At 37.4% G+C, this 72,089-nt stretch overlaps 1 protein-coding gene and 1 pseudogene across 2 annotated transcripts; both read left to right on the plus strand.

Annotated features, from left to right (window-relative positions):
* The first annotated feature begins 204 nt into the window (after nt 1–204).
* Nucleotides 205–31,489, plus strand: LOC149821811 (nuclear transcription factor Y subunit C-3 pseudogene; annotated as a pseudogene). Its single transcript, XR_016426152.1, has 2 exons — nt 205–593; nt 29,996–31,489. The product of XR_016426152.1 is annotated as a nuclear transcription factor Y subunit C-3 pseudogene (transcript).
* An 11,078-nt stretch (nt 31,490–42,567) lies between these two features.
* Nucleotides 42,568–51,928, plus strand: LOC149821812 (transcription factor PIF1-like). Its single transcript, XM_089981149.1, has 8 exons — nt 42,568–42,705; nt 42,783–43,554; nt 45,605–45,697; nt 47,360–47,425; nt 48,925–48,990; nt 50,428–50,778; nt 51,500–51,563; nt 51,684–51,928. Exons 1-7 carry the CDS (start codon nt 42,617–42,619, stop codon nt 51,560–51,562), a joined length of 1,500 nt encoding a protein of 499 aa, XP_089837275.1. The 5' UTR covers nt 42,568–42,616; the 3' UTR covers nt 51,563; nt 51,684–51,928.
* The last annotated feature ends 20,161 nt before the right edge of the window (nt 51,929–72,089 follow it).

The raw sequence follows: 72,089 nt of genomic DNA on the forward strand, positions 1-72,089 counted from the left end.
AGGATGGAACTAGGTCTGGTTCATGTAATTCTTATAGAACCGATGTCTGGTCGTTCTTATAGTGGGTCCGGTCGACTCAATTCGAACCTGGTTCCAACACTTCAAAGTCGGATCTGGATCGAATTTCACTGAATCCGACCCGTTGACACCCTGGAGATGCGTACCTACTGTTAGGTCCTCATCCAACCAAAGTCACCGACCCTATTTTTACGCAAACAAGCACGCGTGGCCCATCTACAGCTCTCTCTCTCTCTCTCTCTCTCTCTCTACAACCCTGAATGTTGTATAGAAATTGGTTGCGTTTATTGTCCGTCTCCTCTCCGATTGAAGCGAACGAGCGGTCGGGATGATGTTGAAGTTGAGTGGGGGCTCCTGAGAGACTCATGGAGGTTCCATCTGTTGCCTGATCCTTATCTGCTGTTGGGGGCCATCACCATCCGTCCGTTCTTCCTCTGCAAACATAACAATCAACAACGGCGATCACGGTTTCACGCGTCGAAGCCTCCGCCGCTCCCACCTCAACCTTATCCATCCAATCAGAAAATTCTGCTTTGCCTCTCTACGTATATATCCCCCTCCCTCTTTTTCCCAAGGTGGGCATTTCTCTCTCTCTCTCTTTGACCCACTTGGTAAAATATTAGTTTGGTGTCGTTTATGCTATTTGGGTGTCTTGGATTTCCCTGTTCTATGGTTTCTTGGTTAGATTATTGGTTGTTATACTCTTTGCTATTGTTTCGTTAATGGTGGTGATTCTCACAACGGCATCTGGATTGGGAAAGGGAGGGGATTTCTAGGGTTTCTTCGAATAATTGCATTAGTTTCGATCTTCATGGGTTTGGACATTGTTCTTTTGATTTTTATCCTTCTCTCTTCTTGGATTTGCTTTTGATTCGGGTCATGGTTGTGGGTTTCTGGGGCAGTGCCTCAAATGGTTTTCTCATATGGGGAGTTTCTCTTTGGATTGTTTTTCAACGTTGCTCGTTCATTTGTTTTTAATTCGTGTTTTAGGGGATTTTCCGATGCTCAGTATGTCACAAGCGTGCAATGTGTGTGTGTGTGCGTGCGCGGTGATTGACTCTTGTATAGGGGACATGATGGGTATGTTAAAACTTTTAACAACAGTAGCTTTTGCTGCATATCGTCTGAAGATTGATTTTGAGCTCAGATAGGAGTCTTGGTTGCTTGTTCAACTGCCTATTTAGCTGATTAAATTGAATTTTGGGATGACCCTTTTAAGGGTCTTTTGAGGTGTGGATTTTGGGTTCTTATAAAAAGCCTTGAATTAGATTTGTTGGGTTGTGGGACAAGTAGCTTGTGTGGAAGTTATTTTTTGAGTTTTCACTATCATATTTCAGTTATAGAATGCAAAATACCTTGTGAATGAGGTTGCTTTGTTTGGCTGGGCTTGGTTTAAGCATGCATGCACCTTGAGTGTGATGAGTTTGCTTTTTGAAGTTGTTTATGAAGAATTGTCTTCGCAGAGTTACTGGAAGCTTCTTAGATAGGTGGGAAGCGCCCATCTCTAAAACTTGCTTTGGAAGCACAATCCTCTTTGCTTCTGAAACTTGATGGAAATTTGGATTCTCCCAAGCTTCTTCTATGTTTCCCATCCGTTTTATTCATGTTTCTTACATGCTTTCTATATGTCCTCTCAAGCTTCTTTTCATGTATTCTATGTGCTTCATCTCAGGCTTGCCACTCCCTTCCCATGTGTTTTTTCTAAATAGGTAACCATCATTTTTAAATTTTGACAAAAAAATTAATTCTTACACTAAAAAATTATGAAACTTAAGAATAGTCAATTTTAGTTTTTATTCACTTCCATTTAATTCTCATATGGCTTCATTTTTTATTCTCATTTTGCTTTCAAATCGGTTCCTTGCTTCTCGCTCTTGCTTCCTCGTCCAACAACCTTGGTATGCCCTTGGTGAATCTGAATCTTGTTAATGCTAAAAAAATTCAAGTAGGACTTCAAAAGAAGAAATCAAATGTCAGTTATTAGAGCGTAATATCAATACTTAATTCTGATCTTTAGTCACATTGTGTTTCTGAAATACAACAATTCCCAACTCCTTATTTTTGTGTAATAATTTTTTTTTTGCATTAGAAATACATGTATTTTTTGCACATGTCATAAAAAGACTTAGACGTGTCCTGGATGTGGGTTCCACAAACCTGTTTGCTGGTTTTTGTAGTCATTTACTGTTCCTTCTGCGACTCTTGTTTAAAGTTTGTCTGTCATGACTAGTGGGGCCTGCCCCCCCCCCCCCCCCCCCTGCTGCTCATGGAATGTCTGAGTCCCACACACAAACAAAATTTGGGAGCCCATGGTACTTCTCAGATGGAAAAAGTTGTCTTAAACCAAAAGTTATACATCAATAAACCAAAAACATTAAGAAGATAACATTCATGAACATAGAAAGTAGAACAGAGGAAAATGTGCAATCACATAAAAGATCACTTGGGTCATATGGGACCTAAGGTCATAGGAGACATGAGAGAGAGGACATGGTGGCCTCATCCGAGAGTATCATGAGAAGAGAGTTAAAATGTGTCACAATTCTTAGAAAAAATAATAAAAAAGCAACATGACCAGTCATTTCTTTCTCAAAAATGAAAAGAAGCCTAACTTCAAGAGTGCACATACCAATACAAAACACGGCTATAATACATTACAGAAATGTTTCAACAGCCACTTATTCATCAAATCACACAGACCAGACAATCAAGAAGTCCATGACAGAAAACTGCCCGTTTCATTAATCTCATATACCGTATCCAATATCACAAAGCTGTAATCAAATTCCACAAGGGTGCATTTGATTGCCGAAACAATCGACAGTTCGTAGGGATTTAAAATTTTGGGGTCTCAGATTCCTACATTTGGTCTGATCTCCCACCCATTGAAAGAGAAAACCTTGGTTTTGGGCAGTGCTAAGTGTAGAGAGAGAGAAAGAGAGAGAGAGGTCGATATACTCATTTAGGGCTAATCTCTTGTTTAAATAGAGATTAACCAAAAAGGAATAATTACATTTAGGTCCCTTAATATTACTAAAATATCAGAAGCACCCTTAAGCATGTATAAAACATTAATTAGTCGACTTATCTCAACACTCCCCCTCAAGATGGAGCATGGATATCAATCATGCTCAGCTTGCCACAACATTTTGAAAAACTGGGTCTCGCAAGAGGCTTTGTAAAAATATCTGCAACTTGATCATGAGAGATTACATGCTTAGTATAGATGTGTTCAGCTTGAACCATATCTCGTATGTAGTGACAGTTAACTTCAATATGTTTTGTCCTCTCATGAAATACCGGATTATTAGCTATATATGTAGCTGCCTTGTTATCACACATCATTACCATAGGAGATAAAACCTTCACTTGAAAATCAATCATTATTGTTCGAACCCACATTAATTCAGCTGCGGTTTGGGCCATAGCTCTATATCCTGATTCCACACTTGACCTAGCAACAACAATTTGCTTCTTGCTTCTCCGAGAGATTAAGTTACCTCCCACAAATACACAAAATCCTGAGGTAGATTTTCTATCCTCTACAGCCCAGCATAATCAGCATCAGAATAAGCAACTACCTCCAGAGTGTCTGTTTTCTTGAATAACAACCCCTTTTCAGGAGAGGATTTTAAGTACCTGAGTATCATCATTATAGTGTTCCAGTGTACCTCAGTCGGTTTGTCCATGAATTGGCTAACCTTACTTATAGCCAGAGCAATATCAGGTCTAGTCACTGTCACATATAGTAACTTTCCTACCAATGAGCGGTAGCGTTTGCTATCAACAGGTTTTGACCCCTCATCAAACAAATGAACTTTGTTGTCCATGGGAATATTTGCGGGTTTGGCTCCCAACATTCCTGTCTCTTTTAGTAAATCAATAACATACTTCCATTGTGATAAAACCACACCCTCACTGCCTCTGGCTACTTCTATTCCCAGAAAATATCTGAGGGAACCAAGGTCTTTTGTGACAAAAAGTTTTTGAAGATGAGCCTTTGTAGCTGCAATATCATTCATGTTATCTCCTGTGAGAATGATGTCATTCACATATACCACCATAACAACTATACCTGAGTTGGTTTTCTTAATGAATAATGTGTGATCTGACGCTGATCTATTAAAACCAAACTTTGACATCACCTCAAACAACTTTTGAAACCATGCCCGATGACTCTGCTTTAAACTATATATCGCCTTTCTTAATCTACACACCTTTTGACACTCCCCCTCAACCTCGAACGTAGGAGGTTGCTGCATGTAGACTGTCTCAGACAGATCTCCATATAAAAATGCATTTTTCACATCTAGCTGACACAAACACCATCCACAGTAAACATCTACAGAAAGAACAAGACGAATGGTGCCCATTCGTGCTACAGGAGAAAATGTCTCGAAGAAATCAACACCATATGTTTGAGTATAGCCTTTTGCCACTAACCTGGCCTTATACCTTTCAATTGAGCCATCTGAGTTGTACTTGATGGTATATACCCATTTACATCCAACAATGTCCACATCCTCTGGAGGGTCAACGAGGTCCCATGTCTGTTGAGACAGTAAAGTATCCATTTCCTCTTGCATAGCCTGCTTCCATCGGCTCTCGAGAACTGCCTTTTGATGACTCATAGGAATAGTTTAAGCAGTTAAGGCTGAAATAAAAGCTTTCATCTGATTTCCGCGTCTAGCTTCAGACACAAACTTATATATAGGGTATAATGTACACTGTCGTGTCCCCTTCCGCAGAGCGATTGGCCTGTTATCATCAACATGAATGTCATTGCTCTCAGGAGTACTTACCTCAGGAGAAGAAGTGGATGGAGGCACCAGAGGAGTTGGAGCTCTACGCATATGCACCAATGGAGGATTGTGGAACCGTGAGGTAGGAGGAGTTGGATTCGATACTAAAGGCACCGATTCCAAAGGAAAAGGAGGAATAGGAAGTGGAAAAGAGCCATCTTGATTAGCTTGCAGCCGAGTACCAGTACTAGAATAGTATGGAAGGGACTCCAAAAAAGATACATCCGCATTGACATACTCCTGACGAGAGATTGAATCATAACATCGATACCCCTTTTGGTTTTTTGAATAGCCTATAAATATACACTTGGTGGCTTGAGATTCTAACTTATTACGCTCAGGACCAAGTCTGTGCACAAAGCTACTGCACACAAAGGTTTGTGAGCATCAAGTCTCTCAAAAGCAGCCTTAACAGAAGCATAATACTGGGCCAAGGTCTGATCACCCTGCTGAAGGTTATATATCTCCTGTTCAACTTGGAGAATGCGACTCACATTCGTCTTTTGAGAATATGTATCTCAAAGATTATCCCACATCTGTTTAGCTGTGTTATAATAAATAAGGCCATCTGCAATATGAGGTTCAATGCTATTCATGATCCATGACATAACAATGTCATTATCTTCTTCTCAAGTATTATATTTTCTAGTTTTGTCAGTTGGCTCAGATTCCAGTAGAATATGCTTCCTACGATATCCAGACACCGACATCATAAACATCCTGGACCACCTTGCATAGTTTATTTCATTCAATTCAACGGAAAAACCATACGAGAAAGGATTGGCAAAGGATTTGTATTCTCCAATAGCCTCATTTTTGTAATCATATTTTGAAGCGTCACCCATAGTAAAAAAAAACTTTAACTGTTACCAAACAAAAGAAACTCAATAGCTATTACTGCAGCACAATAAGCAAATTGATGACAGTAATCTGTCTCCACCACGACATCCAGAGAAAAAACTCCACACTATGCAGGACGACATCTACTTCATGCTGCCAATCAACAAAAAAATATGATACTAGTGTACACAGCCGTTCCTGTGTTTTATGGGGCCTGAGGCAGAGGAAAAAAATGGGCCCCCTATTAATAGTAGGAGTTCGGGGGCAGCCCCTCCATTTTTTTTAAAGAATCAAAATAACAATAAAATTTGTATTCACATTAAACAAATATAATATTCCAAATATTTATATTATATTAAATAAAAATAGGGGAGCTCGGACCTTAAATATGGGCCCCTAAAATTTTTTTTGGGCCTAGGGGCCCTGAGGCCCAAGCCTCATTGGCCTCTTTACAGGTCCGGCTCTGCTAGTGTATGCTCCACGCAGTCATTCCATCAAAACATAAACCCAGATAACAACGTCTGTTTCACGCTGCCCACGAAAAACTTACGATCAGTGTGCTCCACGCTGTCAATAAACTTTGAGATCTGTATCAGATCTAACAAAAGAAAATATTTGCTTCACGCTGCCAATGAAACCCTTAAGTTCAACGTATGCTTCACGACATCTGCGCAACATCCATACCACTCACCAGATCGGGAACCCATGGAGTCACCACGACTTGTAGATCTGATTAAAAATCTAAGTCATGACATTTGTCATGCTACAGATCTGTACCAAAAGGAAAAGACTTACCCGATCTGCTACACGCAATCAGCCTTCACGGTTCTGCCTTCACGCAATCACCTTCACGCCCGATCTGCTACACGCGATCAGCCTTCACAGTTCTGCCTTCACGCAATCACCTTCACGCCCAATTTTCTACGCGCGATCTGCCTTCACGCAATCACACGATCCACCTTCACACGTTCCCAAGAATGTACAACTCTAATATAATATATATATATATATATATATATTTTTTTTTTTTTTTTGAGAGAGAGAGAGAGAGAGAGAGAGAGAGAGAGAGAGAGAGAGAAGTCGATATATTCATTTAGGGCTAATCTCTTGTTTAAATAGAGATTAACCAAAAAGGAATAATTACATTTAGGTCCCTTAATATTACTAAAATATCAGAAGCACCCTTAAGCATGGATAAAACATTAATTAGTCAACTTATCTCAACACTAAGGATCTCAGATTCTTAGATATGAGATCCCTCATTTGCGTAGGCGTTGGGTCCGGTGCGGGCCCCAGCCAGATCTGACCTCTAGCTCAAAGATCCGCAACAATCAAATCTGCCCTAAAGGTTTTAAGATTCAACAACAACGACCCAAGAATGGCATAAAAGATGGCGCCCTCATTAACGTTGCAATTCTTATTAAACACTAAATATGTCCACTATCACCCAGAAAACTAATTTCATGACACCATTTGCTAGAAAATCCATACAGTACAAGAGGATGGATTTGGCTAGGGGGGAAGCACACACACATTATATATGTATGTCTTTCAACTTTTTTAAAAGAGATAGTTCTAGTCAGTCAAGGAGTATGGTATGTGGAGCACTTACATATTGGACTATGGTATGTGGAGCACTTACATATTGGACTAGAACGAGAACTGCTGGAACTGTTACCATTCATACTGTGAAAATGTCTTCAAAGAGACAAAGTGCATAAAAAACACTAAATGCTCAACGTGTAATGTGTGCACAAAGGCACAAGAAGAACACTTGAAATAAGTGTGCTCAAAGGCACAACACATACAAGAGATCACAAATGCAGAAGAGAAATAGAATGTTTATTGAATAGAAAAGAGCTTTTGCTCAAAGCTTAAGAAATACAAAGGGGTGGAGCCCCTATTTATAATACAATGAATGGAGATCTTGGAGGGGCTCCATATAGACGTTGGAGCCCCTCCAACGGTCACAATTGTGACTGTTGGAGGGGCCAATGTCTATATTGTGGCCCCCCGAGGCTAAGAAGAAAAAAAATAAAAAGAAAAAGGAGAAAAATAAAAGAAAAAAAAATACAATCATATTCCAAGGAGAATATGCATAAAAGTGAAAATGACAGTTTTACCCTTATAGGGTATTACAAAAATTATATATAATATCTATCTATCTATATATATACATAGGCATATATATAATATATATGCATCTCTCTCTCTCTCTCTCTATATATATATAATACATTTTAGCATCCTCCCTCAAACTTACGGTGTGATGACCAAAAGTTTACCAAGAAGAAAATTAAAACTAGGTGAACAAAGCGCCTTAGTAAAGAAGTCAACCAGTTGATATTCTGATGTCACATAAGGGAGATCAATGACTTTCTTTAGCTATTCTTCTCTAACATAGTGACAGTCCATCTCCATATGCTTCGTGCGCTCATAAAACGTGTGATTCTTAGCAATATATATTGCACTTTTGTTGTCACAACACAACTTTGTAGGTCTTAGAACACGAACCCCTATATCTTCGAACAATCGCCGAATCTACACAATTTCCATGGTTGTAGTTGCTATGGCTCGGTACTCAACCTTGATAGAAGATAGAGACACCTTCTGCTGTTTTTTGTATCTCTAAGCGACTAATGATTCACCTAAAAAAATATAAAAACCAGTGGTGGAGTGACGGTTATTTGGGTCACCTCCCCATTCGAAGTCAGTATAAGCAATTAAATTTAATTCGAAAGATGAAGATAAAAATACTTTTTTATTTATGGTCCCCTTTATATGTCTGATAATTCGAAGAATGACGCTCATATGCACTGATGTAGGGGCATGCTGAAATTTACTAGCAACATGTACCGCATGAGAGATATCTGGTGTGGTAATGCTAAGATACATCAATGATCCAACAAGTTGCCTGTAAGGAGTGGGATCTTCTAGAGGAATCCCATCATCAATCTTCATCTTTGATCCTACTATTTTAGGAGTTTCACAAACTTTGTTATCTGTAATTCTTGATTTGTCAATGACCTCACAAGCAAGTTTAGTTTGAGACAAAAAATAACCCTTGTGATAATAGGCAACTTCAATACCCAAAAAATATATTAGAAAACCTAAGTCCGACATTTCTCTTGATTCCTTTGGCATCATCATCTGTAATCAACATGTCATCAATATATACTAACAAAATTACAATTCCTGCATCATATTTCTCGACAAACAAAGCAGTGCCAGTATAACATGAGATAAATCCATGTGCTATCATTAAATTGTTAAAACGATCATACAAAGCCTTGAGAGCTTGTTTCAGTCCATAAAGGGCTTTTCGTAAGCGAATAACTTTACCTTTAAGAATATCCATTTCTGGAGGAGCATCCATATAAACTTTTTGTTTAGGTCACCATTTAAAAAAGCATTTTTGACATCCATTTGATATATGTTTTATTTTTTAATTGAAGCAATTATAATAAGACACCTAACAATAACCATACGCACAACGGGGGCAAAGGTTTCATCGTAGTCTATTCCATATTCTTGACTATATCTTTTGGCAACTAGACGGGCTTTATACATTTCAAGAGACCCATAACTCTTGGTCTTGACTTTAAAAACCCATCTACATCCTATTGTCTTTTTATCATTGGGAAGGTCTTGAAATTTCCAAGTTTTAGCTTGTCTAAGGGCTCTAAGTTCATTATCCATGGCTTCCCTCCATTCAATAATTTTCTTGGCTTCTTCGAAGTTTTTAGGTTCTACATACGAGTGAATGACACTAAAACATGCTCTATATTTAGGTGAGAATGATTCATAAGATATAAATCTAGAAGAAATTCTTCTAGCTCTTTCGGTTCTTCGAGGACTTAGGTTATTTGTGGAGGAAGGCTCACTAGATTCACTATATTTTTCAATTGCACTTCTAAAATTATTTCTATCTCTATGTGTATAGATGATAGGATCACTAGATGTTCTTTTTTCGATAGGGTGATTAATAGATTGATAAAAAGAGTTGTTATTTTCCTCTAATTTTTTATTATCACTATGATCATGGTATGCTAGATCATCATCACTAGAAATATCATCATTTCTAGATAACAACTCAAACAAAAAAGAATAATCCACGTTCTCTTTATGAGATTCACATTCTTCAAAACCACTCACATTTTCTAAAAAAATTACATTCCTAGAAACATATAACTTATCATTTTTAATATCATAGCATCTAAATCCCTTTTGTGTTTTTGAATATCCAAGAAATGCACAAGGAATGACTTTCGGTGAAAGTTTATCATTTTTGTCGGTAAGAACAAAACATTTACATCAAAAAATTCTTAATCTATTATAATCGGGTTCTTTTTGATACATAATTTCAAAAGGTGATATTTTATTTAAATTCTTTGAAGGAAGGCGATTTATAAGGTAGACTCGGCCCAAACTCTTTTAGGGATTTTTTAAGAAATAAGTAAAGTTCTAGCGGTTTCAACTATATGTCTATGTTTTCTTTCGGCTAAACCATTTTTGTTGGGGTGTTTTGGGACATGATTTTTGATGAATAATTCTATTAGTTTCAGGATAATTTTTAAATCATTTAAGAGATATTCTCCTCCAGAATCGATTTTAAGAATTTTTAACTTACCATTAAATTATTTTTTTATCATCGTGTGATATGTCTTAAAAGTAAAAAATACTTCATGTTTATGCTTGAGAAAGTAAATCTAACAAAATCTAGAATAATCATCAACAAAAATAACATAATAAGAAAATTTTCCTTTAGATACAATGGGTACCGGTCCCCATACATCCGAATACACATTTTTAAAAGGTTTGGTTGTAAATATAGTTTTTTGTCCAAAAGGTAAGCTTCTCATTTTTTTAAGAATGCAATCGTTACAAGTGGAGTCATCTTTACATAGATCTTTAACAAAATATAAATAAGAAAGCTTGATAATATTGGGATGCCCAAGACGCTTATGCCAAACATTTATATCTTTATGTTGGACAATGTTACAAAAAGAGTGTTTTGGAATTTGGAGAAATTTCATGTAGTAAAGATCTCCTTTCCCAGAGCCTTCCCCAATTAACTTCCCGGACCGATGATCCTGTATTCAACATTTATTTGATGAGAATTTGATATCATACCTATGGTCCGATAGTTGAGAGACTAAAAGCAAATTTAAATTTAACTTAGGTATAAATCTAATTTTAAGAATAAAAAAACTGACTTTCAAAATTTTCAAATCTTTTAATTTCAAGAGAAGCACTATCGGCGTTTGAGACAAAAGAAGGAGATGTATTTTTTTGTGTATTCGGAAAGGGCAAAAATATTTAGTCATATGAAAGGAGGCACCCGAATCTAAAAGCCAATAAGTCTTACTGGGAGGAGAGAAGGTTGACATGACGACTTCGAAAATAGATCTCTTGAGAAGAGGTTGGAGAGCCTCCATGATTTGATTTAGTGATAGAGATTCATTGTAGGATGTGGATGATCCCTCTTCTTTATGTGGTTGAAATGTTGTGGACATGGCTACCATTTTTTTCCATTTTGGACAAACCGGTTTAATGTGACCCGATTCTTTGCAAAAATGACAAATAATCTTACTATAATCTCTTCCTTGGTACCTTCTATTTTGGCCAGCATTTTTGCCACCATCTTCTCTTGCTTCTTGATTTCGAAACTTGTTAAAATGTGGGGGTTTATATGTCTTCAAGTTATTCCCCGATCTAGACACGACATAGGCTCCTTCGTTTTCATCTTTGTTTGGAGGCATAACAAGAACACTTGGATTTGTTTTACTCATTCTCAATCCAGTTTCTTCTCCACTTAGTTTAGTGAGAACATCTTCAAGAGGTGGAGAAGTGAAAGAAGACAAGAGGGAAGATCTTATTTGTTCGAATTCGGGTTTAAGCCCATTCAAAAAATTAAAAAACCGATCTTCTTTCAATTGTTTGTGTCAAAGCTCAATGGCTTCCCCACTCCATTTTTGTTCAAGTATAGCAAGCTCATCTCAAATATATGACAATTCGGCGAAATATTCTCTAATGGTCAATTTGCCTTGTTGAAGGGTCAAAGCTCTTTTTTAGAGATAGTACTTGTGGGATAAATTTCTTGAGGTATACATCCTCTCGAGATATTCTAAAACTTGAGACGCCTTTTTGAATTTCAAAATATTTGCATTGATTCTAGTCTCAACCGAACATAAAATCCATGAGAGAATTTTATAATTTTTCATCTCCTATTCTTCATGCTTTTTGCTATATTCTTTAAATGCTTTTGTTTTTCCCTCTCCATCAAGAACTTTTATTTTCCCCTTTTCCACTATAGTGATTTTTGGTTCGGGCTTCGGGATCGTACCTTGGATGTACCCCCAAAGACCCTTACTCTTGATGAGAGCCTCCATATTGCCGGCCCAAACATGATAGTTTGACCTATTGAGTTTAAAACCAAGAAAAAAGTGGGAATCTTTTTCCATCATAGAGAAGTTTATATGAGAGGCAAAGAGACTTCAAGAATAGAAGCACTTACCACAACAAGTCTTATAAGCTTAATTGATGAGGTGAGTTGCACTAGAAGTGGATTGCAAGAACTTTCCACGCCAAAAAGCAAGAAAGAAGTATGAGCACGATTTTCAAGGCAACTGTTAAAATGTAATATAGATATATATAATAATAATATATACAACAACAACAACTACGCCTTCATCCCAAAACAATTGGGGTCGGCGATAATAATATATATATATATATTATTATATATATTTATTATTTATTATTATTTATTTTCTTTTAATTTATTATACAATAAATATTATCTAGTTCGTATCGAACTAGATAATATCTAGTTTGGTTAAGTTCCACTTGGAACTTAACCAAATACTAGCTGTTGGAACCAGTCCAACAGCTAGATTTCTAGCCGTTGGACTAGTCCAATAGCTAGAAGGGAGAGCTCTTTATGAGCTCTCCCATTAGCTCTTGTATAAATAGGGGTGCAACCCCCTTGTAAACTTCACTTCTTGTAATGCTTTTCAAGCCGTTGGACTAGTCCAACAGCTAGAAGGGAGAGCTCTCCCATTAGCTCTTGTATAAATAGGGGTGCAGCCCCCTTGTAAACTTCACTTCTTGTAATGCTTTTCAAGCATCCTTTTTACATAAATAAATAAATAATATGTGTGTTGTTCCTATTTTACCCTTTTTAAGGGCTTTGCTTAAAGTGTCTTTTAGACACTTCGTTCGATCATTCCAAGGGCGTTCATGGAAGACCATCATTTCATTACATGGTATCAGAGCTACGGGAATATTAGATCTTGGAGAAAAGCTGCCTCGGTTTCCGCACCCTTTGCAAAAAGTGTTTCGCCGCTTGAAAGGAAGTGTTTTATCACTTCATTTGAAGAGATCCCACATCTTGTATCCCTTTCCTTTTTCATTCTTTTATTGTTCTTCTCTTCTATCCCTATTCTTTCTCTCCTCTTGTAATCGATGGATGATAATGATAAAGTCACCATCATTCCCATGAAATTAAGTGATACAAATTATGTAACATGGGCTTCTATCATGAAGCACCATATATGGGGAAAAGGTTTATGGGGAATTGTGGATGGTTCCGATTCGGAACCTAAACTATCTCTTACCAAAAAAGAGGGAGATAAAGAGGTTCCTCTATCGGAAGAAGAGAAAATCAAATCCCTAGCCTCTTATGAGAAAAAAATGGAAAGAGTGGAGAATGGCTCATGGAAAAATAATGTCATGGCTTATCAATAGCATTGACATTAAAAAATGTTCAAGCCTTGCCAAATTTGATCATGCCGATAAGGCATGGGAATACCTTAAAAATATGTATTCTCTTAAAGATATTGCACATGTGTGCAACCTCCAAGAAAATGTTCGAATAATGACTCAAGGTGATAAAACGATTCGTGAATATTACAATGGGTTGTCGGAACTTTGGGAGAAACTTTCTCTCTTAAAACCAAAGTGGCATTGTGTCGAAGACATTGAGTTTCGCCAAAAGCAACTTGATGCTGAACACTTTTACCAATTTATAACTGGGTTAAGGCCGGAATTTGAAACCACCAAATCGGCCCTTCTTCACCGGGGAAAGATTCCCTCCATTGTTGAAACTATTGAAGAATTAACAATGGAGGAAAATCGTCTCTGAAAAGGTTCCTCTAAAACTGATGATGATTCCGTTCTAGCTGTATCTAGGCCTGGGAATCACACTCGCACTTACAGGCCACCTCATTTTGGGAGGCAAAATGACGAGTTTGATAAAAGAAAGGTGATTTGTCATCACTGTCATGAACCGGGGCATTATAGGCTTCAATGTCCAAAATTAAAGAAAATAGATGAAAAGAAGGTTGCATCAGTGGAAGAATCAAAAGATCAAGATGCATCTGTTTTTATAGCTCAACTTATGGAGATCCTTCAACCTCTTCTTTAAGGGGTCTCTTCTTCGGCTGAAGCCTCAACTGGAGCGGCAATTACATCTGTTTCCGGTCCATGTAACTTTCCTTGGCTTTTAGATTCTGGTGCCTCATTTCATATGACCCCACATTATAAATGCTTATCCGAATGTCTTAAAAATAACTCAAGTATTTCAAAAGTCTTTACAACAGATGAAACATCTCTTGAAATAAAGGGAATTGGGTGTTTTGAAAAACACAAAACTTTTTGTGTTCTAGAAGTTAGATATATCCCAAAACTTAATTGGAATCTCTTATCTGTTTCTCAAATTTCTGATTATGGATGTAATATATCCTTCTCTTCTGATGGTTGCTGGATACATGATCGCCGGTCAGGGAAGCTGATTGGGGAATGTCATAGAGAAGGAGGACTATATTACATGGATTTTTTGGAGCTACCCAAGAATGTTTTTTGCTTAAATGTTCATAAATTGGAAATAGACTTATGGCACAAAAGACTTAGCCATCCTCGTATGTCTAAAATCTAATATTTTCTAAATTTGGGAAAGTTTTGTAAATCTGAAAATTTTGCTTGTAAAGACTGCATTCTTGGAAAAATGAAAAGATTACCTTTCTCTAGTCGAACTTTTGTCTCTTCAAAACCACTTCAGTTAATACATTTAGATGTTTGGGGACCCGCACCAGTAATTTCTAAAGGTGGTTTTGCATATTATGTCATCTTTATAGATGATTTTACTAGACATACTTGGATTTATTTTCTTAAACATAAATCCTAAGTTTTTACTCACTTTCAAATATTTCATAAAATGGTTACAAACAAATTTCAAAGTAATGTCTCCATTTTTCGCACTGATTCAGGGGGAAAATTTATGTCTAGAGAGTTTAAAAACTATCTTATTTCATATGACATTATTCAGAACGATCTTGCCCAAACACCCCGCAACAGAATGGTCTTGCAGAACGCAAACATTATCACATTATGGAGACCACTCGGACTTTGCTAATAGCAAGCCAAGTGCCAAAAGGGTTTTGGGCAGAAGCTACTTTAACTGCTACTTATCTCATAAACCGAATGCCATCTTCTTCTTTAGAAAACATATCTCCGGTTGAAAAACTTTATACCTTAGCTCCGGACTACTCCAAACTAAGAGTATTTGGTTGCAAATGTTTTGTATTTACAAACAAAAACGATAAATTCTCCCCTCGTGCAATCCCATGTGCCTTTTTAGGATATGCCGAAAACCAAAAATGGTATAGATATTACGATGTTCAAAATAATAAATTATGTGTCAAGGAATGTGACCTTTCTTAAAAAGGAGAATTTTTTTGAAAGTGAAAAACACAAGGATATTACTGAATATTCCTTTTTAATTGACTTAACTTCCAAATCTGATGAAGAGGATTTTAAATATAGTTTTGACAATGACCAAGGCCCTACTAGCTTTGATCTTGATACTGAAGATCAAACTAGTAGGGATGTTAGTCTTCAGTATTCAAGACGAAGAATTGGAGAGCAACGCCCTCCATGCGCGTTATAAAGATTTTCTGAAGTTCCTTCTCGTAGGACTTCTAGAATCTCTAGACCCCCCGGGAAGTTTGTGTTCTATGAATCTTTTTCACCCTCATATAGGGCAATTCTTGCTTTAATTCAATCCTATGTTGAACCTTCCTCATATTTTGAAGCCAAAAATCATGCAGAATGGATTGAAGCTATGAAATTAGAGCTAGATGCTTTAGAAAAATCCAGTACTTGGTCCATCCAAGACCTACTGCTTGGAAAGAAACCTATAGGTTGTCGATGGTCTATAAAGTCAAAAACAAAAGTGATGGGACCCTAGAAAGATACAAGGCACGTCTTGTAGCCAAAGGCTACGCTCAAGAGTATGACATTGATTACGAGGAAACCTTTGCTCTTGTGGCTCGAATGACCACAGTTCGAACTTTAATTGCCTTAGCCTCTATTAAGAAATAGCCTATATTTCAAATGGACGTTAAAAATGCATTCGTAAATGGGAGCCTTGTTGAAGAAGTATATATGGAAGCTTCTCTCGGTATTAGTCTTCCTAAGGGTAAAATTTTTCGTCTTGAGAAAGCGCTTTATGGTCTTAAACAGGCACCAAAAGCCTGGTATGACAGGTTTAGTCATGTTATGACTAATATTGGTTTTCATTCTTGTTTGACTGACACTGTCTTGTTTATTAAGCAATCTGATGCATGTATCATTATCCTTCTTCTTTATGTGGATGATATGATCATCACTGGAGGTGACAAACAGGGAGTTGCTAATATCAAAACTCTTCTTAAAACTCATTTTGATATGTCTGACATAGTACTATTACGATATTTCCTTGGCATAGAAGTTGCTTATTCCCCTAGAGGGTATTTGATTTCTCAAACTAAATTTGCTTTTGACATTGTTTGCAGGTCTGACATCTCAGATGAAAAGAAAGTAGATACTCTAGAAGTAATTAATGTTAAGATGAAAATTGATGATGGAGAATGACTTGAAGATCCTACTCCATTTAGACAACTTGTTGGAGCTTTTTCCTACCTTTCTATCACTCAGCCCGACATTGCACATGCTGTCCACACAACTAGTCAATTTCAACATGCTCCCATCTCTGTTCACATGGGAGCAGTCTTGCACATTATTAGATATTTAAAGAGTTTTCTTTCACGAGAACTTTTCTTGTCTGCATCATCTTATTTAGATTTAACTGCTTATACTGATGCTGACTGGGGAGGTGATCCTAATGATGAACACTCAACCACTGGTTTTTGTGTGTTCTTAGGTGAATCTCTTATATCGTGGAGGTGCAAGAAGCAGCAGAAGGTCTCTCTTTCCTCCACTGAAGCCGAATATAGAGCCATGACAACCATCACAATGGAAGTTGTTTGGCTCCGAAGACTGTTAGCTGACATGGGAGCTGAAGCAACACAGGACTCGCGTATGTACTGTGACAATAAGAGTGCAATCTACATCGCAAGCTACCAGACCTTTCATGAACGTACCAAATACATAGAGATGAATTGTCACTATGTTCAAGAAGAATACCTACATGGCACCATTGATCTGCCATATGTTACATTTGAGCACCAACTAGCAGATTTCTTTACCAAACCTCTTGCGGCTCCCAGATTTCACTTCCTCTTAGACAAACTTTCGCTCATTGTACCGTAAGTTTGAGGAGGGAGTGTTAAAATGTAATATAGATATATATAATAATAATATATTATTATTATATATATTTATTATTTCTATTTATTATTTATTATTTTCTTTTAATTTATTGTACAATAAATATTATCTAGTTCGTATCGAACTAGATAATATCTAGTTTGGTTAAGTTCTACTTGGAACTTAACCAAATACTAGCTGTTGGAACTAGTCCAACAACTAGATTTCTAGCCGTTAGACTAGTCCACAGCTAGAAGGGAAAGCTCTTTATGAGCTCTCCCATTAGCTCTTGTATAAATAGGGGTGCAGCCCCCTTGTAAACTTCACTTCTTGTAATGCTTTTCAAGCATCCTTTTTACATAAATAAAATTATTTATTTATGTGTGTGTTGTTCCTATTTTACCCTTTTTAAGGGCTTTGCTTAAAGTGTCTTTTAGACACTTCGTTCGATCATTCCAAGGGCGTTCATGGAAGACCACCATTTCATTACAGCAACCACCGGGATGAGAGAATACATGAGCCTATCATTTTAGAAACCTTGCTCTGATACCATGTGAAAATGTCTTCAAAGAGACAGTGCATAAACGTGTAATGTGTGCACAAAGGCACAAGAAGAACACTTGAAATAAGTGTGCTCAAAGACACAACACATACAAGAGATCACAAATGCACAAGGGCATAAGAGAAATAAAATGTTTATTGAATAAAAAATAACTTTTACTCAAAGCTTAAGAAATACAAAGGGGTTGAACCCCTATTTATAATACAATGAATGGAGACCTTGGAGGGGCTCCATATACATGTTGGAGCCTTGTGACCGTTGGAGGGGCCCAACGTCTATATTGTGGCCCCCCAAGGCTAAAAAGAAAATAAACAACAACAACAACTACGCCTTCATCCCAAAACAATTGGGGTCAGCGATATGAACCAAAAAAGAAAATAAAATAAAAGGAAAATAAAAAGAAAAAAGAGAATAATAACAGAAGAAAAAAAATACAATCATATTCCAAGGACAATATGCATAAAAGTGAAAATGACAGTTTTATCCTTATAGGGTATTACAAAAATTACAATATATATATATATAATACATTTTAACACATACCTCTTTAGGATTTCATTTATTTTTTTCTTTTGAATTTTCAATGGGAAATTTTGTTTTGGAAATCATACCTATATTTAGCAGAACAAGATTGGATAGATTCTTCAGTATTCGCTGAGTATTGTGACGATCAAATCATAGAATTTCTACTCAAAACTTTTTGGTTTTTGAGGCTTTGTCATATCGTTATGGTCCTATTAGAAAGTATGAGCTTTCAATTGATTCATAGGGTCTCTACAAGGTCTTCATCAATGGAAAAATTGTATGTTTCATGCATGATAGAGTGAAAGTCTTGTAACAATCAACAATTGTATTGGACAAGTCGATACTTAGCTGTATGATCAGAGGATATCTAGGGTTATATTTTTTTTCATTTTACTGGCAAAGAATTGAATCAAGTGTAAGCATCTAAAACGTTTCAAAGTTTTCATTCTTACTATACATTGCAACAAGAACTAGGTTGCATGTTTCAATTTTTTGGAAATATAATACAATTGTGTGGTAACCTATGTTACAAAGAGTATTGTGTCTAAAATGTAAAAGCTAGGATATGTAATGAGTTATAGCCTGTCACAAAAATTATGAGATGTTAGTTTGCAATTAAAATGATTTCTCATTTGGATAATAAACTTGGTTGTTGATATTATTATAGTATTGCAATTGCTTGTTTAATTGTATATCAGTCATTATTGTACTGGAAAGGGAAGATCATTTCCCCCACCCCCCTCTTTAATTCAAGGGCACTGACTGGTGGAATGATTCAGACATCATTTTGGCATTAGCAAGGCCAGAAATGTGTGTGTGTGTGTGTGTGTGTAATGTAGTTGGTTTTGGTCTTTGTGCTTCAAATGCATTGCCTGTCCATGTTGATGCTGTTACATTTAGGTGGTGGTATGGGTGATTCTAGGTGCTGCCTTCCATGTACATTGCAGTACATGGGGTTACATAGTCTTATGCATGTTTTATATTTTCTAAATTCTTTTATTCATATTTTATGAATCTCTCTCTCTATATATATATAGATAGATAGATAGATATAACTTATAAGAGTAATGTGTATCTTCCAGACCATTTATCTCTCAGACCATCCTAGTGGAACTAGTTTATCTAATTTCCCAATAAGCGGAACAATTTGTTATCCCAGACACCACACTCTGCCTTGTTTTGTCAATCTCAGCCCGAGCTGTCTCCTAGAACCCAAAAGACGGAACAAAGAGTTCCCTCTGCGGTGTTGGGATCTATCTTCTGTTCATAAGTTCCTGCGCCTTTTGTACAAGAAAGAGGAAATTTCTCAAAGCATGCCCCAGGGTACCGACCCTGCGATACCCAACTCCTTTAAAAAACATACTTGCATGTGTTTTTTGCTTAATGTAAACCCATAGATGTGATCTCTATGTTTTATTTAGTAGAAAATATGTATTGGTTTAAATATTTTTTATGTTTAGATATGTTTTTAACTTAACAAGAAAAACTGTTCATATTGCAAAAAAAACTTGATTAACTAAAATTCAGGAATTCTTCATAAATTGATTCAATCCTAAGCATATTTTTTAGTAAACAAACAATGATAAACACATCTACAGGTGTGGATTGAGCAAAAACACATGCAAGTATGTTTTTTAAAGGGGTCGGAGAGATAAATGGACTGGAAGATATACATTACTCACACACACACACACAACACACACAAAGACATGCATGTGCAGAGCTTGGGATCTTTTTAAAGCCAATAGCTGATGCCTTTAAAAATAGGCACGATAATTGTGAACAATGAAAATTAAAGCTTTTTGTTGAAACAGTACATTGCATGTGCCTTAAAGTATGGGTAGAACCAATCACTTAAAGCCAGAGCTGACCATTAGGATATATCCTACAGGGCCTACTTACATTTGGGTGTTTTCAGGTTGAATGTAACAGAGAGCTAAGGGCTATTTTTGTGCAATTGGAACCATTAACATTTGAATATTTTTAGAAGACAAACCTATGGGTTTACTTGACCTTATGGAAGTAGTAAATATATCATGCTAATCTTTGACATCTTGGATCTCATGTCTTATCCCTGTGGCTATATTTGTGAAATTGGGACTACTAATTTTTGCATCTTCCAGGACTTGTATCTTGTGACCTTTTTGCTTGATTTAACCAGCCAAACTGGTAAGCTTACTATGTTGACAAATCCCAAAGAACATACCAAGCTTTTGATCCTTTAATCTTGCTAATCCCAATGAATGTTCATGTTACATATCATGCTTAATGTACTTGATACATATATATATATATATATATATATAGGGAAAATATAAGGTAGTTCTGTACCATGATATCATATGGTGGTACAAACTGTTGTTTATATAGATCTAACCACCAAATGGTAGATCTAACTTTACATATGTCTACCATGGTTTATTTGCTATGTTGGAACATAGTTAACCATGCTTTTTTGCTTAATCCTAACCTATAGATGCACTCATCAGTGCTTATTCACCAAAAACTGTGCTTTGGATCGGATCCATTCAATGAAAAACCTTAATTTCTATTTCTGCAAGTTTTGGTGCAATATGAGTTGTTGATTTTTAATCGCTCTAAATACACTCTAAACACAAAAAATGCCTAATTTAATTTATGTTTTCTTTTAAGTAGGCTGTAGAGAACACATTTATGAGTTCAAATTAAGCAAACACCCAAAACTTTGTCCTTTGAAGCTGATTAAGACGGTCTAGAAGAAAAGATTGTTATATATGGTTAATATTTGGTGCCTTTGAAGGCACCAAATTATATGTAACTATTGAGCTGAAAATCATACTTTTTTTTTTTTTGTAAATTAAATCTTATATTCTTATGGATGTGTTCTACAATGTTTGTTTAGTGGGAAATGAGTTTTCAATCATATGATTGTGACACATAAGCAAGTTTTTTAAGGCCTTAAAAATGATCGGTCTATAATGCACTAAAATTTCATGACTAAAAAAATCATATTTTTAAATCGAAATAACACGATCCAAGGTTTGATCCTTATCAATAAACCTTTCTCAACAAATCTATGTGGTCAAATTGAGTGATAAAGCTTGAACCTATGATTTTTAGCTCAATAGTTCCATATAATTTGGTGCCTTCAAGACACCAAATATTAAACCATATATATATATATATATATATATATATATATATATATATATATATATATATATATATATATATATATATATATAGAGAGAGAGAGAGAGAGAGAGAGAGAGAGAGAGAGAGAGAGAGAGATGTAACGTTGAACTCACAAGTCGACATTGCATTGAACGTGTCCGCGATCAGTGGCGCATGCACAATTGTAAAAGAAAAAGACTTTTAGCAGTGGCCGCGACTGCCGGTAAAGGTCCTAAGATCTTTTGTGGCGGTCACAGACTGCCACTAAAGGGTCTTTTTGGGTGCAATTGTGTGTGATCCAACACGCGTGGTTTATGCGACAAAGTTCAACCCAAGGGTCGTTAGATGATACACCCTTTACACACACATATATAGCTGCTCACTCGTTAGGTGCTCAAACGAAGGTCAGTCACACTTAGCATCCTTCGGGTGGCGTGATGGATGCTCAACATCTCTTTTGCGCAAAAAGACATTTACTGGCACTAAAATAGCACCAGTAAAAGTCTAAAAGTGTCCACTTAGACTTTTACTGGTGTTATTTTAGCGCCAGTGAAAGTCTTTTTAAGCAAAAAGCTGTTGAGCGTCCATCATGCTGCACGATGAACACTCAGTGTGAGTGACCTTCGTTTGCGCACCTAACAATTTTCGTATATATATATTCCCATGTTGGGAATGAACCAAAATCACTCTTTTAATGTTTTATCACATGTTTTAAATTAGACTCTAGATTAGAAGCTAAGTCACATAGACTCGGCTAAAAGGTCGACGCACCCGCATCGACACGCCCCGACAAGGGTGCGGCTTCGGACACGGGTCAGACACGGTCAACTTAGTGTCAGGCTTGGTCAACACACCGGGGTCGAGTCTGTCCACATTTTGGACTCGGTCAACTTTGATCGAGTCTATTTTTGTCCAAACAACAACAACAAAACAACAACAACTACGCCTTCATCCCAAAACAATTGGGGTCAGCGATATGAACCAAAAAAGAAATTCATTTTGGGTCTTCCACATGAATCCTTTTCCTCCAATCATTTCTATCCAACGCCATGTCCTCGGTGAGGTTCAAAGCATTCATATCCTTTCCTATCATCTCCATCCAAGTCTTCCTAGGCCTACCCCGACCTCTTTTAACTAATATATTTTCCCATTTCTCCAACCTTCTAACTGGAGCATCATTAGGCCTTCGCCGAATATGTCCAAACCACCGTAAACGATTCTCTCGCATCTTATTTTCAATGGGTGCAACACCTACCTTCTTACGTATCTCTTCGTTCCGAATCTTATCTTTTATTGTATTTCCACACATCCATCTAAGCATCCACATCACAGCTACACTCATTTTTTGAATATGATGTCTCTTGGCAGCCCAACATTCCGTACCATATAGTAAAGCGGGTCTAATAGTCGTCCTATAAAACTTTCCCTTCAACCGCAATGGCATTCTACGATCGCACAGCACTCCAGTAGCACTTTTCCATTTCATCCACCCAACCTTTATCCTATGATTTACATCTCCATCAATTTCTCCATACTTTTGAATGATGGATCCCAAATATTTGAAATAATCATTCACCGGTATATCTTGCTCACCAAGCTTCACTACACTCCCATCACTACTTCGTTGCTTACTAAACCGACATTCCATATATTCAGTCTTACTCTTACTCAACTTAAAACCTCTACCTTCCAATGTCTGTCTCCATAATTCTAACTTAGCATTAACCCCAGCTCTAGACTCATCAATCAAAACAATATCATCAGCAAACAACATACACCACGGTACATTTTCTTGAATTGATCTCGTAAGCTCATCCATCACTATTGCAAATAGGAAAGGGCTTAAAGCAGATCCTTGATGTAACCCAACCGTTATCGGGAAATTGGTTGTCACCCCTCCACAAGTGCGGACATTGGTTACTACTCCTTCATACATATCTTTAATTATACTAATGTACTTGAGAGAAACACCTTTCTTCATCATTGTCCACCAGAGAACGTCCCTAGGTACTCTATCGTATGCCTTCTCTAAATCAATAAAAACCATATGCAAATCTTTGTTCCTCTCTCTATATCTTTCAATAAGTTGTCTAAGAAGATGTATAGCTTCCATAGTTGATCTTCCAGGCATAAAACCAAATTGATTCTCCGATATCATGACAACCTTCCTCAACCTAGACTCAATCACCCTCTCCCAAAGTTTCATAGTATGACTCATGAGTTTTATACCACGATAGTTTGTGCAATCTTGTATATCACCCTTATTCTTATATAAAGGCACCAAAGTACTCTTCCTCCACTCATTAGGCATCTTATTTGTTCGCCAAATCAAGTTAAAAAGATTTGTCAACCATTCTAAACCTTTCTCTCCCAAGCATTTCCAAGCCTCGATAGGTATACCATCTGGGCCAACTGCCCTTCTTGATTTCATTTTCTTCAAAGCCTCTGCAATTTCTTTCTTTTGAATCTTGCGCATGAAGTCACGATTTATCTCATGAAAAGGAATGGAGAAGTCTCCAAGATCTTGAGCATGACTATCATTAAATAGCTTATCAAAATAATCTTTCCATCTCTCCTTAATCTCCTCATCTTTGACTAAAACCCTTTGTGTTTCATCTTTGATACATCTAACCATACCCAAATCCTTCGATTTCCTATCTCTCATCTTTGCAAGCCTATAAATATCCTTCTCGCCTTCTTTGGTATCCAACTTGTCATAAACCTCCTTATATACCTTAGCCCTCGCGTTTCGAACAACTTTTTTAGCTTCCTTCTTTGCTATCATATACTTCTCCAAATTCTCATTATCACGACTCTTACTTAGATTTCTATAACACTCTCTTTTAACCTTAATAGCTAATTTGACATCCTCGTTCCACCATGATGTATCCTTACCTAGTGGTGCACCGCCTTTAGACTCACCCAATACCTCCTTAGCTACTTTTCTCGTACCACCCGCTATCTTATTCCACATTGATTCTGAATCCTCCTCGAGACACCAATCAACTTCCTTAACTACCTGCTCTACAAACATTCCTTGTTTAGCTCCTTTCAGTGCCCACCACTTAATTCTAGGATCTATCCTATGTCTATCCCTTTTGCGGCATTGTCTAATTCTAAGATCTAAAATTAAGACTCTATGTTGTGTAGCTACACTTTCTCCTGGTATAACCTTACAATCGATGCAACAACCCCTATCTCTCTTTCTAAGTAGGAAAAAATCTATCTGACTCGTATTAACCCCACTTTTAAATGTTACTAGGTGAGACTCCCTCTTCCTAAACCAAGTGTTTGCTAAGATCATATCATAGGACAAACAAAAATCTAAAATCCTTTCTCCACTTTCATTTCTTTCTCCTATACCATAGCCTCCATGGATATTCTCAAATCCATCCCTACTAATGCCTACATGTCCATTAAGGTCACCGCCGATGAAAAGCTTTTCTCCATAAGATGTCTCTTGTACTACTCCATCTAAATCTTCCCAAAATTGATGCTTAATGGAATCATCTAAACCTACTTGAGGTGCATAAACACTAATAATATTAATAATATCCGTACCTAATACTAATTTAATAAGTAAAATTCTATCACCCTTCCTACGGACCTCAACTACATTATCTATAAACTAACGACTCATAACAATCCCTACTCCATTCCTATTCCTATTTATTCCTGTATACCAAATCTTATATCCCCAAGGTTCTATCACTTTAGCTTTCTCACCTACCCATTTGGTCTCTTGAAGACATAAAATATCAATCTTTCTCCTACACATAACATCTACTAACTCTACCAACTTACCAGTTAAAGACCCGAGTCTATTTTTGTCCATTTATTAAAATTAATTTGGACTTAGGTCGGGTCTGGATCCAGACCCGACCCAGATCCAAGACGGTATCAGGGTCGGGGCCCGACCCTTAAGAGGCTACGCAGGGGGAGGGGCAGACGGCAGACCCCTCGTCGTCGATCGCTACCTCTCCCCCACCCGTCCCTTGCTCTTCGTCCCCTTCAGGCTCGTCGGCATTTTGGTGCGTACTGCATACGATTTTGTGTTCAGTTTTACTTTTCTTTTCAGTTTTCAGATATAATGGCGAGTTCTAGTGGCATTGTCAATACAGTTGGTTCAAGTTCTAACTCTGAATTAGAAGTTTCTTAACCACTTTGGAGGCTTGTGACAAAAGGAATAAAAGCTAGTGGTGGTGGTGGGAATGTGCAATTTCTTTGTAATCTATATAAGACTGCTTTCACGGGTCTTATACGCGTGTGAAAACACATCTTTTGCATATTCGTGGTCAAGGAATTAGGCAATGTTCTAGGGTTGACAAAGACTTGTTAAAGCAATTAAAAAAAGAACAAGAGGAAGCTGAAAAGAAGAAAATTGCAGAGATAAGAAGCGATTCGATTAATCTGCCTTTTGCTATTGCTAGCCGTTTGCTATTGCTAGTGATGGACAAGAAGAGATTTTGAAAAAAAGAAAGATGGAAGGCAATAAAATAATACAAGGGTCATTCAAAAACATGGCAAGAGTAGAAATTGATAAAAAGATTGGTCGATTTTTTTACTCAAGCTCAATTCTTTTTAATGTAGCTAGAAGTCCATAATGGAAAGATATGATTACATCTTTGGCTAATTGTAATTTGAGTGGTTATGTGCCTCCTAGTTTAGAAAAACTAAGAACAATCATTCTTGTAGAGAAAAAAAATAGAATTGAAGACTTGTTAGAGACCCAAAAATTTGCATGGAAACAACATGGAGTGTCTATTGTTTCTGATTGGTGGACTAATATACAAAGGCGACCACTGATAAACTTCATTACTTGCTCACTTAATGGGCCAATCTTTTTGAAGACTGTTGGTGCATCTGGGGAGTATAAAGATGCTGAATATTTAAAGAAATTATTTGTCGAAGTGATAAAAGAAGTGGGTGAAGAAAGTGTGGTGCAAATCATTACTTACAACGCTCCAGTTTGCAGTCGTGCAAGAATGAATTTGGCAAGTGAAAATACGTATTCACATATTTTTTGGACTCCTTGTGCAACACAGTTTAAATTTGACACTTAAGAGTATATGCAATTCATCAAAAGATGATGCACATGTATGTGAAATGTATTTATGGATTGAGAAAATAGCACATGATGTTCGAAATATTAGAAATTTTGCTCTAAACCATCATCATGCACTTTCTATATTTAATAGGCATTCTGATCTCAAGTTACTGAAAGTTGTTGAAACTCATTTTGCTTCTCTCATTGTTATGATGAAAAGAATTAAGCAACTTAAGAATGCATTGATCATGATGGTGACTGATCAAGATTGAGATTTTTATCGTACTGAAGATGATGTTATGGCTCAAGCTATTAAAAAATGCATATGTGATGATTTTTGGTGGGATAAAATTACATATTTTGTTGAATTTACAGAACCTATTTGGGAAATGTTAAGAGAAGTTGATAGAGATGTACCCATGCTTCATAGAATTTATGAATGTGAGACAATATGATTGAAAAAGTTCAAAGTATCATTTTCAAACATGAGAAGAAAGATGTTGCACTTAATGATTCCGAATTTTACAATCATGTATATTCAGTTTTAGTAAGAAGATGGGATAAAAGCAATACACCTTTGCATTGCATGACACACTCTCTCAATCCAAAATATTATGAAAAAAAATAGTTGACAGAAGGTCTTGGTCGTGTTTCTCCAAATGAAGATCCTGAGATATCAAGGAATAGAATGATATGTTTGGAAAGACTTTTTAATGATCCTCACATGTTTAAGGTTGTAAATAGTGAGTTTGAAAAGTTTTCTACTGAGAGATTTGATTCTTTAGCAACACTTATGGCAAGGGACAATGAAGATCCCCTTAATTGGTGGGCAACATATAAATCAGAGGCACCAAATCTGCAACGTTTTGCAATAAAGTTGTTAGCCCAACCTGCTACGTCATCGTGTTGTGAAAGAAATTGGAGTACATATGCTCAAATTCACAATATTAAAAAAAACAAACTCACTAGTAAAAGACCAGATGATTTGGTTTATGTTCACTGTAATCTACGATTAATTTCTCGCCGCACTAAAGATGAATATAGGTACTTTTTTTTCTTTTGTATTCAAAGTTCATATTTAAATATTTATATTCAAAGTTTGAAGTTAAATACTAAGTTAGTCATATTTTAATTAGGGGTGGCAAAATCTGACCCGACCCGCCAACCCGCTTCTTAGCCAGGTTAGGGTTTGGCTTAAACGGGTTCGTGTCGTAAACGGGTCGACCCACCTAACCGGTTTATTAAACGGGTCATGTTTGTGTTAGGGGTATGCCAACTCGCCAACCCGTTTGACCTGTTTAATAAACGGGTTAGGCGGGCGGGTCATTTCTGAGAAAAGTTTAATTATTTATGTTTATCTTGATGATTGTAATACAACTTGGTGGATATGTTTGTAGTATGGTTGTAACTTGTAAGACAATTATGTTGATGTTGTCTTTATGTTTATGACTTTATGTTGAAGTTTTATGTTGATGTTTTATGTTAATGTTGGTAGTACAATTCCATATTGAGATTTGCAGAAAAAAAAGTATAATATGTATTTTTTTGTGTGTGTTTCTAATTGTGTTATTCGGGTTACTCGGGTCGATTATCGTGTCTATGTTATCGGGTCGACACGTTTAATAAACGGGTCGCTGTGTCGTGTAATCGTGTCGTGTTGACCCGACCCGTTTATTAAACGGGTTAACTGTGTCGTGTTGGGTTACCCGTTTAATAAATGGGTCATGTTCGTGTTTGCCACATCCGACCCGTTTAATAAACGGGTCATGTCCGTGTTGAGGTATTCTGACCCGCCAACCCGTTAACCCGACCTACCAACCCGTCGACCCGATTGCCACCCCTAATTTTGATGCAGTTGTGGACCATCCAAGTATTAGGATGTAAATCCAGAAGTTTTTGACTTGGAGGGAGAACATGATTTGCATACTCTCAACATGGGTTACCTCGATCCTGTTCTTCTCTCTAATTTAGACGATGAGGCCGATTTGTGATAAGTTTTGTTGTTATCACACTCACAAGCTTCTTTATGTGTTATATTTTGGTAAGTTTGTGTTGTTACTTCAATGAAATTACTTTTTTATTTTTGCTTTAAAATTTACAATCTTTATATATATAGCCGTGTGCCCGTGTCCAAAATTTTTGAAATTGCTCCGCACCCGTGTCACACCCGTACCCGCACCCATGTGACATAGATTAGAAGTCATATTAGATCAGAAAATTTATTGTTTAAACATATCTTCAAGGAAATCTAAAAATCAACCGCACATATTGCACTAAACCTTTATTGCAGAAAAAAAGAATCTTCTTTCCAAAAGCATATTTTGTAGCAAACAAGCAATCATAAACACTTCTACAAGTTTAGATTAAGCAAAGAACAGCTGCAATTATAACTTTTTTGAACTGGTCCATTCAAGTCCATACTTGGGTTAGGATGGATCTATCGCATACACACACACACACACATAAATTCTTGTATGGATTTGTTTTTGACCTTGTTCGCTTGAGTCTAGTTAATTCCATCATTGGGAATAGCTAGGCAAGTAACTAACCAAGGTTCAATCAACATCGTTCACTTTAGAAAAATGGAAAGAAGGAAAAGGGCTCTCTTTCATTGTTAAGCACATGGGGTGATCCCTTTTGTGCTTGATGCATAGTTAGAAACCTCAATCTACATTAATTTTCAAATAACGGGTGATCAGCTCAAATGTCATCATCTCATCTCATCTACATTTTCAAGTAAAGAGGAAAAAGAAGAAGAAAAAGGTTAACTCCAAGCTAAGCTTGTGCATGCATGTCCAAACTTGGCTCAAGCTGGGTATTTTCTATGGCAGACCGAGTTCAAACAGCTGAAGCTTGAGGTCAGCTCACTTGTGGCTGCCAACTTACGGGGCACTATTTTTAGCCCAATATACCAAGAATTCTTGATTGGGCGTGCTTGAGCATCTGCTTAAGAAAAAAGTGATCTGCTTTATGTTTAGAGTGCTATTTTTTATGTTGCATATGATGGATGAGTCAGCATTTCGAGGTATTATCCAAGCCGTGTCTTGAGACTGCAAATTGTTCTATGTGAAATTTGGATACCTTCTTTCCTTTTGCAAAGTATTTGTGAGGGGCGTTTTTGTTCTGTTTTTTATACAAATTAAGTATTGCAATTGTTTTTGTTTCATGAACTTGTGTTCCTTATGGACCTTTGACTTCTGGCATTGAATCCCCTGATTTTTGGTCATCTGCATTCTCCTTTCCTGATTTTTTTAACTTACATGTATAGTGCAATCATTATTCTCTACCAGTAGTATCTTATTCTTGACTGAATAAATCCTTTGTTTGGATAATTTAACTGAATAAATCTTGCTATTTAGAAATATGGTATCTTTCAGGTTTTATTAGATTAATTTTCATTTACATAAATGTGATAAAATTCGGGATAGTTTAGTTGAAACTTGGTTTTGTATTACAAAGTCGTAATGGATAAGCAAGGACAAGGACAACCGCCTGTAATGGGTGTCGTCACTGGAGCGACACCGATACCATATATCACACAACCCTATCAAGCTGCTCAGATGGTAGGCCCTGGGACTGCTGGGTCTGCTGTGGGCAGTGTTCAATCTGCAGGTCAGCCTTTTGCATTTGCCACGTCTCCTGCTCAAGTGGCTGCTCAGAACCAACTTATATATCAGCACTTGCACCAACAACAGCAAGTTCATCAACTTCAACAACTCCAGTTGTTCTGGGCTAACCAGATGCAAGAGATTGAGCAGACCATAGATTTCAAGAATCATAGTTTACCCTTAGCAAGAATCAAGAAGATTATGAAGGCTGATGAGGATGTGAGGATGATATCAGCTGAGGCTCCCATTGTATTTGCAAAGGCTTGTGAAATGTTCATCCTTGAGCTGACACTGAGGTCATGGATCCACACTGAAGAGAATAAGAGGCGGACACTGCAGAAGAATGACATAGCTGCTGCAATCACGAGGACCGACATATTTGACTTTCTGGTTGACATAGCGCCGAGGGATGAGTTGAAGGATGAGGTAGTGACAGGAATCCCAAGAGCTGGGTCACTGCCTGTTGGAGCACCACCTGAAGTGATTCCTTACTATTACATGCCGACTCAGCCTGTTGCACCAGTTGGAGCACAAGGAATGATAATGGGGAAACCTCTCGTGGATCCAGCAGTTTATGCTCAACAGCCTCACTCCTATGTTCCACAGCAGATGTGGCAGCCTCAGCCCTCCTCACCAGAGGAGCAACAACCAACACAGCAGCATCCGCAATAGACTTCAACAAGGTTGAGAACGGTGACATGCTGCTACCAGTAGTAGTAGATGAGTAGCTTCAGTGTCTTGGCTAAACAATGGACTGGTGAAGTTTGTCTATAGATGCTCATATTCATATGACTGGTAAAGCTTTTGCAACTCTCTCTCTCTCTCTCTCTCTCTCTCATGTGTGCAACTATCTCCAATCCTACCCAAAACGAGTCCATTGCCCCTCAACCTGCAGCATCCCCTCCATCAACATCCCTTGGCAGAGAATGCATTGATACCGTGGAAAAGGGGTTCTCATTGCCTACTTCTGTGCCCTATTCAGAGAATGGATTGATGTACATTGGTAGTTGTTTATGGTTTGAGCACAACCAAGAATGTTTTTTTGAGGCAAAACCTACTTTTGACAAGGTAAACAATGGAGGTTGTGGGCTCTAATGATTGGAGGAATTTCGGCCATTAAGTGGCAAAGTTTGGGATTTTGACATTTGAGACTCAGTGGGATCTCCATCAGTTTGATACTTGTTTTGGTGCTTTATGAACTTTTTCTGTGTATAAGATGAATCTTAGAGGATTTGAGGAACCATCTTTATCTTATTGAGTTAAACTCTTTTGATCTGTAGAATTCCCTATCATCTTGCGAGGAAATAACCCAACAAAATCTGAATCAAAATATTTTGCAAATGAATCCCTCCTTTGTATTTTGCAAATTTGTCCTCTCGTAAGGGCATAAGCGTCTATTTGCCTGCCCTTAACGGTTACCTGAGGGAGTAATTTACAGGGGTTAGTGGAAAGGTAGGGGCTGATTTGCAAAATGGCCTAAGACTGGACTATTTTGCAAATGGCTGATAAGGTGGGGACCATATTGCAGAAAACCCTAAATAAACACACACACACACTCACACACACACTCAGATATTAATTAGTTTGTCCTACCTAATTTGATTATAGACTGGTATGATGTTTCATTACATGTTTATAAATCAAGTGGGGTTGCGAATATGATCTCTATAGTTTATTTAGTAGAAAACATAGATTAGACTAGAAATTTCTTATGTTTTGATATATATATATATATATATATATATATATATATATATATATATATATATATATATATATATATATATATATATATATATAGAATATAAGAACTGCCGTGTGAATTGTGATTTTCATGGATTTTTTGTTTTTTTCTCTTAAATCTAACTATATGGATGCCATCTATATGCTTGGTTTTATAAGAACCAGCTCTTGAATCATCTGATTATAATGCATAAACGATATTTTTTTAAGGTTTTAAAACCTACTCATAATCTTCATAAATATTCAAGCATTCAAAAATCATATTTTTTCATCGAAAATACACGACCCAACAGTTTATTCCTAACAACTTTACCATGCCCAACACATCTGCACGGTTGGATTTCCAAAAAAAGCTCTGGGAATGCCCATAAGCTAGTGACTAATATATATATATATATATATATATCACCTTTATTGTCCCCCTTATCATGGAAGTCAGTGCAGAACAGTGTTTTTTATTATAAGAAAAAATGTTCCAGGCATTTTTTATTTTCTTTTACTTTGGAGATGGCTGGTTAGTAGATGTACTACGTGAGAAGATTTTGTGGTGGCGGTGGTTGTACTCCTCTCTAGTCAATTGGGTGGACTGTTAAACTGTATATTGCTACCCTCAAGATAGCTTGTTTGCTAGCCGTTCCAACTCCTATGTAGTCAAGCAAGCTGGAGTACAAGAACTGTCAGTATATGTGTTGTGCATGCGTGTGGGTGCACGTGTGGAAACAAAACATTGAGTACATGTCTAGACCAATGTTGTCAGTATCGGTATTGGCCCTCGTATCGTTTGGCCAACTATTCAGGTGAATCAGCCAATACCCATACCCAAGTGAATCATATTGAATTCAGCCAAAAAATAATTAAAAAATATTCATGTCAATCAGAACGTAACACGTGTTAAAGCTATTAAAAAAATATTAAAAATTATTTTTAATTATATTTTTTTACATTTTATTAAAAAATAGCTGATTCAGGGGTAAAGCCTATCGATTTTCACCGATACAATACGTATTGGGAGGCCAATAAGTGTTGGCAGATACACACTGATACTGACAACATTGGTTTAGACGGTTGTATATACAGCTGCTGTTAGGTCTGTGGATTTTTTTTTTTTATAATATTTATCGAAAGGAAACCCGGTTCAGACCCTCTGCCGTACCACCCACAAGCTGTTGAAGCCACTCAGCTACCCTCATTACCTGTTTTGGCCAGGCAAGAGACACTTACCCCATATATCAAACTTGTGACATCCTTCAACCTGAACGCCTTAAGCCGAGTCACCTAGCCAAGTGTGCCGAGCCCTTGTGGGCAAAGCTTGTAGAGGTTTTAGCCAACTGGGGGGCTCCACTTGTCTACTATGAGCAGCTAGTGCACGTCACCTTATGCAATTTCAAATCCTAACGGTATCATTGTATAATAACTGGTAGGGGTCTGCCTAACCCCAGCTTGCCTTTCAAAACGAAAAAGCTTATTGAGGTTTTCTCTTGAAAATCTTCTTCATCTAGTATAAAATGTTAGATATTTGTTTAAGCTACAGTAAAACTCTGTTTGGGAGCAGTTGTTGGGAGGGATTACCAAATCAGCGGATTTCGCAAGGGGGTTATTGAAATCCCATGATTTTTAAATGTGGTGGCCCCTCCCAACAGTGAAAAGATCAGGTGCAATATGATTGCACAAATATTTGTGCATTAAGCACCTGATCACCCTCCATCTTGGGGACACGGCCTGTCAGTTGTGGGGCCCAAGGCCTGATGGAGGGCAATCAGGTGCTTAATGCACAAATTTTTGTGCCATGTGATTGCATGTCTCCTCCCAATGATCTCGTCCGGGCTATGACTCCCAAACACGGCCTAAGTTAGGTAACCGGGACTACCACATGAATAAATTATTTTGCAACATAACAAGAAAGTATCCAAACAAAACCTAAATTTTAAAATTGATTAGTAAGGTGGAAGTTGAGATCATTCCAAAGTAACCAAACTCAAAGCCAATGATTAGGATTCATTTTTTTCACTTAAAAATCGTTTTAATAATTAACTTGTCTTTACATGATCACTATATTAATCCTCCATGCTTATTGGCTCGTTGGCTCATTTTAATAAACTGCAGCTATGGTTGAGCTGATAAGGGCTGTTCTAGTACATACAGAACCAGGAACCAATGATCTCTTGACGCGTGTTTATTTGGTCCCAGCATTTTGAATGGACCTGCATTATGTTGCTGAGAGGCCCACAGAGTGTCTAGCCATGTGATTGGTTTCGATCACATAGGAGAAGAGTTAAGAGATCATTTATTCCCTTTACAACAGAATGGATGAAATGGAGGCCAAGCCAAGTTGTGGCTTCCAAACACAGAACCCACTGGATGCATGAAAACAGATAAGAATTTCATAATATCACTAACCAAAGTTAGGACCAAACAAACGCACATCTCAGGATAAAAAACTGATTCTGGGATGACGACTGTAGGTATGGCAGGCTGAGCCAGCGCGACCAGGTCTTAGATCCCAGATGCCGTTTCTTCGAGTAATAAGTCAAAAAAAGCAAGGGCCGTGTTGCCAGAGGGGTGGTTGTGAGGGTGCTGAGATGAAGGCACCGAATTAAACCCCATTGGTGCACAGCGGTGTCCGTCGCTTCCAGAGGTGGGCTACGTAAGACAGGGTGGTCGTGGGGTCTCACCCGAGGTTTTTCTGGCTTCAGCGAGGGTTCCTCGTCATCAAAAAAATAAAAAGCGAGTGGCGACATATAACAAAAGTTAAAAGCATAGTTAGCAATACGCGAAACGACAAAAAATTTGTTAAACAATTAATGCGCAATTAAAAATGTCATTTAAAAAAGATGGATCGAGAAAATGGAATAATAAATTGTGTTACATAAAAAATCCATCAATAATGTGTATCATTGTATTTAAATTTATAAAACAAGGATAAAAATCAGACGTGGATGATTTTTTCAGTGAAAATCAAGGCCAAACTTGAGATATGACAAGATTGTGTTTTTAATAAATTTAAATGTTTTGTGTTCTAATTAAACAAGTTTTTTGCCAATGTCTTGAATAAGACATGGCCTGATTTTTTTCTTTATTCTTTGGTTCTCAAAGTTTTGCCCAAAAAATACATGATTTAAATGGACTTTTGCTAACTATAGTTTTTTTTTGAAAGGCAAGCTAGGGTTAGGCAGACCCTCACCAGTTATTATTCAATGTGCCACTGGGATTTGAACCTACAACGTACCAACCACACGAAGCCCGTTGGTACTTTCGCGAACTATATTTAAAAATACCGCCCCAAAGCGGCTTAGGGTAGTGGGATAGGACCTAGGCCACTAAGCAGGTGGTCTATTTCATAGGCATCACTCCTTGCTCAAGTTAAAGCATGACGACTCCCTCAAGATAAGGGGTAAACTCATAGAGTTTTATGCTGCTAGGACATCGACCGTAAGTATAGTAGGCAAAGCCAGTGTGGCATCCCTATTTAATGATACAATATTCATGAAAAGAAATAATCACACAATAATGCTTGGCTTTCATATTTTCATTACTTTCTTTTTTTTGTCAGGTTAATAAAACCTTGCTGCAAGGATCTGATCCCCACTGTGCGTTTCAAACCATGGTTTTTTTGGAGTATGGATATTGTAAAGAAAAAGTGAAAGTAAGGTTGTCAAGAAGTGAAACGGAAAACTAAAAATGTTTTGGAAAACAAAAACTTGAAAGGAGATTTTTCAGGTGCATGTGAAACGAGAATATATCGAAAAAATCACCAAACAAATCGGAAAATGATTGAAAAATACTGAAAACATTAAAGAAAAAGAAAGACCTTAATAACATGAAAAATTAATGAAACCAAACATGAGAAATCAACATGTATCTTGTGAAAGGGAAACTCATGAAGAAACATGTTTATCAAGTATGGGAAACGCGTTTCCCAAACGTTTCATTAATGTTTTTTTCGTTTTGAAAACAGTTTTTTCGAGAATCGCGTTTCCGTTTTCCTTGTAGCTTTTCTAGTAACCCTGGGTCAAAGCATAGAATGGACCATCTCTTTCAAAGTTGAGGCCCTTTGTCGGAACCACGAGGCAAAGCAGTCCAAATCCATTAAGTGAGTGACCGAGGTCACCAAAATCAATGTTGTCAGTATCGGTATCAGCCCTGTATCGTTAGGCCAACGATTCAGGTGATCAATCTGCCTATATCAATGCTCAAGTGAATTGTTTTGAATAGGCAAAAAAATAATTAAGAAAGATCACGTATCAATCAAAGCATGCATGCCATTAAAATAATATTAAAAAAAAATTTAAGTTTTTTTTTTACATTTGCCCAAAAAAGGTTGGCGTAGTAAGGTGGAGCCTTGGCTGCTAGACTTATCGTCAAGGTTCGATTCTCATGAGCATCACCCCTGTGCGCAAGCCAATCCATAGCATAGGCCCTAGGGCAAGGGTCCTAGCCTTGAAGTTTTATGCTATCGGCAGGCTTAGCAAGCACGATCAAGTCTTCGTCGGCTGCGGTTGTTTTGGGTTAAAAAATTAAAAATAAATATATTTTTTATATTTATTAAAAAATATATTTTTATATTTATTAAAAAATAGCCTATTTAAGAGTGAAGCCTATCCATTTTTATGCCACCAAATTTTAGAGTTTAGGGACGTCTGCACACACACATGTGGGCCCCACCCTCGCTTGCCGCCTCAGTCTTGGCACCCCGTATTATGGCGTGTACACTGATCAGCCCAACATGCAGTGGCCAGAATGTCAATGGGGGAGCATCAGCTGTTTTAGTGAATGCACCCATAAGTGGGATGGTTGAGGAGACTACAGATGATAGAATTTGACTGATTTTGACCTTACTGTTTTGTCCCTTCATTGGTGGTCATGTGCAGCTGGTTAAGAGGGTGAATGCCCCCATTATCATCATCAACCATATCGTCCTATCTACAGTGTCTTCATCTGATGCTTTAGCTTTCTCTATCTGCTGCATACTGTGGGCTTCATACTGACAGCTTCCTGATCCCTTCGTAATCTCAATTCATGATGCACAACGCGGTTGTGAATAGAATGGTCTCTTTCTAACTGTAGCTAGTGCGTGTGGATATGCTATACGCGCTTCTAATCCACCTGTCTGTACTATCACCGACACTTGAGCTAGCTCATAATCTCTCTCTCTCACTACTGTCTCTCTCTCTTTATTATAAGGAGTTGATAATTTGATATATAAGAGTACTAGAGCAACAGAATTTTTAAATGAGTTCATCGTATCGGGTTAGAGGCACACTAATGCGAAGCAGGTTATATGTTTTCCCTCGAACACGCAGGTGCGTGTTCTGGGGGTCTGAATGAGTGCCATGCATGTAATCACGTGGGACTCATTTCTCCGTCTGTGTCGACATCACTTAGCATTGGAGTCTGGTGCGTTTGTAAAGACTTAAGTATCCTTTCTCGTCATTAGCGTCACAAAATGATGTTTTGAGAAAATAACAAAAATATCCTCCTGTCAGAAAAGATTAAAATCATCATCGTTTTCGCCCTAAGGAGTAAACTCCTCTACTTTAACAGGAGCTCCTCGCAATATGTCATTCTAAACGTTTCGGATCACCCGTTGACGATGCACCATCTGCTGTAACAGAAGCTCTGATTGACGATGCACCTTTTGCCATCGTCTGCTATCGTCAGAGCACCCTTTGTCGCTTTCTGCTGTCATCGGAGCACCTTTTGCCATCGTCTGCTACCGTCAGAGCACCCTTTGCCATCGTTGTCATCTATTATCGTCGGAGCACTCTTTGTCATCGACTGTTCATGAGAAATAGTTGAACTAAAAAAAAATCAACATTCTGTCTATTGTTCATCATGATACTAGGGTACAAGCGTCAAACTGAGTAGACAGAGAATAACGATTTACAACAGAGATAATGGTGACAATGTCAAACTGATTAGAGTAACGATTTATAATAGAAATCAGATAAGAGAGTAACAATTTACAGTAAAAATCAATTCAGAGAGTAACAATTTACAATAGAAATCAGATAAGAGAATAGCGATTTACAGTAGAATTCAAATCAGAAAGTAGCGATTTACAGTAGAGATAAGATAAGAGAGTAACGATTTATAATAGAAATCAGATAAAAGAGTAGCGATTTACAGTAAAAATCAGATCAGAAAGTAGTGTTTTACAGTAGAAATCAGATAAGAGAGTAGCGATTTACAATGAAAATCAAATCAGAGTAGCGATTTATAGTAAAAATCAGATAAGAGAGTAGCGATTTACAGTGAAAATCAAATCAGAGAGTAGCGATTTACAGTAAAAATCAAATCAGAGTAGCAATTTATAGTAGAAATCAGATAAGAGAGTAGCGATTTATAGTGGAAATCAAATCAGAGAGTAGCGATTTACAGTAGAATCTGATCTGATTTATACTGTAAATCGCTACTCTCTGATTTGATTTATACTGTAAATTGCTACTCTCTTATCTGTTTTCTACTGTAAATCGCTACTCTCTGATTTGATTTTCACTGTAAATCGCTACTTTATTATATAATTTCTACTGTAAATTGCTACTCTATGATTTGATTTTCACTGTAAATCGTACTCTCTTATATAATTTATACTGTAAATTGCTACTCTCTGATTTGATTTCCACTGTAAATCGCTACTCTCTTATCTAATTTCTACTGTAAAACGCTACTTTCTGATCTGATTTCTACTGTAAATCGCTACTCTTTTATCTGATTTCTACTATAAATCGTTACTCTCTGATTTGATTTTTACTGTAAATCGCTACTCTCTGATTTGATTTCTACTGTAAGTCGCTACTTTCTGATTTGACTTCTACTGTAAATCGCACTTTTCAATAAAGAGAGAATAAAAAAACCCACAATCGCTCAGAGAGAAATCTTATTGCTCTTTTCAACAATTACAAGAGAGAAAAAAAATAACAAATTTATACAAGGCAAGGGCGACAACCTTAAACCTAAACAAGTTTGGTCTGATCCATAAGAAACCGAGTCTCAAACATAAGCCCCCCAAAAAATTCTTCTGAGAGGCGCTGCCCCCCATGACCCCCCGCTAGGGGCACCCCCTCTGGACCCCCTCCCACTGACCGCGCAGCGGGACCCGCGCCAGAGGGAGCCCCCGGACCCCCGTTTCTGCAAGGGCAAAAACTTTGAATCAGGCTCCACAACTCATCAGGCAGGAACGAGAAGGCAACCATGTGTTGTAACACAAGCTAAAAAAAAGGCAAAACATGCAAATCTATTTACAGGGAGTGGGAGGACATTTTCATCCAACACATATCTATCTTACGGGAGGACATTTCTGTCAAAAGCATATCTACCTTTTTTATATGTTATTTTTATTATAAAGTCATCGTGGGCAACATTGTTATCGCGGGTCCTAAGATATTCCTCCATACACACGGGAACACACGAATTTGTGTTTTTGGGAGAACACACACCACCCTCTCCCACTAATGACGGTAATCCGCCAGTGCTGCCGCTGACACTGTTCATAGAACGATCTCCAAAACATGGATGTATTCCTTTGATCTTAGGTGGGTCTCACAAGTTTTTTTTCCGGGCCATTGATGCTCTGAAACCTAGATTGTAAAAAGATGAACGGCTGAAATGAATCCAAAAAACAATGTGTTTGGGAGGTGTGGATGAACGGTGCCAGATGCAGCACTGACGGATTAATGCGCACTGATTTTAAACAAGTTAGGAGACACTTTCTTTCTTGGTTGCTGGTACTGCTTGCTATCAAGGTATAAAGTGCTAATGATATGATCATAGTGATGCTAATCTGAAATCCCTTCGTGGGAAGGCAACCTTGGCTAGCTTCTGATTGGAGCATGCGGCTTGGCATGTGGTACCAATCAGGAAGGATGCCATCGTCCCCATCGGGTCCCATCCTTGTGGTCGACACTGCTTCACTTGCTTCTCACTTTGTGGCTGGAAAGTTGGCCACCTTCAAATGGGCCATCCAAGGGCATCATCTTTGAGATTGGGTGACCTTTTTACCTACCTTTTCTGGTTATGGATAGATTTTTAGATCAACTTTTTTTGTGGTGAATATAACCAGTATGAAGTGATATTTGTGTTAGCGTAGATCCAGATCTAAGATCCAATCTAGATAAGAAGGCCCCAACATCAAGGCTAAATAAAAAATCTCATACAGGTTACACCAAATGGAAAGCAGGTAAAGATAGAATCCTAAGAGTCTCAAAAGAAAGAAACCCTTCTTACAAAGCAAAGCCAAGATAGTTTGAAGACTCAAGGAAAGATTCTCCTTCCACAAAAGAAAATTAGAATCACATTTCATCGTGTAGAGGTGTATCACCTTATCTGGAATCAGATTGATCTGAACCACGTAAAATTTGTGTGCATCTTCTTTTTGTTTATCACGTGTTTTGTGCTCATTTATGGTTGTAAGTAGATTTATAGTATTAAGCAACAGGCAAACAAAGTCTCTTGAAAGGTATAAGGCTCGGTTAGTGACTAAGCTGTTTCATCAACAAGAAGGCATTGACTACCTTGAAACATTTAGTTATGTTAAACCTTCTACTATTCGTGTTGTCTTATCTGTTGCTCTCAATTATAATTGGTTGATCCATCAACTAAACATAATCAATAAGGCTTTTCTTCATGGATCACTTAGTGAAGAAGTTTATATGCAACAAAACTCCAGTGTTTAATTAGGATGCATAATTTCCTCATTATGTTTGCCGTATTCATAAGACCGTAAGCTCAAGCAGGCCCTTATTTCTTCCAAGACTCCCTTCCATGATTCAACTATGTATCGTGACACTGTTGGTGCCCTACAATTAATATGCCACGCTGACAACACCAAACCTCTCATTTGCAGTCAATCGTGTTTTGTCAATTTATGCATCGGCCAACTATTGATCATTTAGGAGTTGTCAAGATAATCATTCGGTATCTCAAGGCAATGATTTCTCTTGGCTCATTTTTCAAGGCGTCTAAATCCACCACCTCCTAAATGTTAGCATAGATCCAACTCCTAAATCCAATACGGAATCCAATCCGGATAAGAAGAACGTCATGGCCAATGGAAAAATCTCTTACAAATAACACTAAATGAAAAGCAGCTAAAGTTAGAATCGCAAGAGAGTCTCAAAAGAAAGAAACCCTTCTTAGGAAGGAAAGCTAAGATCATTTGGAAGAGTCATCAAGTAAAGTGTCTCCTCTCACAAAAGGAAATCAGAATTACGATTCATCTTGTAGAGGTGTATCACCTTATCTGGAATGCGTTGAGTCAAGGCATACCAAAGAAGTTTAACCTGTATATAAATATACATAATGGAAAGGCCTCACGGTGAGAGAGATTGAGCGATGTCTATCGTGGATATAGGATCACATTGATCTGAACCACGTAAAAATTTTGTGCATCTTTTTGTTTATGGTGTGTTTTGTGCTCGTTTAATTTGCATCTTTCATTTGAAGTCCTTGCGTACTGTAGATGTGCAGAGAGTGTGCTGCAATTTGATTCCAATGAGTGATAGTTGTGATCTGGGCTTGTGCTAAACAATCTGCATATGGTTATGCACACAAGAAATTTAATCCCAAGTTACCTGGAACACTTGGGGGCTAGAGCATCTATGAACATCCTATCTACAAGTACAGAATCTAGGTGCTGTCCACAGCTATAAATCCACCATGCATATTTATTGATTGGTTTGTCGAGGGTGGGATCCATCATCATCCATGTTCTGATGTTACTGAAATTTCTGTGAAGTAAAAGATACCCTACTCAATGGTGCAATTTTAAGCTGACTATGTTGGGGGCATGCAGAAGTACAATTATTAGTGTATTGATTGACATGCAGCTTTACGGTCAACTTCATGGATTCTCCTTTAAAAAATAGCAATAAAAGGGTTTAATAATCAGCCTTTGGTCCCACACTTGTTGCACAATGTAAATCTTTTTGAAGGCCGCTTTCATCATTTCGGTTATGTTTGCGAGCTTTCTCACTGATATAAATTCGTTCAAAGTTTTGGTCTTAATTTCTTTTGTATCGTATGATTAGAGGGAAGAAATCATGCATGAGGTCGAAATTAACCTAAAGAGTGCCCAAGGGGTTGGCGTAGTGGGGTGGGGCCTTGGGCGCTAAACGGGCGATCAAGGTCCCATATCCACGGGCGTCTTCTTTATCTGGGATGAGGAAGGGTCCTAGCCTCGGAATTTTAAGCTGCCGGCAAGACGGCCGTAGGTTTGACATGCTGAGCTAGTGCGACCAAGTCTTCGTGTGAGAGAGTGTGGTTTCTTCACGTTATAGATGGGAGAAAAAAAGACCTAATTAATTAAATAATGCAACCCAGTTTCATACATGTTTTTAATGAAAATCTAACGGCCATGGTTTTGCAATATCTCAGATGTAGGTCCCACACCACATCTCAAAACTCTTAAATGAAAGAGCCATCAAGACAAAGCTTTACACACAGGGTTCATGTGATGAATGGCAGTGGACTAATGACATCCTATCGAGTCTTTATTATCTTCATTTAATTGCATCTAACCCTTCCCATATCAAACAACCCCAAAACTGAATATTTTAATGAAAAGGTTAAAAGACAAAAAAGATTAAAAAAACAAATATAACAAAACTAAAAATTCCCGTTTCTGTTAAGTATAAATAGAATTTGAATCTTCTCCCTTCAAACCCAAAAACCCATCAAACGCTTCTTTCTTCCCAGCCCACCGCCACTCTCTCTCTCAACGTTATGGTCAAGCATGAATCATTGCGTACCGATTTGGCATATCGACGGCGCCCCAATTCCCTTCTCGCAGGAATTCATCACGGAAGCCGATAAATTGCAACCGTGAGTATCGGTATCCTCCATACTGCTCCTTTCTTCTTCGTTTTTTTGTGATGATGGGTATTGTTATTTTGGCTTAGGATCGAGAAGGAGGTGCAGGAATTGGTATGGAGGAACGGGAGGTTGACCACCCAAAACTACAATCAGAAATCGCCGAGGGCGTGCACCGCTTTCCCCGGCGAGCCCGAGCTGTCCTCCGGCTGCGGCACGAAGCACGACCCGCGGGAGTCCGGCATCGTCGACTTAGACCCCACCATCGAATTGGCCGTCCTGCCGGCTCCCTTCATCCAGGAGGATGAGATGGCTTCATGGTTGCACTGCCCGCTCGATGACGCCCTCGACCGCGACCTCTACCACGATCTCTTCTCACCGCCGGAAGGAAACGTTCCCGGCCACCGGAATTGGGAGGAGGCTCCGGTGATCAGGTTTCCGGAGCTCGGACAGGCATCCGTCTCGGTCGGCGAGCCGGCGATGCTCCCGCCGAGGGCCCGAGACGCCGGGTCGCAGTCGCCGAGGGTGGTCAACTTCTCGCTGTTCGCCAACAGTGCCGGGTTGGTTGGTGGGTACCGAGACGGGTTCGGATCGGGTTTCTCGGACCGAGGCCAGATCGAATCCACGGTGGTGGACTCGTGCGAGACCTCGGCAGCGGTGGCGGCCCGGTCCGCGAGTCTCCAGCCGTATTGTCCCGAGTCGAAAGGCTCGGCGCTCCCGATCGAGACGATGGAAACCAGCAAGGAGCAGGCGAGGAGCGCGTCCCAGCCTCGCGAGTCGGCGCTCGTATCGTTCCCGACCGAGTCAAGGGACCAGAAACGCAAGGCTCGGGAGACGGACGAATCGGAAAGCCACAGTGAGGTTCGATTATGTCCTTGTTTTTCTAATGAATTTGTTGCCCCTTTCAATCGTTAAAATGGCAAACTTGTCCTTTGGATCAATGCTCGGATTTTGGATTCGGACCCTACGAAGATCCTTTCCTTTGCCTTAGACCCCCCTTTATGTCCATTCTGTTTTCACCCATCACGTGATTCTGCCAAGCTCCAGGGTGGTGGTATTCAGTGCTGGGTTCAGCGTCTAGTTCGGATCAGAATCTATATTCCCTTTACATACTATTTTTAATAGAGAATTACATAAAATTGACGTGTCTCATGTCTTTTTAACCATATCTTTGTGGACATAGAATCTAACTACTTTTGGACCAATATTGCTTTATTTTTTTTTTATGACGAAGTTCTCCCCTTAAGTGATTAATCTCCTGGTATAAATTTATAAGAGGAGGTGGAATTCAGATGCATATCACACATCATGAGTTCAAAACCCAGAGAAAACAGTTTCATTGTCCAAGTAGGGGGATTGACTTAGTGGGATGGTGGGCAGTCTAAGTTTTGATCCTCATGAGCTGACCCTCCTCTGCGCAAGCCAACGCGTAGCATAGGCTCCGGAGCAGGGATCCTAGCCTTTGAGTTTTACGCTGTCGGCACGACGACGACTGTAAGTATGGCAGGCTGAGCCAGCACGATCAGATCCTGTGCAGTTTCTTCGGGTTATAAATTAAAAAAAAAAGTCTAAGCAAGTATAGATCCTGGGAAACATGGGTTAAGATTATGAAGTTTTATGCATCTGGGCATGTGACTCTAGCCTCAGCAGGCTGACCCGGTGCAGCTAAGTAACTGACTAAGGTCAGGTTTCTCTGTGTAAAATATAAAAAATGATGACATAAATTATAATGAGTAAGTTGATTTTGATTGAGTTTATGATTCTTACAACCGAGTCTATTCTTTTGTAAAGAACTAAAGCAAATAGGTATATAGTTAATAATATATTAATTATTTTAGAACATATTTACTCGAAAATAACTTAGTAAGGGTGCATCAGATATTGTGAATATTTGTAGGGGTACATGTAAAATACATTTTTTTCCTTATTTTTCTTTTTTGGGATCCAAGTTTTTGTGCAGGCACGGATCATTTTCGTGATTAAATGACAAAACTACCCCTCTTAAGGGTAAAGTCTTGGGAGCCCGAACTTCGTCGGAAATTGCCAACCTGAATCCATCAGCATTTACTGGTAAAAAAGACGACAAACGGTTTGGGCTGCTTCCCGTGGTAAAAAAACTAAAAAAAGATGCCTATTAATGAGGGCTATTTTGGTCATTTTACAATATAAGGGGGGGGGTATTATTATCGGTGTGGCCCCTTTATCCTACATGACCTAAAAAGTCCAAACAGACCCTGCCACTATAGCTTAAGTTGCTTTGGATTTATGCATGTCATTGATGAAAATGTTGGGGGCCATTTTGGTGATGATGTCTTTGCCGGTTGTCCTGTAGCCTGCAGCTCTTGGGTGTGCGTTTGCAAGTTTTGGAAATTTCCGAGACGGGACGCGAACAGGGTCAGCTTTCATTGATCCAATGCGGTTCAGGTGGTCCAGTACACTGACATGTTGTGTTGTGCTTGGACACAAAATGTGATGTGTGAATCGGCGTCGCTACGCAGCCAAGCATGGTATGGGTGGTGTGGTTTGTTCTGTAGTGTACGAGTCATAGCCTCCACCCTCCTCGCGTTGGGAGCCGTCCATCTTTGAGATGAGCGGCGTTCACACTTGTATGACGTATTTGGAAGTTCACCAGGACGCACACGTACTTATCTTTTACGATGTAATAACTAGGGCTGACTGGGAAACAAGCCAAGCTTGCTCGTGGCTTGGCTCATGTTGGGCTCGTTCAAACTCGTAAAAATAAGCTGAATATGAACAATAGATTACTCGGCTCGGCTCGGCTTGGTAGTAAGAAATATATTTTTGATATATTTTAAAAAAATCTCGTGATATTTGTGTACACAATGTTTACATATTCTTGTTTGGATGTAATATTGTTAATTGATTTTGAAGGATCAAAATTCACATGCAGGATGCTGGTGAATCTGTGAATGCAAAAGAGGGTAAGAGATCGATGACCAAGCAGAGAAACCGCGCAGCCGAGATCCATAATCTCTCTGAGAGGGTGCGCAATTATTTTATTTTCTATTTTTTGAAATTTTGAAGATCCTTTACTATCATTTTATTAGCAGAAAAATGGTTGTTTTCTTTCTTTCTGTTTTTAGTTAGACTTGCAATTGTTTTTAGATATATGTTTATCACCACCAATTGACAAGCATAAGATCCCTAACTTGCCCAAAATAGTGGTTTTAAGTGACACTTTTTAGAGGCACTACAATTGTCATGAGCTTGTTATGAACAAGTTCATGAACTACAAAGTTTCTATTAATAGCAAAAGCATTCCACTTCATTAGTCACTCTTGTCACTCGTATGATGTGTTTGTCTATAGTGGGAATGTTGAATTACATGAAGTTGATCATGGTTTTCACAAGACATCCAACCTACTAGTAGGGGTGTCAATGGGTTGGGTTTGGACCGAGTCTAATCGGGTCTACTATAAGAAAAACCATACATGGACCCGATAAAAACTACATACATGAACCAGACCCGAACCATACACAGGTAAAATAATATTTTTTATTATTTTTACATTGAAAAATTACGGTCTTAATCATAACTTGGGTCGGTCTGGTATAAAATTCCACAAACTATACCTGGATCCATGTATTAATCGGACCTTTGAGTCCAAACCCGGGTCTTAAGCGGATCTTCTTATTTATCACCATACCCGAACCCTATAGGGTTTGATCCGGGTCAGGTCAAGGTAAACCCGACCAGTTGACACTAGGCCACAGCACCAATAGGAGTGTCAATGGGTCGGTTTACCCAGATCTGACCCTTACCAAATCCTATAGGGTCTGGGTATGGTGATAAATAAGAAGACCCCATTAAGACCTGGGTCTGGACTCAAAGGTCCGATTAATACATGGATCTGGGTATAGTTTGTGAAATTTTATACCAGACCTAGACCTGACTTGAGTTCCGATTAAGACTCACAAAATTTCAATGCAAAAATAATAAAAAATATTATTCAATTTACTGGGTATGGCCCAGGTCTGGTTCATGTAGTTCTTATCAAGTCCGGGTATGATTTCTCTTATGGTGAGTCCGATTAAATCCGAGTCCGGACCCAATACTTTACCCAAAAATCGAGACCAGGTCTGGTTCCACCTAGGTCCGAACTAAACCCGACCCATTGACACCTACTAGCTATATAGAAATCCTAAACTACTAGAAAGGTCTATGTTCCATGCTAATTCGTGCAAGTTCATGAACTAAGCATTTCATTTCACGAGCCGTGGTGTGGCATGCTTGTCAATAATGGGAATATTAGAGTTTGCGAACTTGGTCATGGTTTTCCCACGACATCCAAAGGTACCATATATACCTACTAGCTTTATGGATAGCATAAACTACTAGCAAGATCTTTGGACCATGATAATTCACATCAACATTTAGAGACATCCCTATGTTTTGTTGGGCCAGTAGTTCATATGGCATCGTTACAATGTCTTTATCCTGTCCAAAATCTAACTGGGTCAGTTCATGGGCCTGCCTCCCTGCAAGGTAAAACTCCGGGTTAGCGCGATCATCGTGCCTTACGTGTCGCAATCTTGATAAAACAATGGTTGAACATATAGGGTGCATATATCTAGTATCTTTATTTTTGATAATGACATTCTTGACATACATCATTTTCCATCATATATACCCTCACTGATGCAGAAGAGGAGGGACAGAATTAATGAGAAGATGAGAGCACTGCAAGAATTGATACCCCGATGCAACAAGGTAACAATTCGTAACCACACAATTTTGCGAGGTCCATGTATCTTTTTTTATTTTTAATAGGCAAGCTATATATGGGTTAACTTGAGATTTGAATCTGAGACCCCTCAGTTATGATAGTGTGACCTAACCATCCAAATGCTTCATTTGGACGTTAGTTCATGTATTGTGCTAATTGACAATGAAATATTTGTGGCATGACCAACGGAGGCTTCACTTGTCTGGTAGGAGCAGCAAGTGCATGTCACCAGCTTGTGTTGGGATGTTGCAGGTTCGAAACCCAATGGTATTGTTGTATGACTGGTAGGGGTCTGCCTAACCCCAGCTTGCCTTTCAAAAAATATATATATATTTGAGGCATGATGTTTGCTGCTTCTACATGTCGTGGAAGTGAACTAATCCCTTGAAACATGTGCACAATGAGAAATCTTCGCTCCCACTGGTTCACGTGGTGCTTTTTTAAGGGTGATGGTAGGGCTGGCAAACTAGCAGATCATGAGCTGGCTTGTTTTGTATAAAAAAAATGTTTTTTAATTGCTTTTTAAAGCTTGATAATATATAAAATATATGCATAATGAATGTATAAAACATATGTAATATGCATATTATATATGTAATATATATATAATATATGTATAAAATATATAATGTGTAAGTATATGATATGTAAAAAGAGTCTATACAAGCCGAGCTGAGCTTGCCATGTTCATGCTCGACCCATTTACCTAAACTAGCTGGCTCATGGCTCCACTCTTCCATTGCACTGCACAATGATCCTCTTCCTTAGTCTTTTTATATATCTTGTAGAAACAAATATTGATTTTTTTTCTTTTTTTAATTAAACTCTAATAGTGTTTTTTTTTCTTATCCACACTGTTATGCAAAGCCTTTTTAAGGACATGTTGGGGAGGTTTTACTATTTTTTCATGGTTTACTCCTAAGCTTTGCAGCTCTCTCCTTGTGAATTGTACTCATGCCTGTAACATGTTCTCTCTCTCTCTCTCAACATTAGTGCACATGCATAAGCACGCGCGCACACACGCGCATTTGGTATCTTCAAAAGTAAATTATCTCCATGAACAGCAGTTGAGTTTATATGGCAATTTATGTAATTTCTTAGCAACAAAAGTTCTTAAACAATATATAAATCTTTATTTTTTTATAACTTGGAAAATGAATTTAGCAATTAATTTGTTACAATGAACCTTATGGCTATGTAAGTAGGCTAAGCCAAGGTTACGTGCAAGGTTAGATATCCTCTTGGTGACTAGATCTTTTGTGAACCAAAGACGGCATCATCATTACTATTTTAAAGTTCGGTATATATATATATATATATATATATATATATATATATATATATATATATAGAGAGAGAGAGAGAGAGAGAGAGAGAGAGAGAGAGAGAGAGAGAGAGAGAGAGAGCAGTAATCAAGAACTAGTTTTCAAATGGGTTTCTATCTGATTCATTAAGTTTCTTATTTTTACTTTAACTTGTGCAGTCGGACAAAGCATCAATGTTGGACGAGGCTATTGAGTACTTAAAATCTCTTCAACTCCAAGTGCAGGTTCTTCTCTACTCCTTTGAAAATCACCACCTGTCCCTTGAACAGTTGTTCTATTAGGTTTTGCTTTTCTTTTTCAATTAATTAGGACTTAGGGTGTTGATTTTGGAGTTTTTTTCCAAATGACCTGAAAGTTTTATTAGGATTTAGTTTTTTTGCGTTTTTTCTTTTCAATTATCATTAATTATGATTTCATTAGTGGGATGCTTGATTTTGGTTATCACTTATCAAACCCCTACATCTATGCTTTTTGTTAGGATTTAAGTTTTCAATTTTGGTTTTTGAAATGAAATGAATATTTAATTAGGTATTTTTGCGTTTCTTTTTCAATCAACATTAAACATGATTCCATGAATGCATGCTTGATTTTGATTAGAATTTTAGGGGTTTTATTTTTTTCAATTAACATATATGTGAATGATTTTTGTTACAATTTATGGTTTTGATTTAGTTTTTTTTTTCATAATAACATAAATGTTTCATTATAGTTTTAAAGTTTTTTAAAACTACCACTAGGCATGAATCTATGAATCATAAATGCTTGTTTTTAGTAGAATATTAAGGTTTTTTTTATCAATCCGCATAACTCCATAATTTATGATGTTTGTATGAATTAGGTTTTTGATTTTTTTTAAATTTTATGAACGTTTAATTATGGTTTTGAGGTGTTTGTGTATTTTTCTTTCTCAATTAGCATTAAGCATGAATCCATGAATAATGAATGTTTGATTTTAGTTAGAAGATTAGGGATTTTGTTTTTTTTGTTTTTATATTGATCAGCATAGATGACAGATCCATGATTTTTATCAATTGTTATTTTTTTTTTCAATTAGCAATGAATCAATTATGAATTGTTTTCCAAATATAAAAAATTGATGATGTCAATTGTAAACAAGTACATTTTAGAACAATTGTTTGATTTTTTTTTGGAAACATATTATTATTATAATTTATTAGTTTTTTTTACTATATATTTGTGCCCACCCTAGTTTAGATTCCTGGTTCGGCCTCTGCCTCACAGAGTATCAGATCAATGTTAACTTCCTGCTGTACTGAAGAATTTATCAGGTAGATCATGTCACTTGAGATCACTACATAATTGAAGCCATTCAATTACCAGAACCATGGTTTTGCTTTGATTTTGTCACATGTAACATGACCATTATTTGAGATAACAATGGCCAAGCAGGAACCGAACAATGAGAAATACAGTCTTGGTGGTGGTGTTTTTTCTTTGGACAAGTTAAAATTGAGTTCAATGACATGAAATGCCTCTGCTTTTGTTCTATCTGTTCGTCCCCACAAAGTTTTTGATAGAATGGCTAGAAAGAAATCACGTCATTTTCATGGAGTGATGATCAATGGCATTAATTTGGAAGGGATTGATGTTTTGTAGAATGATTTGTAATTGAGTGATTTTATTTTGTCCTGATGAAGCAGATGATGTCCATGGGATGTAGCATGCCACAGATGATGTACCCTGGTCCTCACCAATGCATGTCACCCATGGCCATGGGTATGGGGATGGGGATGGGGATGGTTGCTGGGTCAATGCGCCCACTTATGCCTTTTCCACCTGTAATGCCTGGGTTGGCCGTTCCGAGCCCCAGTGCGGGCCCACTGTATCGGAGTCTCCCAATGCCAGGAGTACACATACAGGTTCCACTGTGCCCCAAGACAGAGCAAATGAGCAGCAGCCCATTACACACACTCCTGAACCCAACTCAGCCCACAGCTCTGGCAGAATACCAGCAATACTTGAGCCAATTCCACATGCCAGTACAACCAAGGGTATGTTTCTAGCTTGAACGAAATTACTTTCAGGACTATGGTACTTGTGATATTTCGTTTTATGGAACTGAACATATTAGGCCCTCTTTTCTCGTTATGCCTCATAGTTTGAAGTGTTTTATGATAGATCTGATCTGTTAGATGTCTTCAGCATGCTCGATTTAGTGGGAATCGACTCTTGAATCATGTTTTTTTGATGAAAAAATGTATTTTTATGATCCAAAAAAATTGATGCCTTCGTAGCCATTGATTTGGATCATCATAAAAACCTGTCTACATGTCAGATTTGGGGGATCCAAAAGCCGGTTCCCACTAAACAAAACCTATAGATCACATCTATAGTGTTAGATGTGAGAAAAATTACCAAAAAACTATGATTTTGACGGGCCTAATGGGGCAGAACCAGGGATTACTATAGAGAAAGAGAGAGAGAGAGAGAGAGAGAGAGAGAGAGAGAGAGAGAGAGAGAGAGAGAGAGAGAGAGAGACCATCCAGGGCTATCAATTTTCAATCACCTCTGCATGGTCGGTTGTGTTGATACGAACCATTTCTGTGAAGAACTTGTGGTTCCCCATCAGTATATCTATCGTCTACTTGCTTGTAAATTGAGAACAGTACCTGCTAGAGTTATGGTAGTTGGGGTCATTATGCTTGAAAATATGATTATTCTCCTCGTTTAAGTTTTAATATAGTAGCCTCTAATTAATGTTTGTTGTGGTAGGCCCCACTACCATCAATCAAAAGCTTGAGCAAAAGTGAAGAGCCTCCTCCTAGCAGTCGATGAGGTAACATTCTCAGCAACAAAAACAATGCTAGAGAGAGAGAGTATATATAATATACATATATATTGTGAAGAAGACTTTCCTAGTGGTACTGATTATGTAATTCTGATGAAACGGTTGTAGGTTGAAGGAAAGGTCGAGGGTTTCTTCGGAAAAGCACCATAGGAAATTTTGTTCATAGCAAACTTGGTAGCATGCATCCTTGGTTTGAGGAATAATTAACCAACCACCCTCCAGTCTCATGTAATTTATTATATTAGTGAAGTATCTTAGATAGAAGCTCCTTTTCCTTTCCTTTTTCCTTTCTCTTTTACTTTTTTGTTTATATTTTTTTTATTGTAAGCTAAGTGCACTAGTTGATGGTTTAATGATAAAGTGGGTTTGGTTATGTTCTTGGGTTGGCTATGCATCTTAATTAGTTTTTGTCTCAGTTCACTCTGTCCAAAGCATGTCCCACACATTGCAATGCTTTTGCCTTTTTTGGTAGTGATAGGAGCCCTCTTTGGCACATTCTAATGGGTGAACGATTTTTAATGGGTTGTACACAATCAGAAATTAAAAGGGACATGCCATTCCGATTAGTACTTGAGAATTATGGGTCTCTCTCTCTCTCTCCCTCTCAACATAAGGTTGTTATACATCAGGTATTATATGTTATATAAGTTCAGATTTCATGTTTTCTGTTCTTTTTGTATGTTAAAAGTCTTACTGTTAGATAACATGACAGCAAACTTGGTCCTGATGCAATTCTTGTTTTCTAGAAAACCAGAATCAAGTTTACTGCGCTAGACCTTGATCCAGGTCAGTTTCTGTGACTCTGATCATGTGTTGGCCCAATTGATTATAAAGATATGATTTAAAAAAATTGATAGGAACTGAAACACAATGACACACGAAAGACTGGATTTTTAAGAATTCATACAACTGTGTCAAGTTTACAATGTTTCTCAGAACTCCCAACAGCACTAGGAGTCATCTCTACTTTGGTCTTTACAAAATAACCTTGAGTTAGACAAGGACTTCCTATGAGAGAAGAAAATGACTTCTCCTTATCATGACCTTCATTATGAGGTTCAATGGCAAGCTGAATATGTCCAACATGACCCCTATCTTCGTTAGTACTTTTGGACACTTCATTTGGATTGAGAACTCTAGACTCTTCCTTTGGATCTTGTGAATCCAAGAGTCCTGCCACCTTAACAGGGTCCCTCAAGCCAATCTCTATTGACACTAGATTGAGCTTGGACCTTAGCACATGAAACCAGGTGAAGCTTTGGTAAGAATATATGCTGGTTGTTCTTATGAGGCAACAAATTTGTCTTCTATCTCCTTTTTAGCAACTGTCTCCCTCAGGAAGTGAAAGTCTATTTATATATACTTAGTTTGAGCATGAAAAACTGATTTTTCAGCCGGATATGTTGCACTCAGATTATCGCACCACAAAACTGGAGGTTGAACTTGAACAATTCTCAATTCTTGAAGAAGTTGCTTTATCCAAGCCAATTCTGACACAGCTCATGCAATGGCCTTATATTCAGCTTTTGTTTTTGACCTTGCAACAATATATATGTTGTTTGGTCGAGCTCCAAAATAACAAATTAGATCTGAGAAATGTGAGATAGCTACTGGTCGATCTTTTGTCATCTGGGCATCCCACCCAATCAGCACTAGAATATACAGATAACATGAATTTAGACTTAGTAATATTTATGACAAAATTAACAATTCATTTTAAACAACGCAAAATTCTTTTTACATAGGCCCAATACTCAGTGGTAGGTTTGTGCATGAACTGGCACACTCTGCTTATAAAGAAAGTAATATCCAGTCCTGCAAAAGTAGCATACTGCATAGCACCAACACTTTGATATGAAGTCACATTTTCAAGTGGACCGACTTGGCTTCCACCATGCCTGTTTTTACTATAAGATCAAACACATATTTTCTTTGAGATAAAATAATTTCATTTGGAACTTTAGCAACTTCAGTTCCTAGTAAATAATGCAATGGTCCCAAATCTTTAATAGAAAATTCTAGACTGAAGGCATTGATAAGATTCTAAACCAATTTTTTGAGTTACCTGTCATTATTATATCAACATATACTATCCCACATAAAAATTATGAATCTTTATGTTTAATAAAGAGCGATGTATTTGCTCGAGAATTAAAAAATGGTCTTTTAAGATAATTTCATAACCTATCAATCCAAGCCAGATGAGATTATTTCAACTTATATAGTGCCTTATTCAGCTTGCACATATAAGTTGGGAACTTCTTATTTTCAAAATGGGATGGTTGGATCATGAAAACATCTTCATTGAGAAAACCATGCTGAAAAACATTACTTACATTGGGTGGATATATTGGCCGGCCTTTATTAAAGGTTATAAAAAGAATCATTCCCACTATGGAATTATCAATTCCCTCCTAACCAATAGATCTTGCTTTATATCGAGCAATGAAACCATCTTCATGTCTATTTATGTGATAGACCCGCTTGCAACCAACCATGGTTTGACTATTGGTCTCAGGAATGAGCTGCCAAGTCTGGTTTCTATGCAAAGCACCAATCTCATCTTGGGACCGTGTCACTATAGGATGGATTCTGACCAAGAATTGGTTTGAAAGGCCAACAACATGTTCAATTCTTGGGTTTGAGTCGTGATTAGAATCACTAGAGATACGCCTTGGTTGATATTCAACATTTTGATAAGAGTCTATCGATTGCAAAGGAGAATTGGGTTATTGTTGCAAAGAAGAGTTGGGTTCTTGTAAAGCTATAGGTTCAAGTAAAAAGACTTGCATAAGAATAGAAACATGTAAGACCAGATCTTGACTGTGTTTAGGCTTATTTGATTCACACGTTGAAATAGGTGGGAGAGGTCCTTGATGTTACTGAGATTGGTGATTGAGACCAAACTGGGTAACCCAATTCATTTTAAAAATTTGATTTTGTAGCCAGCTAGTCGGTCACCTCATTAAATGTGATAGGCTCCTTGTTCCAGCATGAAGAAATTTTCTTTCATCAATTGAAGGCCAGTCATAACAAATATAACCCTTATTGTAGGAGTGATATCCAATGAAGACACATGCTTTGGCCTTGGGAGCCAATTTAGACTGTCTACGTGGAACCCAATGTATATAGCAAGTAGGGGTGGCAAAACCTGACACGACCCGCCAACCCGCCTCTTAGGCGGGTTCGGGTTGGGCTTAAGCCAACCCGTTTAATAAACGGGTCGACCTGCCTAACCCGTTTATTAAACGGGTTGGGTTCGGGTTGGGGGTATGCCAACCTGCCAACCCGGCTGACCCGTTTAATAAACGGGTTAGGCGGGCGGGTCAACCCGCCAACCCGACCCGCCAACCTGCCAACCTGCCAACCCGTTGACCCGTCAACCTGAAAACCCATTTACCCGACCCAACCCAACCCATTTATTAAATGGGTTGGCGGGTCGTGTCGGGTTACCCGTTTATTAAACGGGCCGGGTTCATGTTTGCCACAGCCGACCCGTTTAATAAACGGGTCGGGTTCGGGTTGAGGTATGCTGACCCGCCAACCCGTCGGTCAACCCGCCAACCCGACAGGATTGCCACCCCTAATAGCAAGTACTTCCAAAGGTTCTGAGATATCTATAATTAGGTACCTTTCCAAGGAGTTTATGAGGTGACATGTTAATTAAGATTAGTATTGGGCAACCGATTGATAGTATGAACCGTTGTTTTGAAGGCATTGAATCAAAAAAATTTCTTGCATAGGCTCATAAAAGAGTAAAGACAAACCAGATTCAATGACATGTTTGTGCTTCATCTCCACCACACCATTTTGTTGTGTGTATATATACAGGGCAACCTTCTCATGAAGATCGATCCAAGAAATTAGAAAACTCTGGACTCATGAATTTCCTCCATTGTCACTTTGATACTTCTGTCAAGTTGTTTCTCCGCAACACTTTTGAAAACCTTGAAACACTAAAAAAACATTTGATTTTTTTGTTAATAGAAATATCCACAAAAATCTGGAAAAATCTCAATAATTAAAAGATAATATTTGTACCTCTTTGGAGAAATAGTAGGGGCAGGTCCCTAAACATTCACAATTCTAAGAGTAGCTTTAGTCATAGACAGAGAATTAATCATCAAATGGAAGTCTTTGCATTTTACTTAGCACGAAACAAGAGCAAAAAACAAAAAATTGTCCATCATCAAAAAAATTTAAAGTATTCTTTTCTAATAGGTCAAAAACTTTATAATTTGGATGAACCAACCTGTAGTGTCATACTTCACGACTTGCTTGATCTTGCCGAAAAGCTAGATTATCTCCAACTGACTGAAACCCCCTTAAATGTTGGCCATACATAGAGTTCATTCTCATTCAAGCCTTTTTGAAGAACCTTAGGTATATCAAAGCATTGCCTAGCTGTATGATTTTTCCTTCTACAATATTGGCATATACTTTGGACGCCCTGGATCTTTGATTTGAAATTTCTCAAGGGAATTTTTTTTAGAAATTTCTTGGGAAAAAATCATTAGCATTTCTACCAGGTCCCCTACCTCGGTAGTATTCACCTCCTCTACCTCTTTGATCCACAAGGGTAGTGGTGGTTGATTCTACTAGATTGGGGGTTCTTTGATTCAGAAATTGTAAGTCTGTTTTTCTTGATTCAAGAGCATATCATAGACTTCTATAAATGACTTTAAATTTTTTATAGTTACCATAGTGATGAAGCTTTCATACTCACTTGACATGCCATTAAGCGTGTGCTGAACTGATTGACAATCATCAAATGGTTCTCCTATGACATAATGAATCAACAAAAAACTTTACACCATTGAGATATTCCACTATTGGCTTTTCATGTTTTCTAACAACTTGGAGATCTCGCTTCAATTGAAGGATTCATAGGGTGGTTTGTGGTCGTAACACATGATTTTGCTTAAAATAGGTTGTCACAATGGCTTTTATCCAACTGAGCAGATCTCTTCCAAAACATAAAATTAGGATTAACTACAGGCTGATCACATTCTTGTTTATATTTCGGTGGAACCACCACAACAAAGAAGTGGATTAGCGACGACCACATTCCGTCGCTATTCCGTCGCTAACAGGCTTAGCGACGACGAGGCGACGGTATGCTTACGTCGCAATTTTTTTGATGCTAACTGGCGACAGAATAAATTCGTCGCCCGGTCCGTCGCTAATTGCGACAGAATAATGAGCGACGTATTCCGTCACCAATCCGCCGGTACTAAACGGCGACCTCGGTTGGCGACGGATTTACATCCGTCGCTAAGCCATCACTAGATTTATATGCATAGCGACGGAAACATCCATCGCTAATCCGTCGCAAACACGAAAAAAAAAATAAAAAAATTTATTTGAAAATTAAATACCGAGAACGGTACAATTTATATTTATTGTACAATTTATATTTCCTGTAAATAAAAAACAAACTACACATAAAATTTCATATAAAAGGAATCTACAACAATTAATCGTTTCACCTTAAAATTAACAAGTTTAATTATTTACAATTCAACAATTACAATTTGGAAACAAAAAAAAATAGAACTTCTTCAACACAGTTCTCTAATCATCGCCAAGATTTTGTGCGTCTTCTTGTTCATTGCCTTTATCTGTTCCTTCAGCTCCGCTACGCTGATTATCGTAAGCAGTCTACACAAGAAAAGAACAGTCAGTATTGATAAACAAAATATAATGAAATAAATTACACACTATATGTGATTCTATCATGTGCTCATATGTGTTCTAAGGCAATAAAAAAACTTTATATGTGATTCTATCATGCTCATATGTGCTCTAAGGCAGGCAAAAAACTCTATATGTGATTCTATCATGAATTATATGTGTTTTAAGGTATTAATTTTTTTATATGCGATTATATCATGCTCAGATGAGTTCTAAGGCAGCTAGAAAAACTCTATATGTGATTCTACCATGCTCATATGTGCTCTAAGGCAGACAAAAAGCTATATATGCGATTCGATCATGCTCATATGTGTGCTAAGGCAGTCAAAAAATTAAATATGTGATTATAGCATGCTCATATGTGTTCTAAGGCAAACCGAAAAACTCTATATGTGATTCTATCATGCTCATATGTGCTCTAAGGCAGGTAAAGCAAAAAACTTTATATGTGATTCTATCATGAATGATATATGTTCTAAGGCAGTAAAAAACTCTATATGTAATTTTGGCATGCTCATATGTGTTTTAAGGTAGTCAAAAAACTGAATATGTGATTATAGCATGCCCATATGTGTTCTAAGGCAGTCAAAAAAACTTTATATGTGATTCTATTATGCTCATATGTGCTCTAAGGCAGGCAAAAAACTTTATATGTGATTATAGCATGCTCATATGTACTCTAAGGCAGGCAAAAAACTCTATATGTGATTATAGCATGCTCATATGTGCTCTAAGGCAAGCAAAAAGTTATATATGTGATTCGATTATGCTCATATGTGTTCTAAGGCAGACAAAAAACTGAATATGTGATTATACCTGAGAGGGACCTGCAATCAAAGATCCCCTGTTCAGCACAAAACTGTTGAACTCATCTCGGAGAAAGGAGGTGACAGTGTCATGGAAGTAGTCATTCAGTGTGTCCTTAATGATCTGGCGTACACCATCACCGGAAAGAATAGGCTGCTGCTTGGAGCTTATGTCGGTGGAAGTAGTCTGTGAGTCGTAACTAGAAGAAGCAATAACTGGTAAAGTGTTCATATTACTCCCAAACCCAAACACGCTGCCTTTTTTGGGTTCACCTGCTACAGTCACCCATGCTGCAGGATCAAATGATGGATGCTGAGTAGCGTCATCACCATATCGCTCTACCATCTGTTGCTCATATGCCTCCTACAAAATAATGTTTAAAGTATGCATTAATAATTAATGATAACATTATGATAACTTGCATATTGCAATGATTATGTCGTTCTCGCCTTCTCTGATACGAAGACTCCCGTGGTCTTCCGTTTATGTGTTTCAACAAACACATCCTTATATGGTACAATACCTCTTTTTTCTGCTTCATATGAAGTTAAAGGACAAAAGATTTAGTTCATAAGTTTGCAACAATACTTTTAAAATTAATATTATATATTAATGAGTTACCATTTTCTTCAGGTGGCGCCCAAATATCTTAGATCCATCTGTGTGTAGATGGACTTCGGGCATTTTCGCTCGATTTTATGTAGCCTTCGCAGAGCGATTTCGAAATGCATCTCCCGCTCACTTATCACACATTTCATCCCAATAATCTCTCCTGATAGTAATAGGGCCATGGCCCTTCCACTGTAGTGGATCATCTATTACGCCAGATGCTTTTTTTACTGCAGTCTTTATATTGTGCAGCATGTCTGCAAATCGATTGACAACCACCTTCTGCCACACCTTCTTTGCATCATTTTTTTCCACCGTAGTTGCGAAACGATTCGAAGCCTATAAATATTTTCAGAAAGTTAGGAGACATGACTTAAAAAAATTAAATATGAAACACATTAACTATGAGAAACAATTGTATACCGTGAATGAGGACCACAATCTGTCTAACACCTCCTTTGGGTACTCTTTCCATTGAGCAACCGGTCCTGGTAGATGTTGAAGAAGTGAATTCCTAATCTTCCGTACTACTTCTTGTGGCTCAAACCTCGTGTTGCACATGAATTGGTACATAGTAAATATCAATATAAAATATTTATAAGATATGCAATAATTGAAAATGAAATACTTACGGTCGATTATCGATATACACTATTCAAATGAGTCTTCTTGTGCCAGACTGAGAAGACCCTGCTTCCTGTGTTGGCTCTTGACTTGTGTGATCAACTGGTATAGGTAGGTCATGTATAGGCGAAACATCATCTGTAAAAAAATACGTTAGAAATTCTCAGAATGCGCATTTGAACTAATCAAGCATCCAATTAGTTAAATGATATACCTATCACAGGAGCCCGTGAAGATGAAGGCTGTGCCTGGCTACTACTGGATGAGCGACCACTGTAATCTCCACGAACCATATTCTAACAAATAACATATGTCATACAACACATTCAAATAATTTACATCAAGTATTATAATACATTCAAGTCATTCACATCAAGTATTACAATAATTCAAATCATTCACATCAAGTATTGCAATACATTCAAATGATTTACAACAAGTATTACAATACATTCAAATCATTCATATCAGGTACTGCAATGCATTCAAGTCATTCACATCAAGCATTGCAATGCATTCAAATCATTCGCATCAAGTATTACAATGCATTTAAATAATTTAAATCATTCACATCAAGTATTGCAACAATTCAAATCATTCGTATCAAGTATTACAATACATTCAAATAATTCAAATCATTCACATCAAGTATTGCAATGCATTCGAATCATTCGTATCAAGTATTACAATACATTCAAATAATTCAAATCATTTACGTCAAGTATTGCAATACAACTCATTCATTTGCATCAAGTATTACAATACATTCAAATAATTAAATCATTCACATCAAGTATTATAATGCATTCGAATAATTCGTATCAAGTATCACAATACATTCAAATAAAATTTTTAATCATTCACATTAAGTATTGCAATACAACTCATTCATTAGCATCAAGTATTACAATACATTCAAATAATTCAAATCATTCACATCAAGTATTGCAATGCATTTAAATAGAGGTTTGTATTACAAGTATTTGCTCACTAGCTTGAGAATTCTTCTTCGTCACTTGTTTGACTTTCTTCTTCTTCTTCTTCATTGTTTACCCATCTACTTGGTACATCATTTGGATCACATTCCTCTATGAATGTTTCATCGGCCAATGGAGATATGACATGCATATCATGCGTAACATCGTGACCATAAGCGAAGTCATAGATATCATTTGATTGATAGTAATCGCTGTCTTCAGCTAATTTATCTTCCTGTAATTGATCATACTCAGGGTATAGTTTGGACTTCACCTTGCAAACTGCCCACCATTCATTTATATCTGACTTTTTTATACTCGGATATGAAGTATAATAAACTTGTTGAGCTTGCGAGGCTAATATGAATGGTTCATATGTTCCAAACCTGGATTTATGATTCACCTCCACAATGCCTGAAGCTTTGTCGAGTCTTGTTGCAGTTAGATCAAACAAATGACACTTGAATAAAGTTACCCTGTTATTTATGCCTAAGTAAGTCAACTCCATTATTTCCTCTATAACATCGTAGTAATCATGTTCATTTTCACCGTAGTTGCTACCCTTGACACACACGCCACTATTCATCGTTGATTTGTTTATACCGTAATCTTTTGTATGAAATCGATAGCCATTTACGATGTATCCGTTGTAGCATTGCACAACTTTGGTTGGACCATTTTCTAAATCACATATTCCTTGATCTTTAACATCACCATGACGGACCTACGCAGAGACAAAAACAATGATTATGATCACGACCAATTAAGTAACTTAGTGTTGTTTACAAGTACAAAATTTATGTTAGCTTCTTTACCAATTGTTTCAACCACTCCACAAACTTAGTTTCATGTTCTTTTTGTACTTCTGTATCAGTGAGATGTTAAACTTCTCTTTGCAACTCTGGATCAAATCATCTGCAAAGCACAAATACTTATATTACCGAGCCATGTATCCACGTATAGAACATAAAAGAATTTATAATTGTGTTGCGTCTACATATACTTACTTGATGTATGGGTCGATCGTTGAGCAATTAAAAAGAATATAGATGTGTGCTGCATCTTGCTCTCGATCTGTCAAGAGCCTTGATCGACAACTACCAAATGCATGCCCAAGTGGTTGAAATATCGACAGCGTGTCAGCTACAATTACTTGTTCTCCATCATCGTTACGGGGTGGGCATGTGTAACGTGTTGGAATATGAGGTTCAAAGTACATAGATGAGAAATTTAAAATCTCTTCTAAAGTGTACGCCTCACAAATAGAGCCTTCTACTCTTGCTTTATTACGAACCTTTTTTTTAAGGTCGAACATGCATCTAGCAAAAATATACATTTCAAATTTTAAATATCTGTCATTAAAGAGACAAATATAAAAAGACATATACCTTTCAAATGGGTACATCCATCGATATTGCACAGGGCCACCAACCCTTAGTTCATATGGCAAATGTATGATCAAATATTCCATAACATCGAAAAATGTTGGCGGAAATATCTTTTCTAGCAGAAAAACAGTGGTGATGACAGAGTCCTCGAGATTCTTTATATCTGATACTACGACCTCCAATGCGCACAATGTTCTGAAAAATTTGCTCAACTCAGACAATACCCCCATATAGATTTGTCTAAATATCATGGAATGTTAGGGGTATCAATCATTGCATAAAGATATGACAATCATGGCTCTTCAACCCATATAATTGTCCATCATCAATCTTCACAACCCGAGCAATGTTAGAGACATATCCATCTGGAAATCTCAATTGTCTCAACCATTGACATACATGTTTTATTTGATCAGATCCGAGCACGTACTTTGCCATTGGTTTCAGTACTTTGCCATTATAATCTTTGAGTTCCAATTCTAGTCTTTTACATATTAATTTTAAATCCATACGGGCCTTCGAATTATCCTTCGTTTTCCCTTTAACATTCATTACTGTATTGAACACATTATCAAACACATTTTTCTCCACATGCATCACATCCAAATTATGTTGTATCAATAGGGTCGGCCAATATGGTAGTTCCCAAAAAATAGATTTCTTCGTCCAATTGTGATCATTCTCAAATCCATGAAAGGGTGTAGGACTGCGGGCATCTGTTAATACATCTGGAAAGTATCACAATCTTCTTAGAATCTCTATGCCAGACAATCTTGAGGATAGACCTTCTATTTCAGTTGTGTCTGCTTTAAACGTATTCTTTTATCGTCAGAACGGATGGTCGTTGGGTAGAAATCGACAATGACACTCAAACCAGCAAGGCTTCCTCCCATGCCTCAATCTAAAAGCTTTGGAATCCTCCATGCAGTACGGACATGCCAACCTCCCATGTGTGCTCCAACCAGATAACATACCATATGCAGGGAAGTCACTGATTGTCCATAGATCAACGACCTTTATGTTGAAATTTTGTCTTTTGTGGGCATCATACGTGGTAACACCGTCATCCCACAATACTTTTAGTTCATCAATCAATGACCTTAAATATACATCAAGATTTTGGCCAAGTGAGGTCAGACCAGAGATCAACAGAGACAAGAAAAGATTTGGACGTTTCATACACAAGTTTGGTGGAAGGTTGTATAGAGTTACAAATACTAACCAGCACGAGTATGGAGTTGATCTACCCTCAAATGGATTAAATCCATCTGTACATAGACTGAGTCTAACATTTCACACTTCCATTGCGAAGTTCTAATGAGTACAATAAAAGTGCTTCCAAGCTTCAGCGTCAACAGGATGCGTGATCTTGTTTTCATCGTGTCGAACTTTATTTGCATGCCATCTCATGTGTTTAGTTGTCCTTGAAGACATATACAATTGCTGCAATCTAGGAGTGATAGGAAAGTAGCGGAGCGACTTGTATAAAACTTCCTTTGATCTCGTGCTACCATTGCCTCTTGTCTTTGACTTGAACCGAGGATGCCCACATGACGGGCATGATATGTTGTTTTCCTGCTCCTTGAAATACAACATGCAGTGATTTGGACAAACATCAATCCTTTTCTAACTCATACCTAGAGCGTTGACCATAACTTTCGCACAATAGAAATTTTGTAGCAATTTCTCATATTTGGGCAACATACTCTTCACAATCATGCACAAACGGTCAAAACATGATTGACTCAAATTATACTCGGACTTCAAATTCATTAGTTGAAGAACTGCAGACAAGAAAGTGTGACTCTCGCAACCGTTCCAAAGTGGCTCATCAGCATCTCTAAGTAAATCATAAAATCTACTAGCTGCATCATTTAGAGATTCTTCATCTACGACAGTTCTTACATCACTAGAACTTATAGCAAAACCCAGTTCTGTTCTTGCGGCATCAAATATCAAATCCGTATATGGATTATTGTGCACCACATTCACCCGTGCATCAAAATCGTTTCTAAATTCTTCTCCATAAAACGTCCAGTTCTGATAATCATTCACAAAACCCTTCCTGTATAGGTGATGTCTAACGCTATGAGGTTCTACAAATCGATTATTCTTACAAATCTTGCAGGGACACCTAATCTGACCTGTGGGATCCACTGTACTGACACTTGCCGTTGCAAATTCAATAAAACTTTCAACACCATCCATATATTCATGCGATAACTCATTGTCCACTATCCTACGGTACATCCATTCACAGTTTGCAGTTATTTTCTTATGATGTTACGAATAATAATCTAACGAATTAAAAGAGAACAATCAGAATGCTACGATGAAGAAAATATCAAATTTATCATGCAATATATGATGTCATACAATAACAAGAATTTTGATGCATGCATTGATAACTTAATATTTTCATGTGCAAACTATTAATGACACGATACAATCATTTAAAACATGCTTTCATTATACAATTTCACATGGAAGTCATAATCAAATTGAAAGTAACTACATGCAAGCATGGATATAATTACATCAAACATTGCAATATATCGTAATCATTCATATCAAACAAATGACAAACATGTACCTGCAGCAAACACACTTCAATATTTCACTAACTACTATTATGCCTAGCATGGACTCCGTACTCCAAAAATAAGAACACTTTCATATTCATACATTAAAATCATGCTCAGCATGATCTCCAAACTCCAACAAAGCAACCCTAAATATCAACAACTAAGTGAGTGTGTGAACAATAAAGTGTTACATCTAATAAATTAAATAACCTGTGATACGCTTGCATCACTTACTCACCACGGGTATTTACCCGATTTGCATTGTTTTTGTTACTTACTTACCATAGGTGGCTGAGCACAAACAGGTTCCATTAAAAAATCTGCACAAAAAAATGCTGTTTTAAAATAAAGTCACCACAAAAAAAATAGAGGCTGTTCCGGCAGGGGGTCGACCCCCTTATGGAACATAGGGGGTTAACTGACCCCCTGTTATGGCAGGGGGTCGCCCCCCTGCCTCAGCAGGCAGAGGGTCGACCCCCTGCCTGTTCCGGCAAGGGGTTAAGCCCCTGCCGGGGTCGACCCCCTGCCGAAACAGGCAGGGGGTCGACTTCCTACCGGAAAACGCGTGGGGGTTGACCCCCTCGTTTACCTGTCTCTGGGCGGCGACGAACGATGGGGCCTGCGGACGATGGGACCGACGAACGACGGGAGCGGGCGAACGACCAGAACGGGCGAACGACGGGAGCGGGAACAACGAAAGAAGAAAAAGAAAAGCTGTCTGGGATTAGGGTTATTCGAAAATTAGCGACGGCTTAGCGACGGATTAATTCCGTCGCTAAGCCAACGTAAATCAAATTTACGAAACTAGCGACGGAATATAGTCCGTCGCCAATTTCTTCGCTAATTAGCGACGAAAAATCTTTTGTCGCAAACGTCGTCGCCAAATGTTGCGCCCGTTACGACAAAACAATATGTCGCAAAATTCGTCGCTAATTAGCGATGGATGTTGCGACGGAATATATTTCGTCGCTATTTTCATAAACTTCATTCATTATAGCGACAAATTTTTTTTGCTCGTTAATCCGTCGCTAAAGTCCGTTGCTAACAACGTATTTTTTGTAGTGAACTGACTATGATCCATCTACAAATTTCATCATATCTTGACTGAACATACAGATTCTATTTGCGATCTCCATGACAAACAATTATTTTGGTCAAGCTTAATAAGAACCAAGCTTTAAAAAACATTCCATTGAACTAAATGAAATGCTCGTAACATAGTTGATCCAATACTTGAGGACGACGAACTTGAACCTGTGTTGGACATGACCGATATGAACTAAAATAGCAGCAAAAAAAATATGGGTCACTCATGCTCTGATACCATATAAAGATATGATATGAATGAACACAATAGGAACTGAAACACATTATGGATCAACCAACTCCACGATGTCTGACTCTCTCTCTCTCTCAACCAGCAATGAGAGGCAAGTTTCTACTATTTAAAGAATTCATACAACTCTCAAAGTTTACAACGTTTTTTAGAACTCCCAATAACACTAGGAGTTACAAAATAACCTTGAGTTGGATAAGGACATTAATTCTACAAGAGAAGAAATTGGCTTCTCCTTATCATGACCTTCATTAGGAAGTTCAATAGCAAGCTGAATACGTCCAACATGACCCCTATCGTTGTTAGGACTTCTGGATACTTCATTTGGATTGAAAACTCTAGACTATTCCTCTGGATCCTGTGAATCCAAGAATCCTTTTGTCACTTTAACATTGATCACACTTTTTTTTTATGATCAAGTTGAGGGAATAAGTCCCCCCTTTATAGTAGACAAGCCTTACTGGTGGCTATACAACCAGACATTTATTCAACCATCCATACCAGTGGGGTTCGAACTTGCAACGTCCCATCACATGGTGACTTGCACAAACTTCTCGTACCAAATAGACTGAGTCGAGTCTTAGTTACTTGATGTTGTAGTTTCATCATGATGGTAAAACCACATTGCTGTGGTAAGCATTGATTCCTGCAACTAAGACCGAGCTGAAGTCAAAAGTCAGGGTCATGAATCATTACACTCAAACCTGGTCAGGTCTGAGGTTTTATGGCTGAATCGACTTATTTAGGCATTTCAATGTAGGTGGTCTTAATAAGGCATACCAAAATATGCTTAAACCCATTTTAACTCGTATTGATCTAATTTTTGAACTCATTTATATCTGACTGGTTTATACTCAAACCTATTAACCTAAGCAAATTTATATTTAGATCCTATTTGATATGGGCCTGTTTATGCGTTTGGTTCTACACATTTAGTGAGATCTGGATTCAGACCTAGACCTAAACCAAATCGGGTTGGGTTCATCTTAAATTTTATACCTGACTCAATTTATATCTGAATCTGTTAACCTTTATGGATCTATACTTTTAGTAAGAACCGGACTCAGATCTGAACCAATTGGACTGGGTCTGTAACTTTTAGGGTCTGATAAGGCCCAAAGCAAAACCGACCTGGTTACACCTCTAGGTTCAATACTAGAAAACTTCAAGACAAAGCGAGCAATTGTAACTTGTGAAAATAAATGTGTGGAAAAGGTTACAGGTATTGGCTTTATAGTCGGATATGAGGAAGGAAATTGTAGGGTTTGAACTGTTTTCTCTAAGTATATAGTTATTTAAGATGAGATCTTTAATTATGAACTTAGAAAATACTCACTGAATGACTCGTGTGGTTAACCGCTTTCAAATGTGAAAAGATTAGGTGCAATATGATTGCACAAATATTTGTGCATTAAGCACCTGATCACCCTCCATCTTGGGGACATGCCTGTCAGGTGTGGGGCCCAAGACCGGATGGAGGGCAATTGGTTGCTTAATGCATAATTTTTGTGCAATTATATTGCACCCCATCAGGACTTTTCAAATAAACGACATAAGAGCAGAGAGTTTCGTAGCTTTGTTTGGTTTTTTCTAGTTGATTGTTATTGCAGTGTCTCTGTGTGTGCCAGTGTGCACGTGCACGCGTGCAATTCTCCATTAGTTCACACATATTACATGTTAAAGCATAGTTGCCAGGAAGCGACAAAATGACATTTTCTATTGGATTTGATATATATATATATATATAAATTGTAAAAATCTATAGTTTTTAAGAATTATTAATAAATAAAGAATTCAGCTTTATCATGGAGTTAGAAATGTATTTTTTATCTTTCTAATTGCACTTATTCGTATTTTACATTCTCAATTACTCATTTATGATCAATATGGGTAAAATTGGTATTTTAGAATTATTTCAGATAAATTACTGTTTTAAATATTTAATTTATCATCAAAGCTATTTTTTTTAGTAAGTCACATACTCATCTAGGTGTTTTGAACCTAACTAGAGGTATTTTGGTGATTTTCGGAAGCAATTCTAATAAAGGGTATTTTGGTTATAAAATAATTTACATGAAATATTAGTTGGATATAATTAATATTTTTGAAGGTACTAAAACAAGGGACTATTTAGGATTTACAAGCTATCTTGTATTAACAAGATGGTTTGAAATTTGTTTTGGGAAAAGAATTAGAAATTTTATAATGGACAGAGAGTCAATATGAGTTGGACCCAAATGTGTCAACTCAAATTAGGGTTTTTATGGGTTTTTAATAACTAAATAAATATTACATGTAATAGAACTTTAAAACAATATTAGATAAATTTGACCATTGGTGTTTATTTTAGTTTTGGATGTAAATTTTTTTAATTGATTTTTATGGTCTAAGTTAATTTGGATCCAAACCAGATCCAAATCAGACGTAGTTTGATTAGGCATCAAAAGAGAGTCAGGTGGAGCCCACTAGGGCACCCCAACCCCAACCACACTTTTCTTTCCCTAGAAAAATCGACACCTCATTTCATTTCCCTTTCACTTTGAGTTTTGGAAAAAAGAAAACTCATGTCCTTCTTTCTCCTTCACCAAAGTCGAGCCACCTAGGGTTTGTGCCCTCCATATTTCGAGATTTGCACCATCCACAGTCTCATCAATGCTTAAGTGAGTCGATTCTCTCCCATTCTCTCTCTTTCCCTCTTTTTCTCATTTTTCGGGATAAACCCTAGCCATTTTTCCTAATTTGGGATTTTCATGAGTGTTGCATCATTTTTAGTGTGGGGAGCAGTGTCCCAGCTATTTTGTAACCTCTTACATCACTATTCCATCCTTTTCTTCTTCAAATTTGTTTTAATTTTGGGTGTTTTATCCTAGCTGATTGCCTAATCAAGGCTTCTTTGGGGTTTTATGCATTATTCCCTTGCATTGGGACTCATGCCCCTCGTATCTGGGCCATTTCCACTCCATTAGTGTGTAAGGTATGTGTTCCTCACTTCCTTAGTGTTTTCCCTCTTCGATTTTGAGTTTTTCTTGTCGATTTACATTGATTTTATTTTTCTCGATTTGTGTGCCCAATTCCCAACCTTGAGAATCATGCCTTGTAGGTTTACGCCACACTATAAATAGCCACAACGTGTAGATTAATTGTGCTAGCCTTTTCTCCTTTAATTTTCTTTGTTTTAGAGCTATTTTTATCCAAGGGAATTTGATATTCTTTGGAATTCGTGCAACCACGTTAGTGTGACCTTGGACTGCGTGTAGATCAGTGGAGATGCCCAACATAACCGTCCAACTTTGTTCTTGATATTAAGTATATTATATTTTGTGTTTCAATAAAAATTAGTTTACGAATTTGTGTTTTTGTATTGGTATTTATGTGAAAATATATTCTGATAAATTCTTCGTATTTTATGCAGTGTTGTAGCGCTCTCTATCAGTGAGAGAACGCCCCAACTGTATCGCTTGTGCTGTGCTTGCTTGGTGTTGCGTGCTGCAAACCAATTGTTCGTTGAATTGCCTAAGCAACAATTCGTTGCAGTTTTTGCGGGACCTCTTAGTTTTTTGGATTTCGCTACTTATTTTCATCAAATCATTAAGGTAAGATTCTTAAACTAAATTTGTAGAATATATAATCATGCCGTTTGGTACTAATCTAGTGTGTTTTAGCGTTATGGTTGCTTAAGCATTATAACATAACACCATATTTAGTAAATTAGATTTAGGAATGCTTCATTCGATGATTTTGTATAAAATCAATTAATAATTATATTGATTATGTCATTAACATGATTAAAATAACTTATTAATATTGTTAAGCATGTTTTATAATTCTGAAATTTTGGATTATGGCTTGGGATTTTTGCACGCATTAAGTGTTTGGTAAAATGCCTAAGTGAGACTAAATTTCATATTTGAATGCGGTTTCGAACAAGGCTTTAAGAATGTTTTTAAAAGTCGTATATGCATGGTTGAAACTCGGTTTCGATGTGGTTTATATATACTTTACAATCATGCTCTTTATTATATAGTTTTACGTCATAAACATGCACTTGAGTGTGCACGAATGTGCGTAGTTAATCATGTTAACATACACATTCCTAGTGCGGTCTTCGCATGTGCACATGCATAGTTTGTATTCGTAAATGGAAAGTGCTTGGAGATACTTATCTAATTACTTTTAATAACATAATTACGTAGAATTATATGTATCACGATGTGTGAATTGATTTGTAGGTACAAAAAATAAAATAAAATGATACTCAAATACTAAGTAATGTTTGCGACTAGAAAAGCCACACACATTAAATGAAATACAAAATGCAAATAGGGTAAACATCTGTGGTAAGCGCATGTGATATAAATGCATCACACAAAGAGTTATTTTATTGTATGCAACACACCACTTAGTTGTGGATATCTAGGACTGTTATGATTGCAGTTCTGATATCATGCCGAGTATAATTTGAATGTATGAGAATAGAAGTGTTTTTTGTCGTAGTTTTAGGAGATCATGCTTGACATGATTTTAGATAGTGGAATATGAAGTATTTTTGCAAGCATATGTGTATATGCATGATTGAATTGAATATTTTGTGATTGATATGATTGCATGGCTAAAATGAAATATTGTACAAATGTTGCATGTGATGTATGACATGTATGCAATGAGTGTATCATGCATATAAATTTCAATTAAATGAATCATGCATAAAGGTATGAATGGATCATGACATGTACCATACATAAAATTATTTTCGTTTAGGTCATACATATGGGCATGTATTGTTTAGCCATGCATGAGGGCATAAACTATCTAATCATGCATGAGGGTATGCGTGAGTTATCCTATGAGATTATAATATTGGAATACGACCTATTATTTAATAATAAAGATAACTCTGATACCATGGGTCCATTTGAGACGCTGGTGAAGTCGAGCTCTCAGAGATTATTGAGTTCGTCTCGATCTCATGAGATGTTTGAGTCTGTCTCGATCTTATGAGTTGTCTGAGTCCATCCCGATCTCTTTGTCCTCTCTCTCAAGAGAAGAGTGATACAAGTCTTGTGGGACATATTGAGTTTTTGAGGGCTAAAGGCGCCTTGATAGGTCTACCAATGAGTCCTAGGTGGTAGTACCACAATTCTATAGAGTTAGGGATGCATGCCTGATTTTAGCCCGACAATATTGATTTGGTGTAAGTCAAAAGCTTGGATCATGGGTCCATTCTTCCAATTCCTGCAGTGTAGAGTTGAATCGCTTGGGACAGACCTAGTTAAGTCATAGGAGGGCAAATAAAATACATAGAATAATAAATTCTTCTATGATTGTTTCTGGGAAACTATATCTTTTTTGTACCAGATGTGTCAATCAAGAGAAATAATGCATTAAATTTTTAGCATCACTTATATCATGTGCATAAACATATATACGTGAACATATAGAGATTTCTAATATTTGCATATGTCATTACATATGAATTGTTACATGTGAATGAAAAATACATATTTAAGGTCATGCGATTGACCTATTGATGTAAGTCAGGGACTTGTTTGTGGCAAGTGAGGTGCTTGTGTGTGTGTGTGTGTGTGTGTGTGTGAGACACATGGAAAAGGTCGATTTAGGACTTGTTTCTTATATGACTTATAATGCAAGAGTGCATTAATATCTTGAGAATGGACCTAATGATTTGATAATTATAAGAATGCATATCTTAGTCATGATTTAGACATGTATATGCTCTGTTGATAAAAAAATGTGAATGATTATATTTTCTAAGACAATTATGTCTTATTTTACTTAAAAGTATGTACATATCAAGTACGTTGATATGATCGAATGAGACTTCGACTAATTTGTTATATGCATTCTTTTTAGAAGTATATTTTATATTTGTGAGAGACTGATGTCCAGAATTGTTTGAGAAGCATGTGCGTATGTTTCACATTGGACATGGTAAAATGAGATTTGACTTAATTATAATTATGCAATTATATGTGAATCACTTTCGTTATCCATTTATGTGAATTAATGCAAGTATTAATGCCATGAAATAAATGATTATGAAGGTGAATGAATGTGATTATGAATGCCATGGAATGAATAATTATGAATGTAAATTAATGCCATGTGAATGATTGGATGTGAATTCCCTTGACCCTTATTTTATAAATGATGGGAATCACACTTTGGTTGTACCATTATAAACTTGATATGTATTCTTCAGGTTTAGTTTTGGGTCTCCTATGAACATATGGTTGATGTCCTACAATATTACAGATACCCTCTTAGACGGCAGAGGCGAAGTATGGGTTGCTGCACTGCTGAAGGCTTCACTCTTATCTATTATGATTTCTGGAGGATCTAGACATTCTTGACTTTTATAAACTTGTAAACAATCAAACTTTGTTATTTCTAGATCTTTACATTTAAGGACTTGTAATATTTTATAATGAGAATCCATATGAATGTTGTCTTTCCATTTATGCGATGGTTGCATG

This window comes from Nuphar pumila, chromosome 11 (assembly GCF_984573655.1).
Source record: "Nuphar pumila chromosome 11, dmNupPumi1.hap1.1, whole genome shotgun sequence".
NCBI classification, from domain to species: Eukaryota; Viridiplantae; Streptophyta; class Magnoliopsida; order Nymphaeales; family Nymphaeaceae; genus Nuphar; species Nuphar pumila.

Coding starts and splice junctions, on each gene's coding strand:
- LOC149821812 (XM_089981149.1), top strand. CDS start 42,617: ATGAATCATTGCGTACCGATTTGGCATATCGACGGCGCCCCAATTCCC. Junction 47,426..48,924: donor TGATACCCCGATGCAACAAG/GTAACAATTCGT, acceptor TAACTTGTGCAG/TCGGACAAAGCATCAATGTT. Junction 48,991..50,427: donor CTCTTCAACTCCAAGTGCAG/GTTCTTCTCTAC, acceptor CTGATGAAGCAG/ATGATGTCCATGGGATGTAG.